A 72,089-nucleotide genomic window follows, 5' to 3' on the forward strand; every position below is an offset into this window, starting at 1 on the left:
CGTGGCAGTTTCTTATAAGCTGAAAACTGAAGATGGGATCTGCTACCATAGATCAACGTTATGTTGGTGTAAAATTTGTGTGTAGTGATGACAGAAGCTTTATCTGAAATTCACATGACTGGCAACATACTCTAGAGCTCTGCAACTATATAAACACACAATTAATATAACACTATATACACCAATCAGCCATAACATTATGACAACCAGACCCTTCAAGACATGGACTCCACTAGGTCTCTGAAGATGTGCTGTGGTATCCTTTAAGTGCTATAAGTCACGAGGTGGGGCCTCCATGGATACATCCTGGTGCCATGTGTTCTTCAGGTAAGTGATGCACACCCACCAGGCCATCCACATGATGTAACAGAAAATGTGATTCATCAGACCAGGCCACCTTCTTCCATTGCCCTGTGGTCCAGTGCTTATGCTCACGTGCCCATTGTAGGCCCTTTTGGTAGTGGACAGGGGTCAGCATGGGCACCCTGACTGGTCTGCGGCTATACAACCCCATACGCAACAAACCACGATGCACTGTGTGTTCTGACACCTATCAGAACCAGTATTAACATTTTCAGCAATTTGAGCTCTGGTAGCAAGCCTGTTCACCCCCTCATGACTGCCTATGACCCTGTCACAGGTTCACTGTTTTTCCTTCCTTGGACCACTTTTGATAGTTACTGACCGCTGCAGCCTACAAGAGCTGCAGTTTTGGAGATGCTCTGACCCAGTCTTCTAGTCCTCACAATTTGACCCTTGCCAAAGTCACTCGGATCCTTACACTTGCCCATTTTTCCTGCTTCTAACACATCAACTTTGAGGACAAAATGTTCACTTGCTGCCTAATATATCCCACCCACTGACAGGTGCCATGATAAGATTATCTGTGTAATTCACTTAACCAGTGATCATAATGTTATGACTGATTGGTGTAAATATCTATTTGTAGGCTGAACTCTTAACATCTTTGTGCCCCCCATAAATATTTTCTACACATGGGCTTTGTGGATTTAGCATGTCCACAGACAGATTTGTCTGAACTGTCTCAAATTGATGATTGTTAAACTATTGCATAGTTAGATATAGGGTCAACAAATACTCACTGGTTCTTGTGTTTGGAGCCACTAATGTGAGCTTGGTACTGCTCTATAGAGTTCAAAACAACACGGCAGATATCACAGGAGTATCCCTTCCCAGCTGAAAGACACAAACAGCAAATGTTTTACAACGCAAGACATGTAATCAGATTTCAGTGAAATTAAATAGTGGATGCCTCTAACATAGAATAGTCTATGGGAAGACAGAAGAAATGGGGAGGTGTAACACTTTAGCGGTATAGATTAGAAGCATACGTTATACTGTATCAATATCTGGATTTAAAGCTTGCAGAGCAACAGGAAACAAAATGACATGGATCACGCTCAGTTCTTTCATAGTTTCTCTACAACAGTAACGTGTTAATCACTCAAGTCTCAGTGTCAAATGTTTCTAAACGACTGTATATTCTCTGCAAGTACTTCTACACAACCTCTTCACAGTTAGAGATGTAGCATGAAAGCCTTCAAAACTCAATTTTGTGTATAAAATACAGAACATTATTGTGAAGTGAAAGCATCTAGGAGCAGCAACAACACATCCATTCGCACACACTTACAGAGTGGGGCTGCCGAGTGCCGAAGCTCATAGTGGATAAACATCACCTGCCCCCTGTAGCATCACTCATTAAAGAGCTTCAAACTGACTCTAAAAGCAACATCAGCACAAGCACGGTGTGCCAAAGATCACAATACACAATATAGCCAAGCGTCGGCTGAAGAGGTGAAAAGCACACCACCAGCGGAATATGGAGCAGTGGAAATGTGTTCTCTGGAGTGATGAATCCCACTTCACTATCTGGAATTAGGATGGGGGAATCAGAATGCATAGTGCCTACGTAAAGTTTGATTGCAGAAAAACAGTTTTCTGCATTTTATCTTACATCATCGAAACAAATTGTGATGGAGATAAGAACCAAACAAATCTTTATTTGTCTTATATTTAGTCATATCTCTATTCCAAGCAGGTTTTAATTCACTCAACGTGTTAAACTCACTTCTGTTGGGAAGCTGTCCTGCTTACCTACCACTTTCTCAGTAAAGAAAAAAAACTTCCTTGCATTTGATCTAAGCATCTGACTCTCTAGTTTTTCACTGGGACTATATTTTTCCTCTTGTACTTTATTGAATCTCCGTGTAGTTAAATGGTGGACTGGACTTTCCATCCATGAAGGGCCAGGACCACTTAGGAACATCATGGCTCTCCCTCAAACCAGAACCTTGGGGGTGATGACAGTTTTACTAACCATGAGACAAAGACTGTGCTAAACTTCTTAAAACGATTTCTGGTTTACATTTGCACAAGCACACATACCTTTGCAATAGGAAAAAATTTGCACCACATAAGATTTCTGCGCACATCAACTGCTAAATATTAGACGGAACATTGATTCTGTCTTTGGAGTTTTATGTCTCAAGTGCATCACTTATCAGGATTGGATTGCAGCTGTCACACACCAGTCTTATTTACTTTAATTCTAATTTAATCATAAAAAATATCTATTCTATTCTAGACCTTTGTAACGTCTGTAAAAAAGACAATTCCTTACCTTTGAGACCTTTTCTATTATTGTTAATAAAAATATTAAAGAGTGTGTAGCAAGCCCTGATGTACACATCTAGCAACAAGAACTTCCTTTAAAATATATACCAGTAACTAAAATAATCTCCTGTCACTCAATCATTCAATTATTTTAACAACCAAACCAAAACACCGCAGAGAGAATGTCAATTGTCTTACTAAAATCTATATACTCTAGGTTTTCTTTTTTTTTTTTTTTTTTTTTTTTAATACATTCTTTATTTTCTTAATATAGTTAGATAATCTAGGTTTACTGCTCCTGACCAGATTATTATTTTAGTTAACCAGTTAAAAACGAATCAATTAGGTCAGTGGCAGACTCAGCTACTTGTTTTTATCGGCCTGCATCATCTTTCATGGACATCAGTTTTTCATATGCTCTGGTTGTCCAAGAGGTCTGCATATTACACCTATACAAGCAACAATTTCCAAATGTTCTAGTTACCCACATTGCCTGTACGTTCTCCCCCTGATCGTGGCAGATAAATTTCATAAAGACACAATCGGATAAAAGCAGGCGACAGCTTTACAGGAGACAAAGGGGTCCAAAAACATCACAAAGACCCACAGAGGGGATACTAAGTGACTGTTTTATTGTAGAAAGCCACAGTGACACAGGGGTGACAGCAGAGGCAGGGAACCGATAATATATCCCTTACACGTATCAAGCTACACAGGGCTCTTAATACGATGAATCCTGTTGCCAGGACCTTTAAATAATTAAAGTTCCCTTTAGGACAGGTAATCTTAACAGTTGCTGATAGCCAAAACATTCTGTTTTGAAGATGATTTGTTAAAAAGGTTTGTACGATAAGACTTTTTTCTTTGCATGCATTTACTATTAAATTGCCACGGTTCATATCCTTTAAAGTTAGAGTGAAGACTATCCCATTGCTACAAAATGCAGGACTTCTCGGTCATGTATCTGAAGCTAATCCTACAACAGCGGCAAACCGCACTTTTCAATTTATCGGCTTAGTAGCAACCCAGATCAAGGGATTTTAAATGCAGTAATTCACACACATTGTACTTTAGGTGTGCATTTACAGCTCCTAGTATATGTCACAGCCAAATAACATCCCAATATGCGTTCAGCAACATCTCCCAAGTACAGTGATAGCACTCGAGTAATAGGCTCCTTGACTTGCATGATTGAATGCAGTATCTGTATTCAACCCAAGGGGGGAGCTCAGAGTTCTCAGAAGCAATGAGACGGGGGCACCTGCAGCAATTTTCGGTGTTGGCGAATGCCTTAATATCTGATGTTTGGAAGAAGAAAGATCATTGATCACTTTCCAAACCTGTGTAACCTCTTCTGTGTGCATTGCAGCATTAAGAGTACATGCACATCAGTATTTCAATTTTCAACCATTAGAAGCTATGCTTTAGCTTCCTGGCATTGGGTTCTGTGAAAAGTCTGAATGTATATAACACCCAACATGTTTGGATCACATAGTTAAAACCCTTCTCAAATGTAAATTATACTTTTAGCTTAATTTGCCATCAAAATGCCCAACAATGTCTTGAACACACAAGTATTACAGATCACACATAAGATTCAAACTTAGTTTTCATACCAAAGTACCCACCTGTCACAGAGCCTGGAATTGCAGGTTTGATGTCTGCAGTCTGTGGCAACGAGTTTCCAATGGTGTATATAGTCATGAGTTGGGTCTTTGTCTCCTGCTTCTTGTGTTTCTTGCCCATGTAATGTTGTTGAGACATAAGTGGGTTGTTGAAAGTGGCTTTGCATAGCTTACAGAATTTTTCAGGGTCATTTTCATCCACCTTATCGTCAACCTTTGTACCCTGGACTGGTGTTTTTACAGCCTTCTTAACTGGGGGGTCAGCTAATAGGAAAAATCAGAAATTAGAAAATGTAATTGTGACATTTGTCATGTCACAGCACAACTTTAAACAGCGAAATCTACATGGGCACTTAATAGCTGCTGGAAGTCTCTTATACACAGTGAACTTATACACAGAAACTGACTGGAAATAGTAGTCAGTAAACTTTTGTGACACAGCTAGGGGATAAAAAAATATTTTCCCCTCAATAATTATACATTACAAATGGCCACCCAGACGTGTTCCTCCTGGAGGAAGGGCTGAACTGGGTCCTTCACAATGTACAGTCTAAGAGATGAAATGTTTTGACACAGAGCAATTCAATGGTCGTTGAATGAGCATCACTGACACAAATACACAGCAAGAGAGCAGTGACACACAAAGGCAAATATAAAAATACATAACAGGTAGTTTAAAACTAAGTTTAATAGGATTACACTGATGTCAACAGCTTTTTTCCTAGAAAACAAATGCAGTCTGTGTGCAACATTAGCAATGCTTTATAAATAATTTCAAAAAATTACTTTAAGGTCAATTCCAACAACATCTATTCCACTGGCAGCACAAAAACTGTCCCGCGAACTGTCACCTGGAAAACAGGCAATACAAGGCTATCTTCTAGTGGGAGACAGTGCTTAATAGCACAGGGATAAGTGAGATAAAACTCTCACTGATGCAGCCTGAAGGGTAGTCTGGAGGGCAGCGTCTGGGCGCCACCACTTGGAACAGCGGATGTAAGCTAGTGTCAGGCCAGGTTAACCCGTGCACCACAGAACCTCCGGGCAAACAAAGGGAAGCATTAAAAGGAAGCGGAACAAATAATGATCAGTTGGCAGGAGAGCCAGAAGCAACCTGACAGCAGGTGTCCCTCGGACAAGCAAGCGTAGGTCTACATCAGCTGCTTCATAAGATGGGAAACAGAGTCCACTTACATTTGCTTGGAATCAAGCAAGTTGAAGAGCTCAGTGACATGGTGACAAGGGTAGCTCGCTGGCATCTGGAGGAGTGGTTGACAGGGGCTCTTTTTGCTTCTTCCTCTGATGTCTAGGTAGCCAATCACCCATAGTGCTCTGGAGTGTGGGGAAAATCAGGTGAGGACTCCCAGTCCTGGACCTGCACCTCAGGTAGGCCAAGTTCCCTCATGAACTCTGGGACTTTAGTTGGGTCCTTTAAGGCGACGCCTAACATTCAGGCTAAAAAGATAGTCCAAGTGGTCCAGGATGTTGGCCGCCCACAGCACATTTGTGATAAGCCTAACAGCCTTGCACAGCTGAATGCTCACACACCGGGTATGTCTGGATTTTGGGATCCCAAATCACATTTGGATCGGAGCTCCAGGTGGACAGCAAGGTCTAAGAGCCTTGTGAGTCCTATCAATTTTAAGAGGTGCTTAGATTTCACAGGGTAGTTAGGATATCTGCAGGTTGAATTTTCTCTGGGAGGCCCCAACACATAGATTACAACAGCGCCCTCTTAGTTGCATGATCATCTGTTCCTGCACCATGGTTCAGAGAGTCCACTGCTTAGCTAGTCTACCTGCTGCCCTCCTCCAGTGCAGCCACTCATCTGTCTAAGGTCTATCTTGATTTCACACAGAATGTAGGGCTATGCCCGCTTTTGTCTGGAAGTGTTGGAGTATGTCTTGTAAGGCGGAGGGTAGGTCGGTCCTAGGTATTGCTAGACTCCAAGATGGAGGAACTGGCAGGAATCGCTGCCATTTTGGAGGTCTCTTCAGTGTTAGGGTGAGCCTACAAGAGGCTGAAATAAACACTCCCAAAGTGATGAGCCTGAGGTCCTAGGTTTGGTTCCCTGGTGTTTAGAAGCCAGATTTACCCATGTTCATGTGAAGTTAGAAACAAGCCGGCAGACAGGGATTCAGGACGGAGCCTCACTAGTTTGTCCATCTTGGTCTAATGGTAGACCATGCCCCCCTTAAAGTCATTATGAATACAGAACATTTTAGTGTGTTGTGAATAAACAGCAGACAATAAGAAACAGCACCACACTCTTGAGGCCATAATTTCATTTTACCTTCAACTACGCCTCCCTGCATCTGGATCTTTAAATTCTTGGCATGAGTTTTCCCTAAATAGTGGGACTGCGCAACTACAGCCGAAGTAAATGTCATATTGCATATCGAGCAGACCTTATTCCTGCTGTCTTCACTGTCAGAGTCCTGCACCTGTAAGAGTTGGAGCAAGTTTTAAACTGCACTTATTACCATATTTTCAATACTCAATTACACAAAAAAAAAAAAACAGTGGCAAAAGGCCACTTAATCTGAGGAAGCAGCAGTAAGAAATGGAACAGAAGGAGAAATAGCGAAATAAGTATATCTGCCATGTGTCAATTACTGACAAGTCCGATGTAAGAAAATTATTTACCTTAAAGGCTGTTTTCATCCTTTTCGGTGGCGTAGGGTCATCCCATTGGTTACCTGCCTTGTAGCGACGCACTTTGTTTGCATGTTTCTTGCTCTAGAATGAAGACATTAGTGAAACAAAACAAAAAAAACAACTTTGTGAAGCGTGGTATCAGTCGCAGCTGTTTATCCTTCCAGGGCCTATTTAATACCCTCATCAAAACTAGAACAAGCAGAAATCATTGGTGGTGGGAGAAAAGGTACTCAAAATCACCAAGGATCTGCTTCATGGGGAGAACCCACTTCTTACAAATGGAACTCCTGCATTGTTTACTATGAGTTGGGCAACTGCTTCAAGTGTAGGACCTGTTTGCTACTTTAGATGCAATATTGAGTTTCCTGACATGACAAACATCGTGTTGATATTATGGAATCAACATAGTTAGCTATAGCTTAGTAAATCCTACAGGACAGCAAAATTAAAATTCAGCATGCTTGGAGCTTCAGACACTATAAACAAACCACCTCGCTATGTACAAGTCCTTTTTAACATATGGTTTTTTGTTTTTTATTACCGAGTTGTGATTCATGTGGACCATTTAACAGATAGAGACAATATTAGTAGTATAGTTTAGTATCTAAACTTTACGTCTGCTGTGTTTAGACTATTTTATAAATGCATACTTTGTAATCGATTGACGTCTGCTTATAATTTTGTCTTACAGATTTGCATATGTAGAGTCTTTGCACTTAAATGGTAGCTGGGGAGGTGTTGCTGATTCCAACTAATAGAGAAATAGTAGGATACGAAGCTTTTTTTTTTTCTAGAGTTAAACTTAGCGGCATCATTCACTGCTAGTCATCTGCCATCCTTCTGATACAATTTTTTCTAACTCTTGAGAAAGAAGGATGTAGCTTCACTTTGGTTGATAGTCCTTGTTGATCAAGGCAGACATCAAGGGGGTATCGATAATATAAATTTCAGATATGTACCTGGTAATGAGCAAGCTTTTGAGATTCTGAAATCAGAGCTGCACTACACACTTTACACTGGGTCTCAGAGAAGATGTCACTGTTCTCCCGGATGAGGCGATCAACTGAGAAGTATAAAAGAAATGTATTGTGATACAAAAAAATATACTTATCACTACGCCACAACTTCCATCCAGCCTAGGATCAGTGATACAATGTTAACGGTTTGATCTCAACGTAACGGAAGCTATGTCAATGATCAGACGTAGCCTGGCCATGTTCTACAGGACGGCTGCATCTGACACACACTGCCTATTTCACTGGCACATCGCTCAGCTGCTAGCATTGACAGGCATAGGCAAGGTTGTCAGCAAGCTGTACCAGGTCTCAGCTTTACATACATATAACTAAATCATCGGGATCCTGGTCCACTGTAGTTTTATTTTTATTGCATCTTTGATCCTCTTTCCAAAATTGGCATACAAAAATATCAAGGTAAACAAAAAGGTTATAATATTATGGTCAGTCATAAACTAAAAACAGCACGACCGTGAGAGTAATAAAAATTAAAAACAAATGCTATTAAGGACCCAATGGCATTCTAAAATGATGTCCTCCACTAGCCAGTTCCTCCGGTGTGGTAGAGGGGTCGTGTAACAAGGTGTATCCCGCCACCATGTAAACACCAAGCAGGGGGCACAGAAGGGGGGGGGGTGATTAAGAACAGACAACTAGGTATGAGACATAGGTTAGTTAACCATTTATGGGGCTTATTTCTATTGACCATAGCACAATAACTGAAGGATATGAAGGTCTGCTGGGAGTTGCCCTTTAAATGCAGCTGTTAGATTTAACATTGTTAGGTTATACATCACACATAAGGACGTGTTTGTACGCACACAGTTCCGTGATATTTAATGAATGAGTGCTGAGGTTTTCAGATGGCTGCAGAACTGAACATGAGGACCACCAAAGCTTTCTATATACCGACACCCGGCGTGGCGTCCAAAGTAACAGTCCGCCATCTGACTCATTTAGCATCCTATGCATGATGCACACGCAGGGCCTGCGCTCCAAGGCGCCCGCGGCGCGTCACTCCCCTCTCCCCCGTGGTTAGGCCGCTCCGTGCAGCCAAGCTCTTTACATCGCCTCTTTAAATCTCGCTTACCTGCTTCCTTCCCCACCGGCAGATCCAAATCATCGCCGTTTCCGACCCCGTCCGCCATTTTCTTCTCAAGCAACAGATGCACCGCAAACGCACAAGCCAAGCAGGGAACACCTTCTGTCGCGAGATAGAACGGGATATCCGGCGAACCACCCCCACCCCCACCTGTTCGCTGGCCTCGCGAGATGGGAGGTTCATTCAACTGTTGCCAAGTCTGTGTAAAGCGGTTGGGACAGTTTTGTCTTACGCTGGGGTTCTACCCACAGTTTAACTAAATGCATAGCTGGGCGTCTGTGACTAGAAGTGCCCGTCTACGGCCGCTACGCCTTCAGCTCCCGTTGTCTTGGTGTCTATTTAGCGACCGCATAGCCTTTCTCAATGTCTAACGGCTCTGCACTCAGAGCGCATGCTCAGTAGCGATGCTTATCTGAATTTCCACTCGAGACTGAAAATAATAACATGATCCGTGAACCTATTCTTTATTTGTAGGGCATGTATTAACCCCTTCAGTCCCAGGGGTTTTTGGTACCTCAAAGCCCGGAGCAATTTTGCCGTTTTTGTCGGTTCAGCGGTTATTCTCTTCCTGTACTCATATTGTTTTTTCAAGGAGAGATAGAGCTCTTTTGATACCATAGTTAGATAATTATATATTTCTGTAAAGCAGACAACCCAGACTATCGTATCAGTGGTATTTAGGCACTCTTCATGCAGCTATTTGGCCACCAATCAATGTCAAAGGTGGCCGCGGAAATTAGTTCCTGGCCTTTTTTTACCAACACTTCTGCGTTGCTTAGATTTGTTTTGCGCAGGTCATGTGTTATGGCAGAGAAACCCAGCCAAAATTGTTTAGCGGCATCTCCTGATTACAGAGATACCCCACATCCTTAGTTTTATTTTTTTCTAGAGGGCCATATCCATCCCTTATATATATAGTACCCTATAGGGTAGTATTTTTTATACTTATGGCTTAACGGGGGCAGGAGGGTTATATCTTTTAGATGTTCTGTTAGGGCAATGGGATGTAAGGTTTTTTTCTTTTATTATTATTATCCTTTTTATAATACTGTTTTATTTTTTGTATTTTGTTAAAGAATTGCACTGTTATCAGTGCAATATGGTTAGAGGTCCTCCTAGGGACCTCTTAAATGTGTTATTAATGCCAGTGATGTCACAATGACATCACTTAGCTCACTTTATTGTTGGACGCCCCTGACCTAGGTGCCAGGACCAATTTCTCAGTCGCCATGGCGACCTGGCGCCTGGGATTTCTCGAGCCCTGCAATAGCGTATAGTCTGTAAAGACTATAACAAAAAGAAAAGCGAATCTTACTACTGAGTTAAACTCTATGAAGTTATTTAACTCAAGTTCTTCCACACAAAACTATATATATGACGGGGTCAGGGTGCCCATGCTGACCCCTGTCCATTGCTGAAAGCACCTACAATAGGCACGTGAGCATAAAAACTGGACCATAGAGTAATGGAAGAAGGTGGACCTGGTCTGATGAATCAGTTTTTTTTTTTTGTTTTTTTTTTACACATCACGTGGATGGCCGGGTGGGTGTGCATCGCTTACCTGGAGGACACATGGCACCAGGATGCATGGAGAAAGGCAAGCAGGCGGGGCAGTGTGATTCTTTGGGCAATGTTCTGCTGGGAAACCTTGGGTCTTGCCATTTTTGTAGATGTTACTTTGACGCATGCCATTTACCTAAGAATTATTGCAGACCATGTACACCCTTTCATGGACACATTTTTCCCTGATGGCATTGGCCTCGACAGGTCAGGGCTGTTGTGGGGGCAAAAGGGGGACCGACACAATATTAGGCAGGTGGTCATAATGCTATGGCTGATCGGTGTGTGTATATAAATATATAAACACACACACATTCCACCTGTGTCATAATTCAGGAACCAGTTCTCAACATCAGGGTGCAGCGCAGCCAATAAATAATCCATAATAAGCATGCACTCACAGGACTTTTAATCATAAAAAATCAGATAATTTATTCAGTTTAACAGAACATCATCATCAACATTTCGGTTCAGATATCGGACCTTTATCAAGATATTCACAATGGCTAAGTGGGTTATTGAAATACATAAATTACTATGGAGACTGGAAATGCCATCCTTTCTGGCATAAATCTTCCCATATTTTTTGGTTTCACCATACACAATAGGAAGATTTATGTCAGTGAGAATAGCATTTCTGGTCTCCATAGTAATTTAAGCGGTTCCTTTTGTTCAATGCCAGCAGTGATCAATTGGTACAGTAATTGTTAAATTCCTCATGCGTTTATGTGTGTACTTAAACAGCTCATTTAGCCATTGTTAATATCTTGATAAAGGTCCGATATCCGGACTGAAACATCGATGATGATCTGTTGTACTGAATAAATTATCTGATTTACTACGGTTACAAATCCTGTGAGTGCATGCTTATTATGGATTAGATATAGATAATCCATGACGCCATGTAAAACTCCTTTGAAGGATAACATCATGTTATCTATATCCACCACTATATGCATCTACCCTGCTATTTTCTATTTAATTACGTACCTCTCTATTGCCATCCCCAAGATTGTGTTTTTGATATGTTAACCATTCTTATAGGAAACTTGCTGATTTGTCATGCTTTTGTACAGTTTATGGAATTGGAAACTGATTTGTTGTTAAGGTGTTTTATTATACTTAATAAAAGTATCAGCAAAATATAAAGTTTCCAGGCACTTGAATATGCATTCTTTGTATTTGTTCTAGCTTTGTTATTTTTTAGCCCAATCTACTCAACAAACAACCTGATTCTTTATCATTCTGCCTGCAGTTAACAATAAGAATGGCTCAGACTCAGTCATCCAGCCTTACATTCTAACTAATTGAAGTCTATGGAGGAAGAGACTTTGGTATTGCAGTACAAAATCAGCCTGTGGAGCCTGGGCATGGAAAGTCACCCAAAATATGACGGAGACCTATGGCAGCCTCCATGTCAGCAGATAAAGGAGGTTTATTAGAACAAAATTAGATGAAACCAAATGTTTGTCAACACTTACCTACATTACTGCATACAACAATGTTTTTCAACCCCTTCACGACAAAGCCCATACATGTATGGGTACCAAATTCCATGCATGCCCCCAAAACAACCTGACTAACCTATGCATGGGTGGTATCTCTGTACTCAGGAGATGTTGAACACATATTGGGGTGTAGTTGGGCTGCAAAAACATACCAGAAGCTGCAAATTCATGAAGTACAATATATGTGGAGAAAAACACATAAAAGTACTACCGCAAATGTTGACAAAGGCTGGTGGTAAAAATATTACACGGAAAGAGTTAAAATGCCAGCATCTGAAATACCCTGGGGTGTCTAGTTTTCATAAAATATAATAATATAATAAATTAAATTGACTTCTTCAAAGATTTTCCAAATGGCACATTGGGCAAGATGACAAGATAAAAAAACTTTCTCAACTCAAGACAAATATTACAATTTATTTAGCATTTTTTTCATTAGTTTTATGAGTGTGGAGGAAAACAGAATGAACTTTGTTCCACTTTTGGTTCTCCCAAATCTGTAGGACCACGGTGTTACAGATAAAACAGGTTTCGGCTGAAACCAGATGCAAGGTCATTTTGGAAGGATCAAAAATCTGTTGCCCACCTTTTCTTCCCTTGCATTTGATAAATATAGGCATACGGCTATTTTATGTAAAATGATTGTATTAGAATAGGGTGTTATTTCCGGTATTTGGGATAAGCATATAAATACATCCATAATGCACCGTAATAAACAGATGGTTATACATACACGCCTGTCTGTGTGTCTGATTTCTCTCAAGCCACACGATAAAGATATCTATATACCGTATTTGCTCGATTATAAGACAAGGTTTTTTTTTTAGAGCAAATGCTCTGAAAAATATCCCTCGTCTTATATTCAAGGTTGTCTTCTAATCAGACCTCAAATGGAGCTCTGGCTACAAGACTAAGATCCAGATCCCCCGCAGTGCTGCAGGGGACCTGGATTCTTCTCTCTGGCAGCCGGTGGGCGTCTGTGCGATGCGGGCAGACAACCTCTGCTGCTTTGAGGCTTCTGTGATGGAGCACCGGCATCATGACCTTCCAGTGCTTCACCATAGACGCCCCGGCAGAAGTGCCGGCAGCAGCAGAGGTTGTCTGTGCACATTTTGCAGCCGGTGAACATTTGCGGGTTGTGCGCAGATAACTTAAGCTGCTGCCTGCACTTCCACCAGGGCTTCTAAGGTGGAGCACCGGAAGGTCGTAGAAGCCCTGGGCAGAAGTACTGTCACGCAGCAGCGGAGGTCTACATTGCACAGAGCTCCACCTACTGCACCACTAGACACCAGGGAGTCTGAAGTGCTAAGGACAAGTTTAGGGATGCGTCGTTAAGTCCAAAGGGGGGGGTGGTAAGAGTGGCATGGGGGGTTCAATGGTTTTCTGGAGGCAGAGTGGAATATAGGCGGTTAAAAGGCATATCAGGGAGGCAGAGTGGGATATAGGGGTGTATAAGGTATATCTGGCCTGTACGTCACTGGTTGATGGCGCCGACCCCCCTGCTGGCGACCAATAGAGTCGCTTGTACAGACTTTTAAAATCCTGGTGCCGCAAATGGGCCAGGATAGACCACTGGTCTCCCCGCTCCAAGAGTTAAAGGTCCGTACGAACGACCAATAGATGCGCTTGTACAAACCGTTAACTCTTGGAGCGGGGAGACCATGGTCTTCCCAGGCCAATTTGTGCCGTCAGGCGTTAAAGGGCCATGCAAGTGAGTCTATTGGTCGCCTGCAGGGGCCTCCTCTGGCATCAACCAATTGGTTGATGGCAGAGGAGCTCCCTGCAGGTGACCAATAGAGTCGCTTGCACGGCCCCTTAACTCCTGATGGGGAACTTGGCCTGTCTCCCCGCTCCAAGACTTAAAGGTCTTTAACTCCTGATGCCGAACCTACGGATGCTCCCGTTATCTATGCAGCATCGCAGGAGTTAAAGGGCCATAAGAAAGAGTCGGTCGCATGGCCCTTGAACTCCTTACGCGGAACTTGGCCTGGGGGGAACATTGGTCTCCCCGCTCCAAGAGTTAAAGGTCTGTACGAGCGACTCTTTTGGTCGCCAGCAGGGAGATCCTAACCCAATGGTCCCCCCAGGCCAAGTTCCGCGTCAGGAGTTAAAGGGCCATGCAACCGACTCTACTGGTCGCCTGCAGGGGCCCTGCCAGTGACCAATAAAGTCGTCCTTATGGCGCTTTAACTCCTGACGACGAACCTACTGCTCCCTTGCGATGGTGCGTAGATAAGGTAGGCTAGATGGGGAAGGGACCAGGGAGATTAGTAAATGAAGACAAACACGAAGATTCTTCGTGTTGTGTGTCTTCATCTTCGTATCCGTTTTGCTGCCGCCATGTTCGTATGTTCGGTATTCGGGCCTACCAATGAAAACCCACCCTGTGTTCGTTTTCATGTTCGCTCGAATACGACCACAAAAGTCTAGTTAAAATGCACTTCAGGGAGGCAGAGTGGCATATATGGGTGTATAAGGCATATCTGGGGGCTTATTAGTGAGGCAGAGTGGCATATAGGGGGTATAAGGCATTTTTGGGGGCCAGATGTGCATAACTGGGGCATGGGAAATAAAAAAACATTTTTTTCAATGAATGAGCAAGAGATTTTTTTCAAATAAAAGCAGAAACTTTTTCTTTTAAATTTTTTTTCATTGGATCACATGATCATGTAGTGGGTACACTAAACATTGCGAAAAATATTAAAACCTATTGTCACGAAGTGTACTACAAATAATAGTAATAACTTATTTTTAAGTGAGCTAAATTTTTTGGCATATATGATTACATACTCGCAATGCATGGTTTGACAAATAACAGCACCCACTTAGCCTGAAGCCTGTATTTTTTAGATCTGCCCCCAACTTATTGTTGTTTTATATTGCTCCTTGGGGCTCCTAATATTAAGCTGGCTTTTAAATGTGTCTGGCTCCTAACATCTACACAAATATACCCAGCACTGACCTACTAGATTGCTTCACTCCTGTTTATTAAACTAAATGCAGGGTAATCACCTTTCCCCTTAGTCATATACTGAAGAGCTGCTTTGAAAACATTACTGGCCTGGCAGATCCTATTTTTTTTAGTGGTCCCCAGTTATAGGGGCAATATGGTTTACAAATTTTGTTAACTTGCTGGTCAATAGTATCAGGACATGTGCATTCTTGCTGGAGGCTGATTCCAGGACGGAATTGAAAGCATCAGCACACAAGTGCCTCCTTGCTGTTTCCATTTAGAGGGGTAGAAATCTTATGTGGTGTACATTCAGGAGCATTGATCTGGGCAAGACCACAGCAAATCTCTGACTTCAGCAAACGCAAAGCGCTATACGGCTTCATATCGCCACACTCTGCATGGAGAGCAGAAATAGAGATGTCAAAATGCGACTCGTTCTATTTCCATTCCCTACTTATTATGGAGTGTTATAACATACTCCGTGCTCTTGGTCCATGAGCTACATGAAGGCTTTTTGGTCTGAGGTATTTCACAGAAGAAAAGAGGACCAAAATGAACCCAAAAACCGTAAGTGCTATGCGAAGTCCCAATTTACTGCATTAACTATGGATTATACAGGGGTGGGCGTCTGTGCGATGGGGGCAGACAACCTCCGCTGCTGCTGGCACTTTCTCTGGGGCTTCAATGATGGAGCACCGGCATCACATGACCTTCCAGGTTCTTCACCATAGAAGCCCCGGCGGAAGTGCCGGCAGCAGAGGTTGTCTGTGCGCATCTCGCAACTGGCGAACGCTTGTCACAGTGGCAGACAACACAGCAGTGCAGGGGACCTGGATCCTCCTGAATTGCCCCCCACCACTTACCAGTGCTTCTGAGTCCCTGGTGTGTAGCCGCGATTTGTGTAGACAACTTCCACTGCAGTCGGAAGGAGGTGCGCTTAGCAGCGGGGGTTGTCTGCGTCCATCGCGCAGGCCTTCCCCGGCTGTCAGAGATCAGAGTTCAGTGCAGGGAATTCTCTATGACAGTCGGGGGGTGTATGCACGATGGACACAGACAACCCACGCTGCTAACCGCACCTCCTTCCGGCTGTAGTGGAAGTTGCCTACGCGAATCGCGTAGACGTCTACCTGCTGCCCGGACTACGCACCGGGAGTCAGAAGCAGTGTTAAGTTTTTTTTGGGGGGGGGGGTGTTAAATGGGGGGCATAAGGCATTTCTGTAGGCAGAGTGCTCTATGAAATGCCTTTTAACCCCCTTAATGCCACTCTGCCTCCAGAAATGCCTTTTAACCCTCTATGCACCATCTGCCTCCTGAAATGCCTTAAACCTCCCTATATGCCACTCTGCCCCATAATATGCCTTTTAACCCCCTAAATACCAGAGTGGCAAATAGGGGTATAAGGCATGTCTGGAGGCAGGGTGGTACATAGGGGGTCAATAGGCATATCATAGGGCACAGCGGCATGTAGAGGGTTAAAAGGCATATCATGGGGCACAGTGGCATATAGGGGGTATAAGGCATTTCTGGGGCAGAGTGGCAAGCCTGGGGCAGATGTGCATAACTGGGGAGGGGGCAGGTTGGAAAATAAAAGGAAATAAAAACAAAATATTTTTCTCAATCATAGCTTTTATTAAAAAAAAATAGTTTACATAATTTACATGAATTAACATTTACTAGTAAAACTTTTTTCCTATAGGGTCGTCTTATATTCAGGCTTTTTTTCCTAAATTAATATTCAGATTTTGGGGGGTCATCTTATAATTAGGGTCGTCTTATAATCAAACAAATACGGTAATCCATACGGGGTGATATGTTGTATGCTTGTGTTCGGGTAAGTTAATGGTTTATAATATTATATTGCTGCTGAAAAAGCCGGTATTGTAGCATCATTTCCCTTTAAGGGTATTTGTATCGAGAGGGGGTTTTTTCTTTCAATTTTTGTAAAAACAATCTCTCATTGGACCAATATGTTAACAATGTAGATATAACACGCACTTCTCCCTCTATGATATCTTACAACATGGGATGAATTTAAAAAAGGCCAAGTGACTCAAGTATTTACGAAAACACAAGAACTGGGGTGCAGAAAAATGTCAGCAAGTGCTCTGGACTGATGAGTCAAAATGTGAAATACGTGATTGTAGCAGAAGGCAGTTTGTTCGCTGATGAGATGGAGAGCGATACAGGAATGGGTGCAGGCAACAGTGAATGGTGGAGGTCCCTATCACGTTTGGGGCAGCATTTCTGCAAATGGTGTCTCCTCGATGCTGAGAAGTACAGGCAGATAACTATCCATCATGCAATACCATTAGAGAGGCATCAGATTGGCCGTAAATTTATTCTGCAGCATGACAACCCGAAACATAAGTCGTTAAGAACTACGTTTAGCGTAAAGATGAATGAGGAAGTGATGATATGGTCCTTATAGAGGCCTGATCTCTACATCTACAAAGAGAAAGATGCAAATTACAATTTATAAGCAATATGCTGGTATTAAGTCCTCTATATCTTTAAATTTCAATAGTAAATTTCATAGAATATTGTTATATATGCAATGAAAATATATTGGTCTGGTGGAAAAATGATGAATTCAAGAAATTGGCTCTATATCCTTTAATTTCCACAGTAAAAGCATACCATACCGTAAGATATTATAGTGTAGCGTACGACACATCTGCATTGTGTCCCCCCCCCCATCGGTTACAAAATAGACATTTTTCCAACCGATGGGGGGGGATATGTGGGGCTCTATATTTTTTACTTTCCACAGTAAAATCATATATTTTAAAATATTATGGAGTGGGTAGGTATGACATCTGCACTGTAAACATATTGGTCCCCATAGAAAACACACCAGTTTCTAACACCAGGCACTATATCTTTAATTTTCCACGGTAAAACCATACCATATTGCAGGATATCGCGCACGCGTGTGTGTGACACCTGCATTATACACAATTTGTTTTTAATCACATACCGAATATTGGACACGTACCCATTTCTAACCACTTCAATATTGCGTGCTCTAGCTTTATGTTTCCACACCAAGTTTCAGTTAATTGTTTAAATGTTACTCGCCTGCCATGTCTTATTAACTTTGTACTCACTCTCCCTACTGATACAGTCTCAGATGCCAGTGTACCCAGCAAGGGTAAAATCTAATAATGGTAGCAGCAACTTCCGAACCAATAGGAAGACGCTGATGACGTCAGCAGGCTATCTATCCCATTGGTGCAGCGAATTACCAGCAGCAGCAAAGTGCGTCCTGGACAAGCTGCTGCTTAAACAAGGGATGTGAGGGATTAGTGAGAGTAGCAGGTCCTGCATGTTTCTAGGAAGCCGAGGGAAGATTCAGTCCGCCCCGCCGTCTCTACCGACTGCCAAAGAGGAAGCGCTTGAGTGCAGAGAGAAGGTAATAATAAAAATCTGTTTCATTGTCTGTCTGTCTGTCTTTACCTGTCCGTAGTGCGCACGGTCCTGCAGACGTGGTGTGTGGTGAGTGTACAGTGGGAAGTGTTTTGCGTGGCTGCTGCGTGATACACATAACAAACCCACACGGTGCCCGGCGAGGTTAGGAATATATAATTCTGTTTAACTGCAAGAGCGGGTCTATAAAACACTATAACAAAAAAAAACGCTATTAAGTTATGCAACCTTGTTATATATAAACCCTCACAGGCCGAGTAGGTTCTCCGTGGCCCAATCCTGATGTAAGGACGCGTCCGGAGGAGCAGGGAATGGGTCTGTGTTCTGGCTGACATGTCAGAGAGAGACATAAGCATGGTTGGCGGTGGCGAGTACAACGCTTTGTGCGCACGCAGTATAACTAGAAGTGTCGCCATGAGTTGCCATCTCTTTGGTTTCCAAGATTTCTTTGCACAGTAATGCCAGTTTGTACCGTTACAGATGTATCATCCCATATCTAAATACAGTGCGTTTTACTGAAGATGCTGCATCGCTGGGTTATGCTGCCTTGAGAAGTACAAGGACTTTGTAAAGTGAGTTTATATCGCACTTTAATTCACATGGACTTCACTGAGGATCTCTAAACCTTAAACATCTGATACCTTGTGGACTACATTAAGGTTGGGCTTACACCTGGAATGTGTTTATATATACATTTTGTTTACTCTACAACTATTATTTATTGATGCATTTATCAATTAATTTATACATTCATGGATTATTACTGATTTAGCACAGGTCACTATTTTTTATAATTGAGGGATCAGATATTACAATCCCTCCACTTACACTTAGCGCAAGAAACTTATTTTTTCGAGAAATACAGCTGCCTGAATACACGATATACAGCAGAAGCTAAAAATGTTGGAAGAAAAAAAACAAAACAGTCTCAACACAGCTAATGCGTACTACTACAAACATTTATTTCAAACGGTATTTTACTACAACTATTGACTTCCCACATTTAACTTGTGGAGCAAGTTCAGTCACTTGACTCAGATGATCCAGAAGACAGAGTAATATGATGTTGATGAACCCTGTGCAGGATCAGGCCGAGGAGGAAATATCTCTTTGGAGCTTGGAGGCACTCAGCAGCGGAATGGTGCACGCATGTTCCCGAGTTCAGACGCTTGATTCACATGATGATTCGGAAAGATAGATATAAGATGTTGATTAATTGTCAGCAGGCTCAGGCTGAGGAGGATATAGCTCAGCGTAGCTTGGAGGCGGCTCTGAAGGAAAACCCTCGTTGGTAGAACAGCTCGGCAGTGGAATGGCTTCCCGAGCGCGTCTGCTGGATTCATCATTATATGAATTATTATACATGCTGTAGTAAGGAGGTGGATCCTCGCTCGTTGGCATGTTACATCCTCTTGGAAAGTATGGCGGTGGGGGTGGCGGGAACATGTAGACTTCGCCCTCCAACATAATGCTATATGGCTGATCTCTGGGTTCCTCCTCAGACTCGGGGACATCATCGACCAGATGGTTTATGGTCAAACGCGCCAACAGGCAGAAAAACAAGCCAACTACTGCAATTACAAGTCCAGATATTTGCAACGAGCGATTTTCGCAGACTCCAGGAGCTGTAGCTGTTTTGGGTACCGGCTTGCATTTTGATACCACAACTCCTGGGATAGCAATAAGTATTCCGCAACCGATGAACAGGATCCCAAGCGTTAAAAACTGGACAAACTGTCGGCTCTTCCCATGGAGGAAGCGGCTGTCTGGATTTGAATGGTCTCCTATTGATTCTCTCCTTCTCCTATCCTGTCTGGCAGTAAATTCTGCCATTATTATAGATGCCAGCCCTATCATGGCAAGTACTGGGCCCAGTACTTTGTATATCCCACAGATGGAAATGCCGGACTGGCATGACCGGAACCCATACACAGAAAGCACAGATGCACTGCATAAAAGCACCCAGCCAAGCACAAACAGCAAGAATATTATTATGCTGGTCAGGCGAGGCCTAGGTGGCCCACAGCAAATGCACTCCATGACAGAGGAAATCTGTACTGTCAGGTGTCCATCAAAGATGGTTCAGGTCCAGAGACTTCCAGCCATGTGTGCAGGATATTAGGCGCACAAACTAAAGCCTTATAGTCTCTGCCTATTTTTTTCTTCAAATTCAATTGAAAAACTGTAGCGCAGTTTCACACCCTGTAATGCACAGGCTAACATATGTTGAGTACTGCTACCTCTACATAAACTGAGACATCCAGAGGCTGTCAAGTGGTGATGGCCTTATGACATCATAGTATTATGAGATCACAGCCAGGACAGACTGTACCACAAGGCAAAGGTGGTGTTTTCCTTTGGAGCCACCTCTCAGCCTGATCAACATATTACTCTGTATTCTGGATCATCTGAGTCAAGTGACTGAACTCGCTCCACAAGTTAAATGTGGAAAGTCAGTAGTTGAAGGAAAATACCCCTTGAAATAAATGTTTGTAGTAGTACGCATTAGCTGCATCGGGACTGTTTTCCCTGTATTTTTTCCCCCAACATTTCTAGCTTTTGCTGTATATCGTGTATTCAGGCAGCTGTACTTCTCAGAAAAATAATAATATAGTGTCCTGCGCTATGTGTAGGTGGATGGATTGTAATTCCTGATCCCTTAATTATAAATGAAGTGACCTGTGTGAATAAGTAATAATCCATGAATGTATAAATGTATCAATAGATAAATGCATCAACAATAGTTGAAGAGTAAAAAACAAAAAAGAAGTATATATAAAACACATTCTAGGTGTAAGCCCCACCTTAACGTAGTCCACAAGGTATCAGATGTTTAAGGTTTAGAGATCCTCAGTGAAGTCCATGTGAATTAAAGTGCGATATAAACTCACTTAACAAAGTCCTTGTACTTCTCAAGGCAGCATAACCCAGCGATGCAGCATCTTCAGTAAAACGCACTGTATTTAGATATGGGATGATACATCTATAACGGTACAAACTGGCATTACTGTGCAAAGAAATCTTGGAAACCAAAAAGATGGCAACTCATGGCGACACTTCTAGTTATACTGCGTGCGCACAAAGCGTTGTACTCGCCACCGCCAACCATGCTTATGTCTCTCTCTGACATGTCAGCCAGAACACAGACCCATTCCCTGCTCCTCCGGACGCGTCCTTACATCAGGATCGGGCCACGGAGAACCTACTCGGCCTGTGAGGGTTTATATATAACAAGGTTGCATAACTTAATAGAGTTTACCTCAGTAGCAAAATTCGGTTATTTGTGTTATAGAGTTTATAGACCCGCTATTGCAATTAGGATAGTGATGTATTGCTGATTTCGCCGGGCACCGTGTGGATTTGTTATGTGTATCACGCAGCAGCCACGCAAACCACTTCCCACTGTACACACACACCACACACACACGTAAAGACAGATAATAAAACAGCGTTTTATTATTACCTTCGGACGGGCTGAATCTTCCCTCAGCTTCACACACACACACACACACACACACACACACACACACACACAATTCGGACGGGCTGAATCTTCCCTCAGCTTCACAAAAAAACCCAAAACATACAGTACCTGCTACTCTCACTAAACCCTCACATCCCTTGTTAAGAAGCAGCAGCGTATCAGCACGGCGCTTTCCAGCTTCCTGTTGTTGTCTATCATATGACCAAAGGGTCATATGGTCTGCCAACGGGTCCTTCTACTGCATAAGAACTAGCCGCTACTGTTCTGAAAATCCCTACATTGCCTACTGAATTATAGGTATCATTTTTACTACAGACCTGAAATTGTTGGCATTGCCATATTAAATGGCAACTTTTATAATCAAATTAATGAGTGAAAACAAAATAAAATGTTTTCAATTTTTTTTTCCCCACACCCCTTATATCTGTGCTCACTTGGTACGTTCCTTCTATCCGCGCGTACCCGTACTGCTTGGTTTCGGGATGACTCTCGGAGGACGCGCGGAGAAGTTCTCGCGCGAAGACAGGAAGAAGCTGAAGCGCGCGAGCGTGTTATTATTCATCTTATTACTACCCGTTTCTTAATTATCATAAGTAACAGCAACTACGGAGCTTATCGCAAGTCAGACATAATGAAGTGGAATTAGTTAGCACCAGGCAGTTTTCCTGAACCACCCGTGAGCTAGCAGAAGTCCAGAAAACCAGTAGGCTGGTGAGTGTCAGAGAATTACCCCACCTTGAGGCAAATATGAACACTTACCCGGCACTGTAGGTCAAAGTGCCTGTCTGTTCAGCTACTTCTGGCAACCGGTCCCTTATTTGCCACAGTGTGCATATTTAATTGCCCCCACAACATAAACACGGAACTTCTCAGCCTGCGAAGTGGGAGGCGTCACTGACACACATGGCTGTGGGGCTACTGAGCGGGGTCCCTGAACATCACCTCTACCCAAAGATACATTGACCACCAGCCCCTGGCAACTGACCCTGTAGCCCCCCCCCTTGGGTATGGGAGTCAGTTGGCAACTGCTGTGTCTGCTAGTAAAACTTCTCTGATCTGATTACCAGGGTCATCCTCTGCTTCCTGGTCACACTTTGCCTGGGACCAGTGTTTACTGTGCATTGGTTTTTTTTTTAAATGTAAATTTCTCTTAGTACTTTGACACAATTAAAATAAAATCCAATCACTCTAACTGTAACTGTTACACTGGGTCAGAGGGGACGGGAAACTTTGTTTCATATTCATGCACTGATGTCATTTGAGATGAAGTTCCTCGAATGCTGTCGTAGAACATTGATGATGTATCATGGAGCAAACCACATTCTGTGTTGGAAAACTAAAACAAAATTTAGTAAATGTTATTTAAAGTGTCCTGTTCTGTTAAACTTGACATTACGACAATTATGTGTTTGTTATTCCAGGCTTAACAACGGGAAAATAAACAAGTTACTTTTTTTTTTTAATAGTTGGCTCAAGATGCCTCCTCGCAAAAGAAGGAAAAGCCATTCAGAGGGAGATGACTGGCAGTGCTCTTCAAAGGAGGATGGTAGTCACAGCAGGCCTGATGGTAGCCCTGGGAGAAACAGAACAATGGAAAGTCCATTAATTGTAATTTCTGATAGTGATGGAGAGGTGTGTAATCTGGGTCAGATGTATATAGAGTCAAAAATGTTTTCGTCTCCGTCTACAGTATTTTATGGGGGGGAAAGGAAATATATATATATATATATATATATATATCTGTGTTTAATCTGTAATTAAAGAATATTTACTTCCCCCAACCAGTGCCCTGCATAGTGTTTCATTGAGAAACACTTAGGATAAGAAAAGTGGAGGGACATGCCTGTTCTCCATTCATCTAGTGTGACAAGCAGAGTGTGCAACCCATTATTAGGCCATGCATGTACCTGGGTTTATACACATATTCATCATGGTACAGCTTGCTTATAATTTCTTATGTTCTGTATAGCATTTCAGAGAGTAATTATAATACACCTTATCTCCAGAAAAGTGGGTGTGCAAGTAAGGCATTGCAACCACAAGCTCCTAACAGCATCTATCTTACTCGTTTTATCTAGAGATTCCACATGATGGGCACCTGTGCGTACATACCTTGGCATGTATGTGAAATAGGTTTAGGGTGCTGACATAAAGGTGGGTAGGCAGTTCACCGTGGTGGTAAATAGAAGCAGGAAGCAAGGTGGTATAGCAAGTAGTAACTGGACCAGTACTGGAGACAGAATGCTATCCTAAATCTAAGGCAAAACCATGTTTTATGTTTGAGTCTTTACAGCAGGAAAAATAGACAGATTTGATGAGCTGAATGTTTCTTATTTGCCGTGAAACATTTTTTTATTTTTATTTTTTTATTAAAATATCGGGAAAGACTCGATGATCTTAAAACGTTTGGCATAATGATGAGAGAGATATTATAAAAGCATTTGAAAATCCGAGAGGGTAGGATATTTTCGAAGGAGGACAAATGCTAGGTGAAGAGGCTATGGGCTGAAATTATAAGGCCAGAGGTTTTTCTATAGTATAATAAAATATTGCTTCATGAACTAACCTTCAAGCAGAGGTGGATACTATAAAGAAATGTCAGCATGCATGGACAGGATAGATGGGCTGGAGGGTTCCTTTATACAGCAAGATTCAATATTTCTAGGGCCGGGATGCCTTAAGATCTCTGGTAGCATTTCTCAGAGCCGTGTGGTTTGGGTTCAAGCACCTACTACGCATAGGTACCCCCAGCCACACTTGCATGAGCCGTTGTTTATGATATATATGTGGTGTGCCACTGGAATTGTGCAAACAACATTTTTTAGGATTACTTGCATATGTAAAGGACACAGGTGGTTTGTTAAAATATTTATGAATGTCTGTCTTGCTGAAATGATGAAGTATCCCAGCATGCAAATGGCACCCTTGATGGTTGTGCATTTAAAAGCATTTACAGCTTTGTAACTTTAAAAAAAACCCACAAAATTGCTGTCTCATAATAGGTAAGTGAAGATCTCTTAATCTTTTATTACAAATATCTTAGAACTTCCATATGGTGTGTTTAAAAAAAATTTAAAGAAAACCACAACATAGTCAACATATAGTTTATATGTCCTGTCAATGAAAATCAAGTTTATACTTAGCGACAGGTTTGCTTTAATGGCAAGGGATGCGGTGGAAAAAAATGTAAATCCCCTTCTTTATTTAGAGGTGATCTCTTCTAAAAAGTGGTATGCAATAAAATATACATTTACACAAAGAAGTGCACAATTGCTTCTTACTTACAGATTTATGAAAAATGTTAATTCTGTTGAAGAGGTGTCATTCTTCGTATGAAAGTTTTTAGTTCACAGGAATGTACGTGCCTTCTAAATTAACAACACCTTTGTCTCATAGGTAAAACATAGAAGCTGTTAGAGCATGATCTCAAAGGCATTTTGCCATGTAGCTACAGAAAGAAAAGAAAATTAGTGTCACTCCACGGCATGTGTATTTGTTAACAAGGCAGTTTAATGCCTAATTAATTTCAAAAAAATCTGACAGCATGTGTAGAGATGTGAGATAATTAGATTATTGTTGGCTTGCAAATCCAATATTGCGCACTTTATGCAGGAAACACTGATTAAGCTGGAAGTCCTGGATTTTACTTTTTTTTTTTTTTTAAATTTCTTCCGAATTAATAGAATAGTTATCTTTAAATCTCTTTCAGGAAAGCATGTTTCCTCTTAAATTTGCTCCATTCATACTACAAAGCTACATGTAAAAGGATGGCCAAATTAATTGAACTGTTTAACTATACGTGTTAATCGCTTTCAAAATCACATTATTCTAAATGTGCAAAAGAGTATTTTGTCACCAGCTTTGAAGCTTTAACCAAAGAGACCTAATTAGAAGCATCCTTATGTTTTAAGAATGCTGATAAAGGTGGTTTCATATAAAAAAAGGTAGACTGTGGTAACTCTGTTTTATCTTCCATGGCGGTCTGCTGGGGGATGTCGGCGTTTATTCCTGGGTTTAGGCCATACTCCGTGCAGAAGTTCCTCTACACAATGCCAGCTACTTAGTATAGTCATTCAGTGTACATTGTTCCCGCGAGCATCTTACACCCCAGCACTATGCGTTGGACTGTCTCAGAAGCCTCTCTCCATAGCCTGCACCTTGAGTCCTGTCCGGTGCGGTTGATGGCTGCCTCTATGGATCTGGTGCTTACTGCCTGCTCTAGTGCTGCCATCATTAGTGCCTCAGCAATGTCTTTGAGTCCAGGCCCTCCAGCTACTGGTAGGATTTCCCAATTTCAGCCAACTCAGCTATTTGTCGATGATACCTCGCATGCAGGGTCTCGGCTGGCCATGGTAACTCCTCTACTTGATCTTCCTTCCATGTCTGTTGCTGGTTCAGGCAGTTATAATAAATATATATATATATATATATATATATATATATATATATATATATATATATATAAATACACACACACACCATTTTAGTGTGTCATTGTATGGTTTCTTAGTGGAAGGTTTATTACTCCTGAGGGTCACAGGAAAGAGCTGAAGGAATATGATATATTCGTGGGGATTAGCACAGCAAAAGATACTCTGAGCATATCCACTATGTTTCCATTCCAATTTCAGAAACTTTCACCCAAATTTCTTTGCTATTTCAAGTTGAACGTTATCAGAGGCTTTGGTAAACCCTTGTGTTGTTACTGGTTCTTTACACAGGGACAATAGGCATGACATACAGTCACACAATTTTCCTTTTAATTTACAGTTTGTCGGGTAGTAGCCGCTGCCCTATCCTTAGGTAAGACTTTTTCCCTTTCCCTGACATGAATATTGGCGCATGTTTGTCACTTCCTTGCTCACAGTTATTGGATAAACTTTTTTTGAACACACTTTTTAAATACGTGTTAATGATGGAGAACTGTGGCTACATACACAGGTTCCGACTTTATATTTGCGGAGGCTAAAGGATTGATCTGAAATATGGATATTGTCAGATTTCACACGTACCGTTTAGACTCCACTGGCTCTACCCCACGGTCTCCATCCTCGAGGGCTAAGACAACTCTTCTGTCTGCCCAGTGATGTGTATCGCTTTAAACCGCGATTGCATCTCCGTCGACACAGATGATTAAAAATTGTAGAGTTAGAATTTTTTTTTTGCAGTTTATTGTTGAAATCCTGCAGGACTAAAATTGATATATGAGTGCAGAGAAGCTGCTAAGCATATTAAATGTGCTAAAGGATCGCTTGGGAGCTGCTCGGCAGAAAATGCATATATTCTGCAAGCAGTGTTTGCATTTTAATGGTCTGCAGGAGCAATTATTAAATTCCTTATTCATTAAATGATAAACACAGGAAGGCAGCTGTGCCATTTAAGAAATGAGAAGTACGTGAAGTGGAGAGAAGCTTGCATGAATTATAATCCCAGTTAACTAGTTGGGGAGACTTCTTCCTCAAGATGGAGCTATTGTGTTATTGTATAGATTGTGTTTAGAACATGTGATTTTCTGTAATAGCCCCAGTTAGTGATCAAACTCTCACAAACTGCATCTTTATATTGAGGTTGGGTGTGTTGCTGATGGTAGAGGGGGATTAACTGGTCTGTGGCACATGCACAGTCCTGCCAGATTTGCCTGCAATTTAGGACTTTGAGCCGACTGGCGTTCTACAAGGCGTTGGGCATGAGGGTGTCTCAAGTCTGTGTCGGTTTGCCAAGCAAATTCCGGGGTAATTCCTGTAGGCCATGTGCAGCCTCTCTTGTCCCTTGGAAAGTTTTGATCTATGATTGTTGTTGTTAGCACTAATGTGTTCATTATAGGATAAAGGAATATTGTCACACACCATATAGATGTTCATTTAATAGATATAATTTTGCATTATGATAATCCATAAATAGCCTAGAAATAAAACAAGCTGTACATTTAACCACCCATAGTGACATCCCTTTACATCCCTTTCTAATTCCTGCAGCAGAACACAGTGACGACTACCCCTTTAGGTATTCAGCATGGTAGAAAAAGCAATATGCATGAAAGCATATGTTATATGGATCCTGCTAGCTATCAATATGCTGTTCTCTTATTGGGGATACAGTTTTCCTTCTCTGAGAGCTCCATGCGACTCTGGAGAGTTCTGCAAATCTTCATTCGTGACAGCAGTAGCTAAAGATGCCGGATGGTTGGAGAAGGTGTTCGGAGAGCTTAAAACTGAGAAAACAGCTGCTTGAATAAAACAAACCATTATTAATAGTGCTAAGTATGTTAATGGAAAGCCGTTTAAATTATGCTGAACATAATATGGCTATGGCATGATGATTACCCAGTGCATGACAATCAGTTTTAGGGCACTTGGACTTCAAGGCTTCTGCTGAGTACTAGTATTAGAAGATACTGAGTACTAGGTACTAGTTAGAAGACTAGTTGGCTTTCCATTTTGTATTAGTGCTATATTAAACCCTATTAAACAGCCTTACAGCGAACTGGGTATAACCACATACTACAATTCGTTGTCATCTCAAAAGCTAAAATTCATAGTCTTCTTTTCCAGGAATTTATGGAGCTTTCTAACTTTGATATTAAAGGCTTATGTCAATGTGAATTTGGTAATTTTGATGTGAAAGTGGATTTTTTTTTGTCTTTTTGGGGTTTTTTACACAAACTTAAATTTTATTCCGCTGTATGTCTTTTTGGAAATGTTGATGTCTTCTGTTATTGCAGTTTGATTTTACTTTCCCTTTACTGTTAATTCAGAATACAGATCAGGGAAATTGTTTACCAAAGAAGAGGGGAAGACTGCAGTTGGATCGAAGGAGAACTGTCTACAAGAGGAGAATTGCACGTGAGTTTGGAATAGAAGATACATGATTGTTTTATATAAGAAATATTATTGGTGGGAACAACCAATGCATACAAAATGTGCAGTAGGTCCTCATTACTAACCACGAGAAAAACTGGTGTGTAACTGCCTTGAAGAAGACAACAGCATTATGTGTCTCTGTTCTCTTGGATGCATGCATCATTTAGCAAGACTATGGGATAGCATTTGCAATTGGAGACGCAAAGTAACAGAATGTTGCAGAATTTTGTAATATGGTTTATTTGGCCTACAATATTTTGTATTGACAAGTTTTTGGGAGTCTTCACTTTATCAAGTCAAAAGCCAAAGGGCATACTAAGTTTGCTGTGATTATGTGAGAAGAAGTTGTTTGATGTCAGTACGAGTTATTTTATCACAATACAAAATATAAGTAGTGATAAGTATGATGCTCTCTATCTTGAGTCATTTAAAACAACACTGCCATAAATCATGTTCACATTGCATTAAAATTGAGTTATATCATGGAAAAGCTTACAACGTGTTTATTTAGAATAACTTTCTATATACTAATATATACCTATTCTATATGCCTCCATTTTTAAAGGTCTGCTATATGTCATTTTTTCCCACTCCAATCTAGAGATGACCGAGGAAGAGCAGCTGGCTCTGGCGGTGAAAATAAGTGAGCGAGAAGCTAACCATATCAACTACAGTCATGAAGAGGAGAACGAACTCTTGAGAAAGGCTATCGAAGAGAGTCTTCACGTAAATAAAACATTTATAAGTACTGTAATCGGTTACGATGGTTTCTTTCACAACGTTTACTGAATTAGTTTCTTTTCCTTTAGAGTTGCGGTGCTTCTGACGTTCCTGAAAAAAACACAGAAGTCAACAAGAGTTTTCGCTCTTACATAAAATTTGTAGGTCCAGAGGAAGCTGGCAAAGAACTGCCCTTATCGCAACGCTCTGACCTCTCAGGTGTAGATAATCCCAAAAGTCCCATGGTATCGTTGACACGATTAAGCCAAGATATTGTAGAAAGTTCCAGTGTAATTTTGTCACCAAACTGTAGGGATCCCATTTTAGAGACGGAAACTGTTCCATGTCTAAGCAACCTCAGTGACTTTGTGACCAACTCTCCTACAAACAAATTGGTTTTAAGTCCTGTTTTTCCTAAGCAGCCCCCCCATCCACTGAAATTGGTTCCCCGCAAACTCTTTCATGAAGCCAGTCCGCATTCTCATAGACCGCAGGAAGATCTAGATGATCAGTGCTCACACTGCTCAGAAACTCTTCAACTGGATTTATCCTCTCAGGTTCCCAGTTCTATGCAGTCTGAACCCTTGAATGAGAATAGCTCATCTCAGAAAGCACAAATTGATGAAAAGACTAATCTTTGCGGTGGGAGTACATTGAAAGTAGAAGCTAAAGATCTGACATCTAAAGCTTCCCCTAACATTTCTGGTGTGAATTCCACTCAGGGACACCAGAGTGAGGCCGCTGTACATTATTACTGGGGAATTCCTTTCTGCCCCAAAGGGGTAGATCCTAATGCTTACACTCGGGTTATACTCTGCCAACTGGAGGTGTACCAAAAGAGCTTAAAGAAAGCTCAGAGGAGACTCTTGAATAAGATGGACTTTAATGAGCCATTGGTGTTGGGAGCCCCATCTTCACATGAAAATGAACAGGAAAGAGGGGACAGCCAAGACAGCATTACTCAGGAGGAGAGCGAAGAAGTCAAATATGACAAGTGTGGTCACAGAGTTAAAGAATGGGAGGATGCAGGAAACTCCGACAAGTCACTCACACAACATGGGTCAAGCGGGAGAAAACCTCTTGCGAGTCCAGTGCACAGTCATCCTGATGAAGAGAACTCTGGGACACTGGGTGAGCCTGCTTCCAGTTACTCACAAGTAAGTGAAAATAGTCCTGAAAAACACTTTACACAAAAGGGATCAGCTTGAGAACCCATCACAAGAAAATCTGATCAATGATATTATCTTTTTATTCTCATGATTCATATTTTTTATTTTTTTTTGCACCAGTGAATGCTAGCCCTATTACTATTCATTATATGCCTGCAAGAATAATGTAATAACATAACAAATGTCATTGAATGGAAGAGTTTCTTTTTCATTTAACCCCTTAACGTCCATTGCCGGGTCAGGCACGTCATGCAAAACGGTCACTTAACGACCTATGACGTGCCTGACACGTCATCAGACTTAAACAAGCTTAGAAAGTGATCAATGATCACTTTCTAAGCTTAAACGGTGTTGCTGTAATGCCTCGATGTCGAGGCATTCAGCAACACCGAGATCGGCATGATGGGCCATGTCTGGCCCCTCCCCGGGGCGTCAACAGCCGCCATACATTGTATGGCGGCGGACGCCCGTTTTAAAAGCGTTTAGGAGGCGATCAACGATCACCTCCTAAACTTCAATGGTGTCGCTGGAATGCCTCGATCAGGAGGCATCCAGCGACACCAAACACTTACCTCTTGATGGACTGTGACCGCTCCGGAGAGCGGTCACAGCCGCAGCTGCACGCAGTCTTCACCATCCGCAAGATGGCGGCGGCCCGGGAAAAAAAAAAATAAAGTTGAAAAAGTTCGCTAGACGGTCTCCTGACCTTCTAGAGAACTCTGGCTCCACTTGCTGGTTGAATACAGGTACTGCATTCAACCATACAAGTCAATGGAGGCCAGCTTTCTAATCACTATGTGATTAGTAAAATATTTAAAAAAAAAAGAAAAAGCTTAAAAAAAACATGGTAACATTTAAAAATTATTATGCTTTAGAGGAACTATCCAGTTCCAGCAAAATGTAAAAAAAAAGTCCAAAAAGAGTAAAATAAATAAAATAAAAAAATAAAGTTTATTATTATGAGCAAGTGCTAAAATTAGCGCTGTATCTTCCCAAAAATCCTGACGTGGAAAAAATTAAATAAAAGCATTTCAAATACCCAAGGGGTGTCTAATTTAAAAAAATGAATGGTTTGATGGGGTAAATTGGAGTGGCCGGGCTCAAAGATAGGGCATAGGCACAGACTGACCGAAATGGGGGGAAAAAAAAGCGCACTTCCAAAATGTGGCATTTTAACCTCAAACACCAGACAAACCCATACATGTGGGGTATGACTGAACTCGGGAGATGTTCCTGAACACATATTAGGGTGTTGTTTGATAGTGACGTATACCTGGAGCTATAAATTTATACCCAAAGTACAATTTGTGTGAAAAAAAAAAATAAAAAAAATACTACCACAAAGTGTGGCAAAGGCTGGTGGTAGAATCTGATGCATGGAAAGGGTTAAATACTACCATTTTAAGTACCTTGGGGTGTCTAGTTTTCAAAAATATATGGTTTTATGAGGTAAATTGTAGTGGCCAGGCTCAAAGATAGGGCATAGGCACAGACTGACCAAAATAGGGGGAAAAAAGCGCGCTTCCCAAATGTGGCCTTTTAACCCCAAACAGCAGTCAAACCCATGCATGGGTGGTATCACTGTACTCGAGAGATGTTATTGAACACATATTAGGGTGTTGTTTGATAGTGACGTATACCTGGAGCTATAAATGTATACCCAAAGTACAATTTGTGTAAAAAAAAATACCAAAAAAATACTAACACAAAGTGTGGCAAAGGCTGGTGGTAGAATCTCATGCATGGAAAGGGTTAAAATACTAGCATTTGAAATACCTTGGGGTGTCTAGTTTTCAAAAATATATGATTTGATGGGGTAAATTGCATTGGCCGGCTTCAAAGATACCCGAAATGGTAAATGGGGGGAAGAATTACCAGATTTGGAAAAAATGGTTTTGAAATAGCAAAACGCTACCTGTACTTAATGCTCCATAACGTGCAGAAAAAAGCAAAAAAACATAAAAACATTGGGTATTTCTAAACTCAGGACAAATAGTAGAATATATTTAGTAGGGTTTTTCATTAGCTTTTTTGGATGAGTAAAAGATTTTTGGGGTAAAAGTCAGAAAATGTGGGTTTTTTTACATTTTTCATCATATTTTATTATTTTTTTTATGGGAAATTAGATAATATGATTAAAACAATGGTATCTGAAGAAAGCCCTTCTTGTCCTGAAAAAAACAACATATAATTTGTGTGGTTTCACTAAATGAGTGAAGAGAAAATTACATCTAAACACGAACACCGCAAAAGTATTAAAACAGCCTCGGTCCCAATGGTACAAAAGGTAAAACAGAGCCTGGTCCTTAAGGGGTTAACAAAGATAATTAGTTGTACTGTAGAGTTGGACAGCAGATTGGTGACTGAAATTAACAGTAGTTATTGAATTATATTATATTAAGAACATTTTTAGCCTATTCAGGATGCAAATTTGCAAAAACTAGTTATTTTTCCTTTTGACTATTTTTTTTCACATCTTTCTTTTAATCTCGACATGTTTTCTGACAAACATCTAGATGTTAATTCTGAGATGAAACAAAAAACATAAGTAACAGTTCTTGTAAGTTTGCATCCAATTTTCTCTGCCGGTAACAGTGTTTGTGCATGTTTGAATATAATTGCATATAGTTCAATTTTTTGAACTTTTCTCAGTAACGAGTGCTTGGATTTATTTCTGAAGCGTGCAATATTATGAATGCACAGCAGATGGTAGTGTTGCATTATTACATATTACAATTCATTATAGTTTTGTTTTAAATTTGGCCAAAAGCCAACACTTTCACCTCGAGCTGGTTGTCATTCCGTTTACGGTGTATGTACATTGTGAGCGCAGGCGCTGAATGTGCGGATATGTGTGGAGACTCTGTGTTTAGATGTTTAGGAAGGGAATTCTGATAAACCCCTTCTTGCATTTGCAAGGGAAAAAATAATTTAAAAGGCGTACTTCTCTATCATATGCATTAATTGACCCCCTTTTGTAAATGAGATACACTTTATGACCAAAAGCATGCGGACACCCCTCTTAATTATTTTTTAGGTGTTTTTGCCAAACCTGTTGCTAACGGGTGTATACATTCAAGCACATAGACAGCCATCTCCATAGACAAATATTGGTAATAGAATGGGTCATACTGAAGATCTCGGTGACTTTAAACACTTTTGCCGCCTTTGCCACATATGGGTCAGTGAAATGTCTGCCCCAGTCCACTGTAAGTGCTATTATTTTGATGTGCAAGCATCAACCATGAAACAGCAGACCATGCAGAGAGGCACATATACAGTAAATCGGCTCTGTGGCATCCCTCGCTACAGATTTAAAGTCTGCGTCTGGAAGCAACATCAGGATAAGCACTGAGCTTGGGGAGCTTCATGAAATGGGTTTCCATGGCTTATCAGCTGCACACAAGCCACCATGCATCATACCAAGGATAGTGTGGCGTGGTGTAAAGTGCACCGCCACTGAACTCTGGAGTAGAGGAAACGTGTTCTCTGGAGTGATGAATCACGCTGCAGGACGTCTGATGGCTGAATCTGGGTTTAGCTGATGTCAAGAGAACACTACCTACCGGGATGCATAGTGCCTACTGTAATGTTTGGTGGAGGAGGGTTTATGGTCTGGGGCTGGTTTTCAGGTTGTTCCTGCGAAGGGTAATGTTAATGCTACAGCATACAAATATATTTTAGACAATGAGTTGCAGTGCTTCTTGAAAAAAACACAGAAGTCAACAAGAGTTTTCGCTCTTAGTTTGTGGCATCAGTTTGGGGAAAGCCCTGTTCTAGTGTGACTGTGCTCCTGTGCAAGACGCAAGGTCCATAAAGACATTTGTTTGGTGTGGAAAAACTTAACTTTCCCGTACAGAACCCTGACCTTAACCCCACTGAACACCTTTGGGATGAATTGGAACACTGATTTGCGAGCCAGACCTTCTCGTCCAACATCAGTGCCTGACCTCACAAATGCTCTTTTGGCTGAATGGGCAAACGTTAATATCTCCTGTGCTCTTGCTGCAGTATTAATACCCATGGTTTTGGAATGGGATGTTCGACACGCTCAGACAGGTGTGATGGTCAGATCCCACATAGTTTTAGTCATATAGTGTACGTAAGTTCCATAATTTGATATTTCTAATTAGATGTTCTCCTTTGCCACTTCTTTGCAATGAATTAATTTTTGTCATGCACTTAGCTGATAATAGCCTTTGTGTCCCTTTTACTGTCATTTGTTACATCTGTAACCTTTTTCAAATTCCAAGAAGAGTCTTGTGCAGGGTAGTATAGAACGTTTTACTAAATCTACCAGCACAACCCTGCTTTATGTTACCCAGTCAAAAATGAACTGGATTTGTAATGGCTTTCTTTAAAGTAAGTCCATGCTGTGTGGGGTCGTGAATCACGGCACTTAACTGTGCATCAATTCATGTCTTCGACAGCGTCTCCATTAATTTCCTCACTGGGTATGTTAGACTGACAGGCCTTTAAAATTACCTGTTTCCAACCTAAGACTGCTTTTATGCTTTGCCAGTACATCAACAAATTTCCAACCTCCTGTCAAGGGTAATTTATTTTCTTCAAACTTTTTATTTTAAAATATATCATTAAAGGCCACTGGTTGAAATCTGTTATCTCTTTAATACTCTTGAATGGAACCTGTCTGGTGCCCAGGACTTCTCTTAGTGTTGAAAATCCTTTGAGATGATCTTTTAACAGCTTCCTCCTTAAAGCTTGTTTACATCTGCCGGTCCAGCAAAATACTCTGTGAAATACTCTGCAGGTCCTGCAGCTTGATGAAGCCTTCCCAGCAGGCTAATGTGCCAGTGAAGCAGAAAGGGGTTCCAATTCTAAACCCATCTACTGGAGGATAATATAATGCTTTGGAAGCATGTGTATTTCTATTGCCTGTGCACACCAGAGACTAGAACTGACCGGGTGAGTGAACATGTAAACATGAGCACTCGGCTAGCAATAGGTGAAGCCTCCCTGGAGAAATACCCATTTCATTTTCAGATGGAATCTCTGTTCAGCTGAAGAAGCTTCTTGTTTTACACTCCAGGGTAACCAAATTCCATTGAGATTGATTTACTTGGGAATTTAATATAGGTATATATTGAGATTTTGAAATTATACAATTTATGAATGGTTTTTGTTATTCATAGTTTATGAACTTAGTCCGAAAGCTGAACTGTATACTGTACATTTCAGGCTTTTTCCCTGCAATGCCACAAGTGAGCTTAAATTTGAGACGTAACGTAAGCATTTTCGGTTCGGGGCTCAACAAGTTTGGCCCTTTCTGTATGATTAAGTAATTTGTTGTGTTAAGGAAAACTAATTGTGTAAATACCAAGCCAGATACAATTTATAAGGTACATTTCTTAAGTTTCATGCCATGTTTGGTAGAACACAAGTGTCTCTTCAGTTACTGATAGCGAAACTCCATGGGCTTACCTATTACATCTTGTGATTGTGAACCTGTCGCACAGTGATGGCATTTTATGCAAACTTAATTGCTTTTGTCAGCCGTATTCCAGAAAACAAAACCGTTTGTAAGTTGCCACCTGAGGCCAGGTAGCTTATATGTTTGGTGCCTTGAAATATTTTGATTGTTGTTTGAACATTGCATTGGTTCTTTGGTGTGTCTAAGAAGCTGCCTGCAAAGGAAACTCATTCTAAACATTACGTCATGAGACTTGTCTTCATGTATTCTTGCTAGGGGACGATTTCCTCCAAGGTTTTAAGCAGACCATTTACATCCTTAGTTGCTATAGAACGGTATAGTATAGCAACAGATGTTTCAGTCGAGTACAACTAATGCTACTCTTTCTTATACAAAATAGGCCTGTCTCCTGCCAATACATTGGGTTTTTTTGCTTACATGGATAGTTTTGAAACAGCAAAAGCAGTATACATATCACATGCTAAAACATTGGCAACCGTGTACTCTAATGCTTCTGAAGTTAATATAAACTTTCTAGGAGATTATTTTATAAGCTCATACAATTATTATTTATTTTTATTTACTTTTAATGCCCGGTTACGTTTCTTTGGTAAACACCGTAGATTTTGTTTGTATATTTATGACGTATTTATAGCCAGGAAACTACTCTTTTTGACAAGCCGGCTGACTTGGGTAGGATTGTCCTGGTTCTGGATCTCTCTCAGGCAAAGCTGTGATCAGGCCTTGCAGTGTGGTGACCCACATACAAGCAGCTTTCTGTATAAATCCCCTTTTAGTTTTCTCTGTATCCCTTACTGTGTTCCAGAAAGTTATGTCACAACGGGTCACAGAGTAAAATGAAGAAGAGGGGACTGCAAGGAATAGGCAAAGAGCATGCTGGGAGAGAGGAGTATGCCTGCAGTAGCATGGGGTCAAAAGAATGCAATTCGTACTGAAGGGGAGGAAGGCGTTCAAAGTGGAGGGATGAGGATATGTGTCATCCTTTGTATGTTGCAATACAAGTCTACATACTGTTATGGTCAACATCATTGGAACCCTTGAATATTTTGCAGATCTTGTACAGTTTGCAATGTTATTAAGAAGTTTGTTGCACATGGAACTGAGAAGAACCTTCTGGGACATGGTAACAATAGAAAAATTGATCAGAGAAGTCTTTGAAGGTTGTTGCGAAAAAACACCACGTAAGCCATACACATAGCTTAAGGCTGACCTGGACCAATCAGGAGTGATGGTTTCAGTCCATACCACGTCCGAACACTAAACTAAGAATGGCTTTATGGGTGAAGGCTAAGGAGGTCCTCAGTGCTGACTGATCTTTGCCCATACCTACCTAGTATGAAACCAAACTAGAGCACTTAGAGAATGCCGGCCAGCAATATGTTTATGATAAAATAAATAAATGATTTATGATAAGATAAGAAAACTCCCTATAGTTAAATATAGTGGATGATCCATAACGTTATGTCAATTGACTGAAAAAGAGCTGAAATATTGTATTGGAAAAATAAATCCTCAGACTTGACGACTGGAAGAATCTGCCAGCAAGGAGGCGCAGGAGAGATCTGACTGCCATTCTGGGGTCAAGAAGGATTTTTCCCCTAGTTGGTTGCAAAATTGGAAAGAGCTACAAACCGCATTTGTTTTGCCTTCTTTTGGATCAACAGCAACAGCAGTTAACAGTTATGGGAAAGGCTGGACTTGATGCACGCATGTCTTTTTTAAGCCTATGTAACTATCTAACCAAATTTTAATCCTGTCCAGGTCATACAAAGTCATTATTTCTAAATATATTTTATATAATGTACCAAAATGCCAATTATGTTGACTGTAACTGCATTCCTTCTCCCTGGCTGTTGGGATTATTCCTTAAAGGTAGACTTGACAGAAGAGGTGTGAGTTTTACTCCCTGAATTCAATATCCATTATAAAGAGCCATTCCACTTTCTCAGCAGAAATGGCTTCCTGCATAATCAGTTCAATCAGCAAGGAGAGTTTCAAGAAATCTCCCTAATTTAGGAATGCTTTATACAGAACAATTCAAGGTATTCCACGACTAGAAGCTCACTGAGCCCTCCATAATGTAAAGTGAAGTCAGAGAGATTATTGTAAGCTGATTTGAACAGGGCCTTCCTTACCTTTTTTTTTCTTGTCCACTTTATCCATTGTACCACAGTGTGGAATCTGATGGCGCTATATAAATAAAACAATAATAAAAATAAAATCACAGCTGTTCTGCACTTTCCGGCTTTACTGAATAAATCCAATCGTGGTCCGTTACATGCCTTGCTTCTTTTCTTCTAGTTTCCTAGATATAGCTCTGGCTTTCTCATCCATTACTTTCTACTGCCCTGTCTGAGCTGAGTGCTTCTGTTGAGGGGCTTGGAATTGTGTGTTTTTATCCAGTGTGTGTTTTTCTTTTTCTTTTTCTTTTTAAATCTAATTCTGGCCTCATCCTTCACTCTGACCTCATGCTCCTTGATCGTCTTTTTTCTCTTCTCCCAGCCACTACGCGCTCGTCTCTAGCCTGAGTCACTGAGCGTGTTTGGCATTGTTTATTTCTGTGTCCAGACCCGCTTCTCCTGCAGCGAGAGCACAGGAGATATTGATGTTCTGTCTTATTGTCTAAGGCAAAGAAAATATGCTCTTATTCTCTCGGTAATAGCCTCGGTGAAATACAGCTCTCACACAGCCCCACGTATTTGTGTTACTCTGAAAAGGAGGAGGCTGGTGCTTTGCGAAGGATTAATAGAGCTTAAAAAAAGGAGCAGGGAAATTCACGCAACTGTTTATTGCAGCTTGTTCCATGCCAGCTTTTAGCGGCAGCCTCGTAAACAGGCTGGCATATTACCTGCATCGCTGCTTTAAGTAGTCTCTTAAATAAGCAAACTGCATTGATAATAAGAAGTTACCGATAAAACAAAGAAGCTCAACCTGATGTTCCAAGCAGCTCAATATTTTGACCAGGATGTACATTTTTAAGATTCAGTGCCACGAAAGGGTTAAGAGGACTATTTCTCTGAGTAGTAGTATGATTCGCTTTAAGGGGTCATGAGCATCAATGTGATAAATGGCTGAACAGCACATATTTAAACGCGAGCTGCGGCTTACATTTAAATAAAGAAAGCACTCGAGAGTCGATGCAATCTATGCTGGGCTTGCTTCCGTACTGGAATACAAGATTTCCTGCTGAGTGTCTTGCTTAGTTTGGGATACCTTACTTGCTTATGCCCGATATAGATATACAAACCTGTAGTGGCGCTAGAAGAATGTTTCCCTGGAACTTATGCTGAAACACTTTGAAGAAAAAAAAAGATTCTTCTGTGTACTATCGTTCATTGTTACAATATGCAAAAAAACCCCAACAAATTAGGTTCTTGTAGTTTAGATTCTTCAGCCGATGTAGCTTGAGGCCATGAGCAGTTTAGGTTTTGTGTTTTCTGGTTTCTTTTAAAATGTTGCATAGGAAGAAGCAATTATATCAAAGTTTAGCCATGCTTTGAATAAAAAAAGTCTTTATTGTATTCTTGTCAGAGAAAGTGGTATTACTTCTTTTAGCCCTGAATTCTCTCCTTACCCATCTGGCTGCTTGTCCAAAAGCATATTGGAGAGGTAGCTGAAGCTACATTTTACAAGTAAATATCTGGAATCTAGCATAGTGGGTTTCAATTAACCTGTTGTGGGAAATATCCCACCCGCTGGATTATTTCCATGATAACAGTCTGCTGCTCGGGAAATGCCACAAGAATTGACATTTTGGGTAAAAAGAAAAAAAGCCCCGTACAGCCCTATCCTTCTTTCTGAACTAGGGAAAAGAGTATAATTTTCGCTCCCTTCTGAAGATTTAAATCACTACATATTACAAAATTACTTTGAGAGTGTCATTTATGCTAAACGCTCCTGTCCTTAGCAAGTGACATAGGTGAACAATGTGGAATCCAAGTTGTATCAGAAATGTATGTGACCCCTAAAAACTATTTGGATTGACATTAAACATTGAAATCTGCATTAAAAGCAAAAGAGCAGAGAAGTTACACCTAAACTATGAGATAAAAGAAAAATGGCCCATCTGATTTTTTGCTTTTTTTAGGCATTTCTGCTATATATGTATGTATGTATATATATATATGTGTATATATATATATATATATATATATATATATATATGCACATATACATGAATAACACTATCATTACATGATGATGCTCATGACCTAATATGCCACATATTGTTTGTAGATACCATTGATGAATGAGAAAAACATGGCCTAAATCTGTGTGTCTGTTCTCGGTTGTAGAATGCCGACATGGAAACTCTTGGAATATCCTTGGAGGATAAGGATAGACTGTGCTAAAGATTAAGCCACATTTTATTTGCCACAAATCCTTTTAGTTCTTTGTTGTCTGTGAAGTAGCTGCCTGTGGTTAGTGAAACATGCTATGTAGAATTTTGGGATCTACAGGGAATAATAGGGCTATGGAATACCTCTCTAGAAATAAACGGCATAAAGGAAACATTCCCTCTGACAGGTTAAACCAAATTGTATACATTGCTGTGAAAAAGTATTTGCCCCATCCTGATTTCTATTTTTACATAGTTGTCACACTTTAATGTTTCAGATCAGCAAACTAATTTTAACATTAGAGAGAGAAAACCTGAGTAATGCCGTTTTTAAATTACATTGTGTATAGAAAGGAAAAATCTCTCCAGCCTTGGCCCTGTGTGGAAAAAGTACCGTATTTGCTCGATTATAAGACGAGGTTTTTTTCAGAGCAAATGCTCTGAAAAATACCCCTCGTCTTCTAATCGGGGTCGTCTTCTAATCAGACCTCAAATAGAGGTCTGATTATGAGACTAAGATCCAGATCCCCCGCACCGCTGCAGGGGACCTGGATCCTCCTGTCTCCCCCCCCCACACTTACTTACCGGTGCTTCCTGCTGTATTGCCGGGGCGATCCGCGTAGACAACGTCCGCTGCAGCCGGAAGGAGGTGTGGCTAGCAGCGGGGGTTGTCTGCGTCCGTCGCGGATACCTTCCCCGACTGTCAGAAATCAGAGTTCCCCGCACAGGTGCCGGAACTCTGATCTCTGACAGCCGGGAAAGGTATCCGCGACGGACGCAGACAACCCCCCGCTGCCAACTCCACCTCCTTCCGGCTGCAGCGGAAGGAGACGTCAACCCGCTGCCCCGGCAATACAGCAGGAATTTGGAAGCACCGGTAAGTGTGTGTGCGTGTGTGTGTGTGTTAAATGGGGGACATAGGGCATTTCTGGAATGCCTTATACCCCTATATGCCACTCTGGCACTTAGGGGGTTAAAAGGCATATTATGGGGCAGAGTGGCATATAGGGAGTTATAAGGCATTTCAGGAAGCAGAGTGGCGTTAAGGGGGCATTTAATAGAGCACTCTGCCTCCTGAAATGCCTTATAGAGTGCTCTATACAATGCCTTTTAACTCCCTTAATGCCACTGCCTCCTGGAATGCCTTATACCTCCCTATATGCCACTCTGCCCCATAATATGCATTTTAACCCCCTAAATGCCAGAATGGGATATAGGGGTATAAGGCATTTCTGGAGGCAGAGTGGCACATAGGGGGTCAAAAGGCATACCATGGGGCACAGTGGCATATAGAGGGTTAAAAGGCATATCATGGGCCACAGTGCCATATTGGTGTGGCAAGCCTGGGGGCAGATGTGCGTAACTGGGGGACAGGTTGGAAAATACAAGGAAATAAAAACAAAAAAAATATTTTTCTCAATCATAGCTTTTATTTAAAAAAATAGTTTACATGAATTAACATTTACTGGTAAAACTTTTTTCCTTTAGGGTCGTCTTATATTCAGGCTTTTTCTTTTTTTCCTAAGTTAATATTCAGATTTTGGGGGGTCGTCTTATAATCGAGCAAATACGGTAATTGCCCCCTTAGTTAACCAATTAACCAAATTTAATTTATAATTGGGTTAAATTTCACTAGACACACCCAGGCATGATGAATGCCAGCCCGATTAAATTTAAACATCAATCGAATAGAACATGTCTTGCAAAGTGAAGTAGACTACAAAAGGCCAATTACTTTTTCACGTGGTTGATATAGGTTATAACACTTTATCTTCAATAAGTAAAATGATCGTGTAGAAACTGAATGTTGTGTTTACTCACCTTGTCTGTCTACTATTATACAGAATTAGTTGAATTCATCTGAAACATTTAAATGTGACAAATAAGTAAAAATAGAAAAAATCTGGAAGGGGGCAAAAACAGCACTGTATAAAGCAACATAAAATGTATTGAATTCTTCCCCTTAAAAATATGTACAGCCAAGGGTAACTTGTGAAGAAGCACATTCTAATGTGTCTAGAGAGCGCACTTTGGCTATTAATAATCCAATACTTATTTTGTGTTTTTCTTCCTCTAGACACTATTTCCCGAGGGGACGCCTGGTGAAGGCGTAGGAGATCCTACAGATGCAGTCAACGAGAGGTGAGACTAAACATAACTTCTTTTTCCCAACCGCACTCTAGTGAGCAATGTTTGCCATCCTCCATTGATAAAGTATGGAGGAGCTGAATAGCAGCTTGTCTGTTGACATATGTCTCTGGGAAAGGTCTGCCTGTTATAAAACTCTTTTGCTTTTTTCCCACGCCGCATCTTTCAAGCACGTGGCAACCAGCCACGTTCCATCTTTGCAGCGTCGTCTTCATTGCAGTGTGTTAATTTTTCATGTTTCAGGTGCAGATTTCATTTACATAAACATGCCTAAACACCAAGCAATATTCCTGTCACTAGGGAGACATCTAGCTTGTTCACAAAGGGCTTAAAGCACTTAGTGTGATCATTACTTTAAAAATGAGCAGTTACAGTATCGAAAGGAATCTTATTTGGTAGTAAAACCACCAATTCCTGACATAATACCAGATCTTCCTGAAACATTATCTAGTTAGACAGAGTAAGTGGCTCTGCCATGCCAATAAATATTATTCAGGACTATAGACGGGGCTGTTAACATTGATACTAATTAATATTAATTAGGGACTGAATGACCGTACACTTGGAATGCTTTTATAGCAACATATAGGGAGAATGCAACTGTAACAATAATGCTAAAACTAACATGAGCAGACAAAAGAAATACAGAAGAGGAAGTGGACCCTGGTCGTGTGAGTTTGAAAGTGAGTGAGTACTTGGGTGGGGATAGTTTGTAGAGGTCCTGTGAATCTTGGAGGTGGGGGAACAGATGGTTCCTAATGGCAGTGGGGTTGTGAGGAGAGAGGATGAGATAAATAATATCATTAGTTTCCTTCAGCGGGCTTCTTCACATATAATGCTTGTACTACATACTATAGCGTGCTATAAACATATAATAGTGAGCTTGCGTTCTAAAGGGTTCTAAACAGTTGATTATTATTAACTGGTATGAGGAACCCTCTAAACCTGCAGTTTATTGAACTGAATATATACTTTAATTGTTGCAACCATGATATTGGTTTATAACGATGCATACATATTCTTGTGTATGTACTGACAGTAGCTTTTAATGCGGAAATACTTATTTTCATTTGATTACTGTAATGCAACAGTAATGTGTGGTGTTGGGTAGAGCTGCCATAGTAATGTCTTTCCTAATGTTCCCTTAGCTATGCATCCCAAACTGATGAGGAGAATGAAAAAAGCCCTGCTGTGCATAATGGAGATGTCCCAGAGGAAGAAGAGATCACAGTCTGTCCAGGTGCAGTAAGCACTTATTGGAGAATTTGGATTGTTTAGCTTACCACATGTGTAGCTTACGACATTTGAAATAGTTCCACAAATGGAGTATAATGTTAGTAACATTAGCTTATAATTTAGAATGCTTTTAAATGAAGTATTACCAGGAGAGCTTGCAGTAAATGCCAGAGTTTATTTTTCAAGTTTTATTTTAGAGTAGCTGCATTGTGCATATATTCTTTTAATACACAAGGTTGGTATGATCAATCCCCACTCAAATCTGGTATGCACGCTAATTGGTAAGTTTACTGTAAACTAATGCACAATTGTCCTTTGATACATGAATGGTGTACTATGGTTATACAAAGTCTAAAAAGTTCACATTGTTCCTGATATGCTACTGATAGGTGCTCCATAAGGTTATCTTAGATTTTTTCCATTGTATAGCTGTACATTTAGTTTGTATATGAAAGTATCAGTCTTCTTTGTTCACCATTTTCCAAACCATATGGATTTGCGTAATTGCCTTGCTTTACTGATATTGTAGAGACTCAGCCTAGTCCAGCAGAAGAACAGGTTCCTGAAGTGGAGAAAATGGACCTTCAGGTATTGAAGATGGAGAACGAGGGCCTCAAAGTACCAGATGAGGAGAAAGTAGTAGACCTGGAGGTACCAGAGGAGGAGAAAGTAATGGACCTGGAGGTACCAGAGGAGGAGACAGAGGATCTAAATGTACCTGAGATGGAAACTGTTGGCCAAGAGGAACCTGAAATTGAGGATGACAATATAGGAGGGGCTCACTCATCATCTGAGGTTAGATACTGCTTAGAAGAAATTGAACAAAATAGCTATTATGCGACTGCTGTGATATTGATTGACTAGGATAGAAAGCAGAGGTTCTCCAGGTATTAGGAGTGGTGCTGCAGTGCCTCGCAAGGCAACCCTATTAGTAGACATGGCCATTAGTAAAATCTGTGTGTAATGAAAAACACCGCTGTAGTCTGACTGAATGCGCCTCTGTTGTCCATCTAGCAGTTTGATCTGATGCTGCCCTACGTGATTTTGTAGTCCTCAGCTTGACTAAATAACCACTAGTGTTTATTTGTTATGGTTGGAGTTTGTAGCGAAGTTGCTGTTTCAACTGCGGTTTCTCAAAGCATTATAAAGGCCAGCCTTAATGAGTTTCACCCTCGAGTTATCTCCGCATAGCATGTTGTTAAGGTACAGCGGTACCTTTAGTCAGGGGCATACCTAGAGTATTTGGCACCTGGGGCAGATCCTGTATGTGGCACCCCCCAACACTTTAAAACTGCATAGCTTCTATGGTTATATACTGGCGCAGACATTGAAGGTGGTACGGCATTACTGTTATCATTGTATACTGAGGCAGACATTGACGGTGGTACAGCATAACACCTACCACTATATACTGAGACAGACATTGATGGTAGTACAGCATTACACCTATCACTATATACTGAGGCAGACATTGATGGGGCTACAGCATAACACCTATCACTATATACTGAGGCTGACATTGACGGGGTACAGCATAACACCTAACACTATATACTGAGGCAGACATTGACGGTGGTACAGCGTAATCCCTATCACTATACATTGAGCCAGACACTGATAATAGTGCAGCATAACTCCTATCACTATATACTAACCCAAACATTGATGTGGTGTAGGCCTACCACTTCATTGTCTGGTTTAGGGATGAAAATCCATCATTTACCTGTCCGAAACCCCCACCATAAATATATATATATATATATATATGATTGTTAACAGCAATCATACTCCTATCATGCCCAGGCATACCCAGATTCCAGCATGTACTAGCTGACTTGGCATGATAGGAGTGTGATTGCTGTTAGCAATGATATATATACATATATATATATATATATATATATATATATATTTTGTTGTTATTATTGTTCACATGTGAACTCAGCACTGGAGGCATAGAATCAGACATACAAATCCCGTATTTGCAGGTATACAATAATAATGTATGGAAACATAGCAAGAGATAAAACTACAGGCATAGATCACAGGTTGCACAACGCAAAGCCAGCTCTGGCGTCCACACTGCCCACATAGAACCTGACCAGCACCCAGATTACACACATAGGATTTACCATCTTTGTCCCCAAACAGCCCAGCATGAGTCAACTTCGTCCCCAAACAGCCTGGCCTGTGCCATCTTTGTCCCATAAACACCCTGCCTGTGTCATCTTGGTCCCCAAGGCTCAAACATCCTACTTGTGCCATCTTTGCCTTTCCACAAATCAATTTTACATCTATCATACACACAAACACTTTAACAGTCACTCACTAATTCACACTTTCATTCACATAATTAATTCACACAATCATTTATTCTCTCTCATTCACACAAATTTACACATTCATTAATGCATTCTCACCACCTCATTATCTCCCTCATTCAGACAATTCAGCCACACATTCATTCATTCTCTCCCTCATTCTCACTATCTACCTTTCCCCCTTTCTACACCCCTCCTCACTATATAGCCCCCTCCCTCCCTCCCTCCCTCCCTCCCTCCTCACTATATACATGTTCGGAGCCTAGTACTAAGCCTTGGCTAAGTCTAGGTGTTAGCACTTGATATCCAAGGCTTAGTACTACTCTCTAAAGCTTTTTTTTTTGTTCCCCCCACAGCGTAAATATTTGCGCTCCTTATCTTGGGTTTAGCGCCCTTATTGGCACAGTTATTTCATAACACGTTATTGTGTCTGGAAACTTGCCACGCACCAGACAACATGCTAATTAGATACCTAAGCATTAAAAGGGATATTATACCCCTCATCACTATCTCCCCTCCCTCCCTCCCTCCCCACAATCTACCCCCCTCCCTCCCCACTATCTACCTCCCCCCTCCCTCCCTCCCCACTATCTACCTCCCTCCCCACTATCTACCTCCCTCCCCACTATCTACCTCCCCACTATCTACCTCCCTCCCCACTATCTACCTCCCTCCCCACTATCTACCTCCCTCCCAACTACTTCGGCGCTCAGCATGACTTGCCCGCACTGCGACAGAGTTAGAGGCCTCGTGAAGGAGACTGAGGGGCGCAGAGCGGTTGCTAGGCGCCCCTCTCTCTCCTCCGTGTAAAAAAAAAAAAAAAAAGTGACGAGGCTGCCGGGGATCCGGGACATGTGGTCACCCTAGCCCGTGGCACCCCCTGACAAGTGGCACCCGGGGCGGACCGCCCCCCCCTGCCCCCCGCTTGGTACGCTACTGCCTTTAGTCATCTTACTAACTAAACTACGCACCATGCAGGGGCTTACGCAGCTGTTTTTGCAGGGGGATTTGGTCAGTTTCCCCTTCATAATACATGATTAGGTTAGTGAGTTGAAATTGCAACTCTTCTGCGAGTTCACTTTCAATTGTCTCCATAAATGAATACGTTCCATAGTTTTATGTTGAATTATGAAGTTCACGCTTGGTTGGTCTGTCTATACTTCAGCACTGGATTAAATAATATACTCCATAGTTCTGCGTTGCTTGGAATTGTAATGATTACGGACCAAAACAATGGAATATGTTGTGACATTCTGAATACCACAGCTATACGGTGTGCAGATTATATGTCTGGAAAGCTGTCTGTACGGTACTGCAGTAATACAAGGCTTTCATGTCTTGTAGTCCAAAAGACTACAAATGTGTACACGTTTCCCTAGCACCCTACACTACAGTATTGTACATTTTTAAACACTAATGGATTCATTAGCATGCATCCAATTTAAGATACACGAGTATTACAGGTGCCGTTCCACCATCTCTGCTGAATTTTGGCATTAGAGACACCATAAATGAAGTTTTTTCTATATTCCAAATTAAAACACTTAACTATCATGTGACACAAAAGCAGGCACTCATAGGATGTTGCCTTTTGAAAAAAAAAAATGACACGGGTGCTGCTAACCCAAACGGACATTGTGGGAGAGCGTGTCAGTTTGTATGAATACTTCAGAGACATTTAGTTTGAGCTTTCACCTCGTGAAGGCTGCAATTCTCCTCACTCGCCCCCTACAAAGGCACACTGAACCACTCAATAAAACGGCGGGAATTAGGGAAGGAGCGTTTATCCAGATTCCGAAAACAGGAAGCTGTTACCTTTCCGTTGATATTGCCATAATGCGGGTTTTTCATACACACTGCTTATTTTACTGCAAAAACACCATAAATATGTTTTGTTTTGTTTATAGAACTGTAAAACGTAGGAACTGGGAAAATAACATCAGCTTTAATCAAAGGGAGAATAAAGTAGGGATCCGTCAATGCTGAAAAGGATTTTGAGTTCGGGTTTATTTACAAAAGAGGGCATTTTATTAGAATAGCATGAAATCTAATGTATTAAAGTCTGTGTGACAAGAGAATGTCATAGGTTAATGAAAGATCTGAGACTCGTGCTTATAGCACTGCTCGCTGACAACTCAAAATGTTGACAGGCGATCTTTCAGAAGATTGTAGAGATGCCGTTTTGTGGCACTTCATGAAAATGTTAGTCAGAAACAGACATTTAATGATAGGCCTTTGTGACATCCGTAGCAGGGAAATTAATGCCACCAAAATAGATATTAGCTGCACATCTAAAGCCGACTGCTTTACAAGATATGTGACAGAGTGAAATCACTGCAAAAGAGAATGTTTAGGGTTTTTTTTTATTTTATAAATGAATTTGGGCTTTGGAGGTTACTGCTGCTGGATGTGTACATTTCCTCGTGCTTACTCACACACTGAAGCATCAGTCCGCTGTAAGTACAGTGGAAACGAGAACTTCAGCCATTGCAGGTAGAGCTAAGTAAGCGACAAATATGTGGCAGTGTCTTTTAATAAACATTCTTGTGGGCTAACAGCAAGTCTTTCATTAAATCCCTCTGATGTCATTGTAGACTTCAGTAATTCTTAGTATGCTTAAAAACCTGGACATCAAGCTGTACAGTGAAGATAAAAACCGATTCAATAAATTAGTTATTTTCACGGATATAGGGCTGCAAAGACAATTTCATTGTGGTTTCCTTTATTATTTTATACATTTATAGGGTTTGGAAGTACATTTATCAAGATAAGAGCATGATATTATGTTATACACTCCTTGTTGTTTCCTTGCTCCATTTCCCCGTTCTTCCTGCTCGTTCGCCTGGTCAGGTCCTAGCTCCTGAACAGCATGGCGGTTGCCGTACAGGAATACCCCCTGACCCCTGTCGCTATGGCTGCCTGCTGCCCTATCCAATCGCCCTTTTGGTTTCAACTCCCGATGGGGCGCAGGTTGGGGTGGTTTTGGAGAGGGAACCCTGGTTTTCCCTTATCATTTCAGACTGCGCCTGGGTTAACTTTCCGTTGCTGTCGCTTGGAGATCCACCCTCAGATCAGGGCGCTACATGAGCTAACCATCTGTACCCCTGTATTGCTGCCGCTCCCCCCGGAAACACCCCCAAAATCAGCGACTTTGTGTTGCGTGGGTATTGCTGGCTATGGTGGGCAGACTATGGCACCAGGCTGTCCGGGCAGGGCATTATTTGCTATGGGATCGTGCTCTTATCAAGGTTACTGTGCGTGTGTATATAAATCTGTGTGTTTTAAATAAAACTCAGTCCCTTTTTTTACCTCAACACTAGTTCTGCCTGGTGCTTGGGGTAAAATGCAAAGGGCTGTATTTGTTTAACCCCTCATATGCTGGATTCCTGTCCTGGGCTTAAGGGGAAGCTTCTGACGGTGTTTCCGTCACAGTGATTATTAATTATGATCATCCTTCTAGCCTCACTAATATGTGAAAGTAACTACTATGTGGATGCCCTTCTGATGAAAAGGCTTCTGTTGGCATTGCTGAGACTTCAGATCTCTTTATATGCTTATTTTTTAATGTGTTTTAGCCTGGTGTATCCGTTGTGCCTCTGCCAGAACAAACTGCAATTTCCCTTGATGTGGAATGTCCTCTGTGTGGCCAGCAGTTTCCTCCATTGAAGATTGAGATGCATGCTGCATACTGCGATGGCTCCATTAAAACCGAGAGGCTGGAAACTACTGGTTAGTATACTTTGGAATGTCCTGATATTTTAGTTCTTCGTTCTTGCTTTGAGGTAGACACCTCATAATTAATGTTTATTTTTAGTCTTGAGAAGTAGCAGGCAGAAATCGGCAAAGAAGAGCCTGGTTAGTCCAGGTGATTTGCTTCCAGCTCCAGACACTGGCAAGTAAGTAGGTATGCTGAATATTCAATGTTTACTCCATCTATTTTAACGTATATCATATCTCAACACAGTACCGCACAGGGAGGAGGGATGTGAGCAACTACAAATAATACCGCTACATGAAGGGTTTGGGTGTGTGATTTAAAAAAAATAATAATAATTTAATACATGCTAAGATTCTTATACTTTGATTACCTTACATTTCCAAACCTTGGGCCTACTGGGAACCTAAGAATATAAGAATTTTAAGAATACTTCTGTGTGTTACTTGCAATATTTACTTGTATAAAAAATGTATCTCAGCTGTTTTCGTTATTATTATCCTACTGTGTAGCAAGTAGGGATAATTTGCATGTTTATAGTATTCTGGGGAAAAACTCATTTTGTGCTGTTAAACACCTATCTTAACTGGGTGACATTAAACAGGGTAAGCAAATAATGCTAGCATATGTTCTCTGAAATAAAAGAAAGAACTGGTAAAACAACAATTCTGATATTTTCTACAGTTAAAAAGTATATCATCATATGCAGCTAGCTATTAGCCTGAATCGCAGAGCGCATCCTTTTGAATGGATGCTTATCGGGTACATATGGCACTGTGAAGGTCTGATACCTGAAAAGTTTCAATAGCTTAGTGAAGGCCAGTTAATGGAGCCTATCATCTATTGCGATTTATTTTTTATTTTTTTTTTTAGTTTTTTTTTTCTTATTAGACTAATTTCCCTCATATCATATCAAACCACAAAAGCTAAACTCTTGCCTCAATGCCATATTTTATTATCTGATTACATTTCATTAATGATGTAAAAGCAGGCATGTTCACTTTTTCAGAAGAAAAGACTTATGTGGGTGCATTCTATTTTTAGGTCAACAGCACTGACAAGAACGCATAATACAATATTTTCACTTCAATTTTCAGCATCAATCACACTGTTGCTGCATAGTTAAGTAGAGAGACTACAAGGCTGGAACTTTTTATTTCTTCACTCTCTTCCGGTATAGAGCTGTTTTGTTGTTTTATGTACCTTTGTGCTTCCTAACTAAGCAGAATACCAGACTCATTGGTGGCTCCTGCCTTCTGTCTGGCATAAGACAAGCCTCTACTATCGATCATCAAGACAGAAGCATTTTGTAGGGTCTGGTAGGTGGTGTCATTTTAATAAAGTCACCTCTTTAGAGATGTGACGAAAGAATAGATGGGCTTTTAAGATTTTCTGTTGTGGGATAAAGAACCTGAAGGGCATTTAACATTTAAAATGAAAATACTTGTAAATTTCATCAATTACAATGTATTATTGGATTAGTGCAGTATTGCATCATAATGTAGATCTAGACTGAATCCTAGACTGTATTAGTACATGATGTTGACTTCTCCACTAGTGTCCACCCCACCCAATATCTATCTGCTGCATGCCAACAGGGATGAGAAGTGCTACGTGTGCAAAACTCTGGTGCCCCTGAGAGAATATGAGACCCATGTGGACAGCTGCTTAGAAAATGTAAAAGAGTCAGAGGGCAGAAGAAGGGTGAGGAGCAATAATGTAAGCTTTTGTCTTTCATCCTCACAATGATTGTATCATATTTGTGTAATACTTGATGTGAAAACATAGGATACAAAATGATAGAAAAGACCCTCTGAGAAATCTTATTAAAGCAGAAAAGATTTGACTTTTCAGCAGATCATTTGCAGAAGATTATGAAAACATGACCAATTTAGATTTATGTGGTTTTCTAGTCCCTCACACAGTGTTGCTTTTGTATTGTTGTACCTCACGCCGGAAAGAAAGAAAAAAAGAGTTACACATACATAAAATAATGGTGGCTGTTTGATAAAGAGATCTGAAAAAGGCCATCAATCGGTGTAGATCAGCCAGCAGTTGATATGAATTGATCAAAAATGGGAATATAATATCTAGTCATGAATTGTAATACAATATGTATTTAACAAAAAATCTGTGTGCCCTTTTTTTCATATTACTTTGCTTTTCTACAAATCTGTCAATGTGCCCCATGGCTTATTCTCTTCGCCATATACATCAAACATAACATGGTCAAAATAATACCGTTGTTGTGTCTGGCTCATGTGAAAAGCTCTCAACGGCCACCATTGTTTGATACTTACCCTGAGTGTAAGATGATATATTTTTTTATCCATCAAATTTGGAGTCTTGTAAAAAGAAAATTCTACTTCTGTACCATCCTAATAAATCACTAAAAAGAACCTTTCACAGTATTTTAAATATTTTCAGTTGGCAACAAGATTTACAACGAAAACTCCTGCATCAGATTCTACATATTAAATCAGACAATTTAACAGTGTTTATGGATTAAAATAAACAATGCGTGTACCACTGGGAATAGAGATTATTAATTTATAATACACAAGATTCCACCGTTACCTTCTCATTAAACAATTTTTCCATGTTTGCTGCAAATGTCCTGACAGCTGTCGACAAATGGCGGGGGTAATTCGATACAGTAAAAAAAATTGGCGATGCAGGCTTTTACAAATTGTTCACCAAAATAACACAAGTTCATTTTAGAAACAAATGCTGCAAAACAATTACACTGACAGGAGTGACATTCAAACACATGCCTCTAAAGAGACTGGAGGCTTAATCCGGCACTTTAGACCACTTGGCCTCACTGCCATCTCGCGCGCAAGGGCTTCACTGCTCCTCTGTCTGTGGTTTCCAACAAGACATTGGGAAGCTCTGGAGACTCTAAATGTTGATTTCAAAAAGGGAGGCTTACTTTTGAAAATGACATTAATGGAAACTCTTATTAGACATTGAATCCAGGCTGTTCATAGTTTTGCCATTGGTTTCAGCAAAACTCAGGTCACCTTGGGGATATTGGGAGTTCCTGTTTGTCTATTTAATTTGGACCATAATTGGGAATCTCAAAGCCATCCTTCGCATCTGGTGGTTTTGCAGTTTAATTCTATGTTCTGAAGCAGGTTGAGGTTTGAGTAATTAAAAACCGCTAGATGAGAAGGATGATCTAAATCTTTTCTCTAGAATAAACATCTCGTGACCGTGAGGTGACTGGGGCTTCATAGGTGGATGAAACCCATGTTCTGCTGTGAGATATCATCTGGTGTTTAGAGGCACCTTACTGTTTGTTAATGTAAAGCAATCTGTGTTTGAAGTAGCTGACCTGTTGTTCTGCAAATTCCCGCAGATGTTTTTGCATAATTACCGGTATTCTCTTTAAAGCTGCAGAGACAGTGTCTTCTCGCTCATGTTCTGCACCTAAAATAAATGTAAAATTGAGAGCATAAAGGAAAGGGTTTCCGGGAGTTGCTGTTCAAATAACCAAGCTGGATCCTGCACACACACACAATAATTTAGAACATGTAATGGATGGCTTACGCTTGACTGCTGTACTCTTACTGTATTGTCAGGAATCTACAGGACGCGGTGGACGACTCCTGAATATGCTACAGCAGTCTGAATCAACATCAGAAGGTAGGAAGTACTACATAGAGTTGCTTGTATTACTTAAAGTCTTACAGACCCATTAATTAGTAAACATAGTGTACATTTGACAATTCTATGCATAATGATGTGGATACGCTAGTAGACAGAAGCCCATCATGTGTGTAGAACGGTGATCTTTAACTCATCAAATATTTGTACAGTTAGTCCTCCCTGTTAGATAAGGTTATGGTAAAGAGAAGTCGGTAAAGATTGGTACCATCTGTCTCTGAGGTAAAACAGTCCATTAAACCACATATCTCCATAAAAAGTATACAAGCAGAAAAACAAAAAGTGCAAGCTGTGGACGTTTTTCCATTTTTAATAGATGTATAATAAAGTTAATTCTATGTAGATGACCATCCTTCTAAAATGGGAAATGTGGGTTTTTTTTATTCTAAGAGATCACACTGGAATCAGTTTTTTTTTTAATTAACAAAAGTAAATGAAAGAGAGGCAATATTTTCAAAATCAACTAACTAGAAAGGAAAGTACGGGAGACTGCTCCAGTCCATTCTTTTGCAATTCATTTATCTTCTTGTGGGTTAACACCGAGGGCCAGCCATTACCTATTAGTAGGTTTTTATTATAGTCACGATCATGTGCTTTAAATGTTAGAAACACTGCACTGTGCACTTTCCACGAATAAAATAAATGAATGTCATTTTATTTGTGGTTTCCCTTTAAGCCAACAGTGTTAGCAATTCCAAGACATTATTATGCATACACACACTTTAGATTTAAATGACCTGAAATGCGGTTCCACTCTTTATGCTGCACATGTTGCATGATCTAGCATTCGTCGGCTGTCCAGATGCTCAGCCACTAGCCGTGACAATGAGAAATAGCCAGAAGCCGTCTAGCGAAACAGGTTAAAGATCTTGGCCATGCAGGTGAATTGGGAGAATGAGACGTTTCTGAGGCTAAATGTTTCAGGATCTTTCTGTCTAACAAAAACTACTGGTTTAACATTGTTTGCCAGGAGCATACAGATTTTTAGACTTAGTATTTTTTTGGGGGGGGTGGTGAAATAAGAGTAATAATCCTTAGTTAGGGCCCATTGAGCTCCAGACTCGGCCCCGAACACAATACATTGTGGTATAATGCTGTGTTTTATTAGCATGTTCATTAAGGATTTGAGAGACATTTTGGCTTAGTGCTCAATGTATAACTCTTGTTGTTTTCCTTTCCTGTTTATGATAGTAATTGCATTATTATTTTGTTACATCATTTGTTACAAAAACTCTTTAATCACAAAAATTCTTCATCTCCTTTCCTTGCTTTGCAGAAGCTCACTGTAGTGCTCAAGAGCCTGATTATAAGAGGTGAGTATTTTGAGTATGTCTCCTGCTTAGTTTCCTCTAGAAGATACACGCAGTATGAAAGGAGACTTACCTTCTGTGCCGTCAAAAACCCCACAGCCCACACAGTTAAGGTGTGACTCCTAAAACAGACGTGCCAACCTGCATGCCGATCGCTTCCCAGGGATATAGCTCTAAACAGTAGCGAGATGCAGAATTGCATTGTCTTGCAAGTTAGAAAATAGATTTCATTGTCCTATAGGAAATGCTTAACTTGATATCACCAAATGTGAAAGATTAAAAACATTGCGAGTATTTATTTTTATACAGCAGAGACTGCTGTTCCAGGTCCATGCCTTATAATTCACACACACATTGCTTATGTTAACCTGATCATTAGTGCAGATGCACCAGTGTTTTTTCTTCCCAGCCACCTTCCTCCCCAGCACCCGAGGCTTCTCACCCCCACCTGATTATTAATTTGCAATGTAAAGTTATAATTATAATTAATAGTAATAATTTTTTGTATGTCTGTTTCCTGTTTTTTGGGGGGTTTTTTTGTACATAGGAATACCCCACCCAGAGAGGAGCAGAGTGGAAGTCTTAATGCAGAGCATTTAGGCTTAAGTGATTCCCCTATCCGGGCATTTGTGTCCATATCAGAAGCCACTGATTGCCTCATAGACTTTAAGAAGCAGTTTAGCCGTCAGCCACGCAATAAAGACCCCAGACAAAAAGGTAGACGAAGACGACGGTGATACTTTATGAATTAAACAAGAAAGATCAACGAACGCGCAAAAAAAGAATCCTGTGATCCCGAAACCTGTGGAAAAGCTACCATTTTTCAATCTCTTAAGGACCACGGCTTACAAATTTCCTCCAGATCTATTTATATTTTAGAGTTATAGCAAACAGATGAATTGTAAATGAAATAATTTTGTATTCACGTAGAATTTGATTTTTATTGTGACCAGTCTATGAATTTAATAGGATACCCTGTGTGTTCTGATGCCAGGTGTCTTTCAAGCTAGGGTTCCATGGATTTCATTTACATTCCCATACAAGGGGACTATTCCCTCATTAGCATCCACAGCAGTGTGCAGATATTCTTTATTTATATGCTGTTTAATTAATGTACGCAAAATGGGGAACTCTGCTTTTAACTAGCATCAATATTTGTTTAGGTAAACATGTGTGTGATTTATTTTCATTTTTTTTATCACACGGTTGTGCACAACCCAATCTTGGGGACAAATAATTAATTTTCTTTAAACTATACAAAATGAAATGCAATAAAACAAAGCCTGGATTTTTCCAACCCTGTTTGTTTTCATGTCATTTGCTACAGTCTCATTTTCGGATTTCACCTCAGTAAATGTTAAAGCCACGATTTCAGGGGACCTGCTGTTTGCATATCTTAGCTGTATGTACAATGCTTATTTAAACAACAATATGCATTATTTAAAAACATGTTATACATATGTGTACCTATGGTGTTCATTGATATAAAATATCTTTTTTTATATCTATTACAATTACTACTGGCTGGCATGCGAATTATACTATGTTTTTGATTGTATCATATAGGGAATTAATTTAGTTTACTATATTTGTATTCTGTCATAATACAGCTCGCTTACTTGAATCAAAGCTATCTATAAGGGCAATATTATAATGGGGTGGGGGCTGAGCTGTTTTGTATAACAAAAGGGGGGCACTGTCAACTCAGGCCAGCACTTTCAAGCTCTATTAGAGTGTAAATAAAGGAAGATGGCATTGGTGCAGACAGAGAGCAAATGATCATCAAGCCTGTATTGCTAATATATGATTAATAAATCTCACATTGTATTGAGAGAGTGCGTTATCTGTTACAGCTAACACAGCATATGAATCGGGCCGCGGTACAATGGGGCTCAGAAATAATACTTACCCCACAGCTTCCTTTTAGGCAGATGGCGAAAAAGCATTGTGCTGTGAGGGGTTTCTAGAAGGAGTTATTCTTCATGCAGAAATTCACACATCTCTATGGGTTTTAAAGAAAAAGTCACCGCTATGTTCCTGATATTTTGTAGGTGCCTGGGATGTCTTTTTTCATATAATCTCTACTATGAAAGAAGAAGTTACATTTAGAAGAGCAGTTAATTTGTCTTAATGGTTTGAAAACCTGGCAGTCTGAAACATTTGCTTCAGAGTTAAGCCTTCCCTTTGTGCAACAGCTGGAGTACTCAGGGAGAACTGTCATGCTAGGAGAGACTCTATCAGTGTAAGGCTTCAATGGCTTTTATCAAACATGCCTTCCCACAGCTATCTAGTATTTCTCTGCCATTGCCACACGAGTAACTAATATAAATTTTGTAACTCCCTATGTTTTTTTTCCCCTTAAAGTACCGCTCCACTCATATATTTAAGGGAAATCCATATTGTTGGCCATAAACTCCAATGTACTTCAATGCCTGCAGGTAGATGCATATGTCCTTTCGCTGTTTGCATTAGGAAATTAAGTCCTAGAAATCTTTATTGAGGGCCAGACCAACTTGGACCAGCCCCCCTCCCCCCACACACAGAGTTGGGAGTGCGGTGGGCTCACAAGCATGAGTTTTATAAAGAGATTGAGTCGGGATGAGACAGACCGTGCCGGACTGTTTGAGCAAGGAAAGTTTTATTGTAGCTAGGGTGATATGGAGAAATCTGTGGCCTACAAATCTTGAAGGTGGGGAGAATGGATGGTTTCTTTCAGAATGCAGGTTGTGGGTATTAGGAGGATAGATTGTATGTAGGTGGGTTCTTGCTGTTTAAGGTTATCATTCCTACAACTCTACTACATTATGATGGCCCTATCTAAAACAATAAATAATAATAAAGTTGAAACAAGTATGGTAGAGTCTGCTGGCGTTGTCACTTCCTCAGTTTTACTGGTGTTTTTGGTGTTTTCTGGGTGTCGAATTCCATTAGCCAGAGAATAGTGCAAAAATCTACATGCAGAAAAAAAACATCAGAGTCCATGGAAGATGGGGCTCCAATATATATTGGGGACTGGACTATCCCTTTAATTATAAATCCTTGTGGTATTATTTTATGCTGCTTTATGGCCTTTACGAAACACCTTCCACGAGAGACCTTTCAGAATGTTTATTTTTCATATTAATATTTGGTATTGACCATATTCTGAGGGGGATTGGTGTTTTCTTACTTTTATAGAATCTTGTGCAGTTGCTGCTTAGCTTTCTTAAGAAATGTCCAATATGCGATAGATTCACACTATTTATTTGTGTTTACCAATATATACAGTGTATCAGTTTTTCAATGTATGTGTGTATTGATCTCTTATTAAATACATCAGTATGATATCCCCTGAGCAACCATGAATAATAATTTAAAATAGTTGTTATAAGAGGAATGCTTACTCCATAGCTGGTAACCACAATCCTTACTTTTCAATCTCATGATTCCTAGTTTTCCATGAAAGAAGTCTTGTGATAAAATCTTTGTGGCTCACACAATAGACCAGAGATTGTGATAATCTTCTATATGAACAAGAGTAGATTTGTAACTTGCTGAACTAGGAGAAGGGCCGGATATAAATTTGGTAGAGGCTAACAAATCAAGAAGCTTCTTTCCGTCCAATATATATATATGTAGTTACTATGATAGGTACTCCGAACTGTTGGATTAAATCTCCGTAGTGAAGATTATATCTCTAGAATCAATATGCTCAGTGAATGCCACTAAACGTTTGTCTTCATTCTTTGTTTACAGGGACAGCTGTGAAATGACAGCTACTGAAATGTGCAATGATGTTTGAAATATTCATACCAAATCAGTTCAAAGCAATGTCTGATAAGTGTTAGTTTATGTCTATATGCAACAAGGCTCATTTCATCCACTCCCTAAGGTCCTCTTTAAAGTAAGTGATCCTCCATGTAGCTAAAGTGTTTCAAAAAGGTTAAAAAAAAAAAAAATCACTTGTTTGATGCTTCTAAGCTGTGCATGAAAGCAGTGGTCCATACTACAGTACTTTATGTAAATAACAGTACTGAGGTATAATTTATTTTATTAATTAATATGAAAAATAAGAAACAATGTGATTAGTGTGTGAGCCACCTGTCTGATGGACAGTCCAAAGATCCATCACTACATACATCTTCAAGTATTAAAGAGAAAAAAAAAAGGTCTTGCTTTGTAGTATGGAGGAACATGATTTATATTTCTAATGAGTGAATTATCTCTTTGAGGATAATAAAACAATTAGTGCTGTATCCCAATACATATGTATTGTAACAAATGTACAATACAGCCCAGCCTTGTTTTTGGTGGTAAAGATACACAGACGTTTGTTAGGTCACAATCACGCTTGGTTGTACTCAATCAGTAACTCGTATGTGCTAAATACCCGAAATATATAACATTGACCAAAAAATATGGACACTTTAGACCTTTTTCTTCAGGCCTGCAACGTTGGCGGAGCCAGTGCGGGAGCTGACCGGAGATAAGTATATTAGTGTTTGGAGATGTGCCACAAATATCTAGTGATGGGAAAATGCATATAGTGAGAAATCCCCCTCTTGCATTTGATGGGGGGATGACATGAAAATTTAAAGCAGGCATGCCCAAAGTCCGGCCCGAGGGCCAATTGCGGCCCGCATTCCGGCCTGATAAGGCCCCACAGATAAGTTGCCCAAATATAGATTTAACACCTGTTTAGATTTGTCATCCAAGTCACAAAATGAAAAGTATGCCGTTTTCAATAAACTTTGCATAAAGTAGTTAATTTGCATTTAATTTTAATGGTTCAAAGAATGTCAGGCAAAATGGTCGGCCCTCGCGCATGTTCACTTCATCAAATCTGGCACTCTTCGAAAAAAAGTTTGGACATGCCTGATTTAAAGGGACCAGATAGCTTGTCATCCTTAAAGCACATATAACGGCTGGAGTGTCTGTTTAATGAAAATATATGTTCCAGAGCCTGATCAATAAGTGTCTTAAAATAATACAATACAATATTATATATATATAATATACTTATATTATAATTTTATATATATTACCTGTTCCCAACAGGACATGTCTTTTACCCTAGTGTTTTTTTGTATTATGACTCACTTCCTATTTTCCATTAAGAAAATATTAATAACAGTGGAACTTTAAGCAAAAAAAAGATGCAGTTTATAAATAGAAAGGCATGCCATCTGCTTAGGATAATCTACAGCGATTTCTCTCTGAAGATATTTTTGTATAGCAGAAAGATCTTAATGTAAATGTAGGAACGGTGCAAAAAAAAATAAAATCCCACACAGTTCCCAGTGTACATAACAAATCCAAAGAGTTGGCAGAGTTGAATGTCACACAATGTAATAATCTTGTTTTTTCCCCTACTGATAAGCTGCAAATACAATATGTATTTGTGAATACTTAAAATTCCTGCCTGAGATCCTGACAGTAGCTTTTCAGTCTGGGAATTGTAATTAATCTCATGTTAATGTTGGGAAATTATTGTGACAAGTTAAAGGGACACTGCAGCCATTATATGTACTTTAATGCATACGATACCTGAGACGTCCCTATTAATTGGCATGTGGCCCTAGCTGCAAATGCGTGGGGGGATTCAGCAGAAACCCCGGCCACGCTTCTGCGCCTTTCCAGAAGATGTGCTCAGTTGGACACAACTCAGGCCGTGTGATACACTTACTGCCAGTCGGCTCAGTCTAAAGAAAGTGGGCACACTCCCATTTATTTCAATGGGGGGGGGGGGCTTTCTGGCCACTGACTGGCTGTTTTAATCAGGACCACAGAGATGGTGCTGGACTGCAGCTTCTCCTGGAGATAGGTTATTAACATTTTCCTGCAGGTTTAATGAAAGCACATCAAAGTACTTATGGAGTCATTTACAAAAAGACATGCCGGGACGCTGGAATGTCCCTTTCCGTTGTACTGCCTCATGCACACCCTAATGCCATTTGCTAATGGCCAGCATTATAATAATCAATGGGCACTTTTTAGAGAGTAAAAGCATCTGAAAGCATGGTTTAAAAGGGTTAACAGGATATGGCCCTGCTGTTACACCACAATGCTGGGATATGTATTTATTAAAAGGCATGAATCAGTTTTAACTTTCATACATTTTTATGGGAGAGACTTCATTACAAAGGAAGCTTTTAAATATGAACACAAGGTCTTACCCTTTGAAGTCTAGCATGTCCAGTTTTACATGCAAGACTTAAGCTGGTAGAACAGAAAAATGGTTGTAGATTGGCTAGGAGCCAGTCGGCAGCCCTACAACATTATAGCAACGGTCTGTGAATCTCCACATATGAGGTATGTGGCCGGCATGATAGGTAGGCATTGCCAACCACATATGTGCTTTCTTCTAAAGGGAGTAAAGCAAAAGAAGGCTATGACCGAGACAAAGTTTAAGAGATACAGTTCCTGTGATTAGAGTCTATCCTCACAAAATAGGGACATCTGATTACCCTGTTATAGATGCATTTTTCTATTTGGGCAACTTTCAATGCTCTTCCCACAGAGCTCTATATGGTTCCCGGTAACACACACCTCTTAGGTACACTTCAGCCAACTGCAAATCTACCCCAAAGAAACAGAACTGGAGGGATTTCATCTTTAGTCTATTACCCATTGCAAATATTGCCAGAATGTGTCTTCAAATTAGACACCAGCACTGAAATCAATGAAATGTTTATAAATTAACTTTCCTGTTAGATTTGCAATAACATTGGATTACACATACAATACTGCCTACTTTAAGTAACAAAAGCACATTATTCATCGTAGATCTCACTGAATGATATGTTTTGCTTATCTTGTAGTGCATTTGCGTTCTGTAGCAAGCATTTAGCAGAAACAATGGATACCTGGTCATTTACTGTGATGAATTAAAGAGGCAAAATGAAAATCTGACACAGAGCAGACAGTGATATTAAACTACGCTTAGTGTTGTTCTATTCCCACTCAGTTCTTTAAAAAATATATATTTCTAGCCCTTATCGGTTTTTAATATCCCCATGCATCACATATTGAACATTTTATACAAAGAACATATATACAATGTTAACTGCGGCTGTCATGAACCTCGCTGTATTTTAACTTTCAGGCATTCAATTTTATATCTGGTTCATGTATTATACGAATCCAATATTTCGTTTCTGGTTGTCCTTGTTGGGTCACTGGTAAAATATACTGCTGAAACGGAGTTGTGTGATGTCTCATCCTTAGCAAACTTCATATGGATGTTATTTGTATCATATTTATGTGAACAAATATATGCCATTGAATTAATTAGAAAATGCATTCTTTAAATCAAATTTATAAAAGGGATTCTGAAAATTTGAAAATTTAAAAAAATCTTACGGAAGAGATGATTGCTCGTGGGTAGGGGTGGGATGGAGTTGAATAGCCTTTTCTCCTCTCTTTCTTTTCTCTATCCCATACTTTCCCTCTTCTCTGTCCCATATCTTTTTCTTCTCTCTCATCTCATTTCTCCCTGAGAAACCAAGCGTTTTAGCTGAATTTGTAAAACCAAGGATCTGCTCCTGACCACAACCCTAGATGCCACCTCTCAAAGAGCATCCAGCAAACTGCACAGTAACACAGATTAAGGGGCATTTACCGGGTATCTGTATAAGAGTCAAGTTGCTCTGTAATACCAATATAACCCTAGCCAAACCTGCTGTTTTTCATTATGTATCTGTTATTTGTTAGTGAATGATAGGGACACCAATAAACTCTTGCAGATGTCTTCTTATTGTGTTGTGGTAGATATTCAGTTACACAGTAACCCACCATTACTATCAGCTATCAGTATTATTATCAGCTAAATGTGTACATTTAATACTGTTACAATTGTATTGGTTGGTAGATGGATGTCATATGTTGTGCTAGAAAAAACATGATTGCAGTTGAGGACTTTAGCTTCTGGACCTATGAGAAGTGTTTTACATATTCAACTGAACAGCATAACACGCAAGCCAAACTGATCACTTAGTGGCCAAAATGTGGCCACTGAATCTGAAGACCAGGGCTGGACTGGGGATAACAAGGTGACCCTGGCAAATTAAAGCTGGCGGCCACCTAATGACGTAAGTGTGGCTGATGACTGGATATGAGTGGCCATGCATTATGTTTTTATGCCCATGTACTATGCGGCCGTGCATATCGAGTCAGCTGCTGCCCACTTCAGCACCCGATCTGCAACTTTACTGACAGATCTGTTGAGTATAGGACACTGTTCAGGGGCGTACCTAGAGTATTTGGCACCGGGGCGGATCCTGTATCTGGCACCCCCCCCACACACACAAAAATTAATGTTGACAGGAATATTTCACACATTTTTAACTGTATGTCAACTGGGGGAAAAAGAAATCTGGAAAAATAAATAATTTACTTAAATAAATAACATTTACTGAACAGATATGATACAGCGTAATTTCGACCACTATACATTGAGCCAGATGTTGACGGTAGTGTAGTATAACCCCTATTACTGTATACTAAGCCAGACATTGAAGTGGTAGGCCTCTGCCGCTAAAAAAGCCTGCCTGTGCCACCAGCTTCCACTAACACCGCAAAAAAGAGTAAGGATCAGAACAAGGAGCAGCTGCCCTTCATTGGTTGATGTCAGATGAGCTCAGTGCAGGCGCCCAATAGAGTCGCTTATACATATATATATATATATACCTTTACATTTGTATTTAAAGCAAAACTTTGTTTTACAAAGCTGATATTACCAATATTCCAAAACATTTACTTCCCAGGTTATATGTTTGCTACTTGGCTTTGTGAGGAGCTTTATAACCAAAACCATCATCCCATCATTATCCAAATGTGTGAAAATGGCTAATATGGCAACACTTGTTTCCACACTAGAAATATGGCTTTTTGGCTGCAAGTCTTCCATGAAGAGCACTTCTGACCAGACTTCTCTAGACAGTAGACGGGTGTACCAAATTTCCACTGTTTTCTGCCAATGCTGAGTTGATGGCCATGCCATGAAGGGAAGTAAGCATGATGTGTCTTTCATCAGCTGCACTTAGTTTCCTTTGCCATACACTGTGTCTATGGTCCCCAACTTTGCCGTTTCCTTGCGCTTCTTCAAAAGAATCAGAACATCTGAAACCCCTGTCTGCTTTGTAATTTCTGCCTAGGAGAAACCTCAGGCTAGGTTTCCACTTGGGTTTTTTTTGCTAAAAACGCCCATAATAACGCCAATTCAGCCACACAGCGTTTTTTTTGTGAAAAAACGCTGCGGCCAGATGTTAGCTGTTCTTCAATAGGAAATCGCACAATGCCATATCCACTTGGCGTTTTTCTGTTTGGCGTTTTTTCATTCCTCTTTTGGCGTTTTTCTGCTTTTTTGGGCTCTGTGGCAGTTTTTCAAAATCGCAGCATGTTGACACTCTGGCGTTTTTTGCAAGGAAATCTTTCTCCAAAAGAAGTCTATGGGAGAGAAAAAACGCCATGAAAAAGCCATGTGGATTTTGCCTGGATTTTTATGGCGTTTTTTTCCACAGTTACAATGCAGAGGATGGACCCAGTATCTGTGTGTCCTACGAGAAATAGGCTGGAAACAAACAGTTTCACACAAAACAAAGTTCATATTGAATTTTACAACATTTGGAACAAACATGCCATTACAAACAAACAAACCCACCCAACTGGATCCTGCGTGCCAAAAGCAACAGCAAACAATTTGCACCATCATTTGGGGCCAATCTTCCTAGAGGAGCAGACATTCGGAATAAAGCATTCCTTACAAACCACAGAAAAGAGACAGAAGGGTCCGCCGGGGCGAGTTTAAGTAGAACTCTACCAAGGAAATGACATCAGGAGGGGGCAGATATTTGCCATTTATCCTAATCCCTTTTAGCTGGGTGAAACTTCAAACGTGTAAAGGCTGGAAAAACTGCCTAAGGTCAAAAAAGCAATTTCCACAGAAAGGCTAAGACGCCAGAAAAAACTCCAGAAAAACGCCAAAACGCAGGTAAATGCAGTGGCAGTTTTCTTGGCGTTTTTCCTGGCGTTTTTCATCAAGAAAATAACGCAGGACAAAAACCCAAGTGGAAACCTAGCCTCACTGATGCCATTTAACTGTGTCTTGTTGATGTGCTCAGGAGAGCCTACACCCTGTAGCTGGCTAATAGAAAGAGAAACCTGGCAACAAGGTCCATGTACTAATCGGATCATCCGGTTCAGTTACATATATATTTCATCCTATGACAGTTTGTGCTGATACTCTCTGTTGTTATGTTGCCCCAGATCTTTGATGATAATAGTTTCATTTTTGTGGACTCACATTGACAGACCTTTTTTATCACAATAACTAGGGAAGTACTAAAGGTTCTTGACCCTAGTATATTCCTAGTTTTGTTTATAATAGCATCATTCATACCTGTTCCCTGCTGTAAAACTTAAAAAAAAAATGTCCTAGATGTTACAAGTGATGGGATATTATCCAGTTAGGCTGGAGCCTTTTTATCAAGCTGATAAATTTGCTGCATAGAATAAAATGATTTAGCGTTTTTTTCCCCTCACTAATATTTTTCCTCGTCGTTGATAAAAGTTGGCCTCTGTGGCGCATTTCCTGGGGAATGTGATGAGAGGAACTCTAGAATTCAATCCATTTCACTCCTGACACAGCTTGTACATTTTTGGACTGCTGTGTTTTTATGCTTGACAATAAAAAAAACATGTTTTTATAGAAGGAATTTTGCTCAGTGAACTAAGTATTTATCTAAGACAAACGGCATACTTTTTATCTGTATCTATGGTGTGTTGGTATCATTTATTTCTGTACTACTCCAAATGAATAAGGTGCTTTACATTATTACAGGGCAGAAAAAAAATCTATCCAACAAGTTAGATCAGGCCTGGACTGGCCACCAGGCAAATAGCCAGTAGACCACTGCAGATAGAGCCAAACTTACCTCACGTTTTTGTAAATATTTTATTATATTGTTTCATATGACAACACTGAAGAAATGACACTCTGCTACAATGTAAAGTAGTGAGTGTACGGCCTGTATAAAAGTGTAAATTTGCTGTTCCCTTAAAAACAACTAAACACACAGCCATTAATGTCTAAACATTGGCAACAAAAGCGAGTACACCCCTAAGTGGAAATGTCCAAACTGGGCCAATATTTTCCAGCACTGCCTTAACCCTCTTGGACATGGAGTTCACCAGAGCTTCACAGGTTGCCACTGGAGTCCTCTTCCACTCCTCCATGATGACATCACGGAGCTGGTGGATGTTAGAGACCTTGCACTCCCCCACCTTCCGTTTGAGGATGCCCCACAGATGCACAATAGGGTTTAGGTCTGGAGACCTGCTTGGCCAGTCCATCACCTTTACCCGCAGCTTCTTTAGCAAGGCAGTGGTCGTCTTGGAGGTGTGTTTGGGGGTTGTTTTCATGTTGGAATACTGCCCTGTGGCCCAGTCTCCGAAGGGAGAGGATCATGCTCTGTTCAGTATGTTACAGTACATGTTGGCATTCATGGTTCCCTCAATGAACTGTAGCTCCCCAGTGCCAGCAGCACTCATGCAGGCCCAGACCATGACACTCCCACCACCATGCTTGACTGTAGGCAAGACACTCTTGTCTTTGTACTTCTCACCTGGTTGCCACCATATACGCTTGACACCATCTGAACCAAATAAGTTTATCTTGGTCTCATCAGACCACAGGACATGGTTCCAGTAATCCATGTCCTTAGTCTGCTTGTCTTCAGCAAACTGTTTGCAGGGTTTCTTGTGCATCATCTTTAGAAGAGGCCTCCTTCTGGGAAGACAGCCATGCAGACCAATTTGATGCAGTGTGCGGCGTATGGTCTGAGCACTGACAGCCTGTTCTGAGCAGAACCTGTCCTGTGAAACCATTGTATGGTCTTGCCCACCGTGCTGCAGCTCAGTTTCAGGGTCTTGGCAAACTTCTTATAGTCTTGGACATTTCCACTTAGGGGTGTACTCACTTTTGTTGCCAAGGTTTAGACCCGAATGGCTGTGTGTTGAGTTATTTTGAGGGGACAGCAAATGTACACTGTTATACAGGCCGTACACTCACTACTTTACATTGTAGCAGAGTGTCATTTCTTCAGTGTTGTCACATGAAAATATATAATAAAATATTTACAATATGTAAGGGGTGTACTCACTTTTATGAGATACTGTACCTAGTGTACCCAAGTCACAAGTAAACGCTAAAGGGGTTTTCCCCTTGAGGTACAAGAGATGTAGAACTTGTGTTTGGAATGTTCTTACTTAAGCATAGACAAGCAAATCTGCTTTATCTTTTTCCACATATATCATATGTGAAGAGCTATCCTGAAAGTTTACACTGACTGTTGGTACTCATAATCAACATCGGAACAACCATGCTATGGTTGGAGATATGTCCAGCTTTAAAATAAACAAGCATTTCCAATTTAATGTCAGGTATTGGGAGTCAGAAGTTGCGGGGCAGCTCACTGTATTTTTTTTTTTTTTTAACTTGGACTGTGATAATCTCTGTCAGGACTCGGTTGATCAGGTCAGGTAGGAGCCCATGTGCAGGCGATACTTGGGGTTCAGTCTGTAACCCACAGTGCATGATTATGCAAACAAAGACACTACAAGCAGAAATCCAGGTAATGCAATGTATTTTATGTATATAACAGGACCAGCAAATAAGGGTAATACAGTCTAATCAAGAAACCGGATGTATGGCAAAATAAATACCGGTAATAAGTCTTTTGGCAGGGAGCCCACTTGGAAGGGCACGAAAGGCACACAGCCCACTTGGAAGGACACAAAGCAGGGAATTCACTTGGAAGGACACAAAGCAGGGAATCCACTTGGAAGGACACAAAGCAGGGAATCCACTTGGAAGGACACAAAGCAGGGAATCCACTTGGAAGGACACAAAGCAGGGAATCCACTTGGAAGGACACAAAGCAGGGAATCCACTTGATCAGGACACAAAGCAGGGAACCAGGTGCAGAGCCACAGCAGAAAGGTCCACAGACTTCAATACAAAGGCCCTGACTGAAGGGCAGGGCAGGTTCATAAAGGCAGTGCTCCAGAGGGCGGAGAGTGACCACTAGTGGTAGCAGATTTAAATGCCACAGGCATAAAAAAAAAGCCATGGTTCAGGCAGCGAAAAAGTGGTTCCTGACACACCACCTTGGACATTTATGAAATTTTATGCCACCAATAAGGAGTGCCTTTAAAACAAGGCACAGCTACATTCAATTTCAGTTTCCCCAAATGAGCTTTGATACACATTTCAATATGTATTGTAAAACAACATCACTATAAGAATTAGATTTCCTGCATTTTATATTAAAATAAATAGAACTACTTCTTCAGCTCTTTATTACAACAACAAAACAGAGCTTCAATACCTCACTTCTATGGACTTTGGAATGCTTTCCTGGAAATGAAATATAACATATTTGTATGTATCGCAGCTGAACTCATATTCTTAACACTGCCTGGCCCTTCAAAGGCTTTTCTGTATGAATTAGCTTTTGATGTTGATTGACTGTTTTCCATCAGTGACTCACACAGGCTAGAAAAGGTACCTGCATGGAACATAATGTTAAATGATGCACTTTTCAAAACGATCTTTTAAATTCAGATCTTATGGGGCAAGTCATACCAATTTGCATACCAATGACGGAAGTAAGTGAAACCATAGTTGAGTGAGTGCCATACAGGGTTTAACATGGGATCCTGCTCATTATTTATAAACCAGCATTATTGTAATAAAACTGGTTAATTCTGTAAGCCCAGCCAGTGATAAGCGTTGGGTATCGGCACATTTACATAAACCACACTAGTGCATTTTCCCCTTGTGGCTAGGACCAGCAAGTGGGAAGAAGTAAACCCCATCTTCATAGTGGTTCACGTAGAGACATTATTCAGCGGCATGCAACGGGTACTGAAAATCCCAATTTTCTAAGAAAAAAAATATTTTTTTACATTCTGAATGGCTGACTATCATTATCAGCACGGTGGCCTCAACAGTTAACTCTGGGGACAGAACACATTAACATGGAAGGGTAACTGTCACCATTTACCGTGACAAAATTCATTGACTCAAACTACCCATAAAACTGTGTTTTTGTTTGTTAGTCAATGTAATTGTTTTGGAGGTATTTGATTTAAAAGAAAGGAACTATTTTACATCATAGGACCTGAGATCTGTAGAAGCCAGCATCTGGTTTGGCATATCTAATCAATTTCCTGTTCTGACGTTTTCTCTCTCCTCCTCTCCACCTTCACAAAGGCTGACTAAATCAATCAATCAATCAGTAGCTTAAGAACAAGGGAAATAATAATCGTGCAGATCCTCACAGCAGTTAAGAGAGCTGTGTTAGCAGTATATATGGTATGCAGTATTTATCTGGTGCTTCCCCTGTAACTAAAACATGTGCACATACAGTAACATCGGACTCGGTCTAACACCCATTTAAGCTAACACCATACACTGAATCACTATACAGTAACATGCACACACGTCCATATAGTTACACATACTAGCAGCATATACTAACACACACTCTGCCACCATACAGTAACACACACTCAAACACCATAGTGTAACACATACGCTCATGCTAACACCATACACAGGCAGGCTATTGTCATACAGTAACACACATGATAACATCATACACACACACACACACACAGATACATCATACACTAACAAAAACTCACACTAACACACCAAACACATTCACACACACACTCCCTCTCCCATCATCATTTCTGCCTCCCCTCTTTCTTACCTTTTTCTCTACAGCTCGCTGCTGGGTCACTACTGCAGAACTGCGTAACACGAGTTAGGTGACCACGCAAGGTGTCTTGGTTACAGTGCACTTTGTTTATTGGCTGCCTCGGATAAAAGGGCTGATAATCAAGGGTTAACAATGGCTAATTCTTTGCAGACGGCAAAGAGAAGTGGCTTGGACCAGTCACTGGAGCTCAAGGCAACAAGGCAAAGAGAGGGCTGAGGGGAGAGAGAGAGAGAAGGGGTCCCAGAAAGGGCTCAGGAGAGAAGCAGGGGGCACAAGGAGGGGGCACAGGAAAAGCTAGATGGAGAAGGAAGGGGCACAGACAGTACTGGGGGAGAGAGCAGGAGCAGAGAAAAGGCTAGGTGGAAATGTACAGGGGGCACATACAGTACTGGGGGAGAGAGCCAAAAATAATTTTGTCTCTCATGCTCATGTCTAGGAGTTATTTCCTGAGCTTCTCTGATTTGGAAATTTAGGGGACATTATCAGAACACATTTTTGTATATGACATGTGAATTCCACATATAGCCACTGGGTTGTCTAGAATCACAATAAGTAGGCAGCTTTTACGCCGTGACTGGATCTTTTACATGTCCATAATGTGGGTCCTCTATGCCTTTTCCTTTTGTTGATTATATATTGGTCAGAAGCATATTATGTGCATTCTGCAATCTCTTTAGACTCAAATTATTAATAGGCCATTTGCTGACTTACCATCTGGGCTGAATATTGCCAGCCCTCCCCTGAGCTCGTATTATGACTTTAGAGGACAGATTCAATTATCAGGTATCTACAGCCAAGCAACATTTGAGGGCAGAATCTGAGCTTTCCCACTGATCTTAAAAGCTGTAAACCAGGAATATACACACCTCAGCTCCCTAGTATCATAAAGCTAAACATGAGTTTGTCTTTGTGCATTTAATCACCGCTATCATATATATTATCATAAAAATGTCCTGTATCCTTTCAGGTTTTAAAGAATGTTTCCAAGACACACAGATTGAATCTTATTAATAATTCATAATGAAGCATTTTATTTCCATACATAACTTTGAATGGGGACTATCTGATGTGTACTGACAAATCATCAAACATAATACAAGTCACAAAAGGAAATAAACAGTTTTGGTGCAGTATTACATTGTTCTCAAACATGATTTAAAAGGGTCACAGTGGAGAAGATTGGGAAGCAGCATGTTGGTGTTTGCAGGATGAGTAGTCATACTCGCATCACTCATTAAAATAACCAAGGCAATCACTGTCTAAAACGCTTTTGGCAAATAGATTCACATTACAAGCCAATGCTATTACTCCTCTCATTATACACAAATACTTTAAGCAGTCAAGACGGAAAATATTACATCCTAAGAATGCTTTGCAACTATAATGAAAGTGTACAACGCTTCAAACGTTTAAGACTTATCTACTAAAAGTATGTAATTAAAAAAAAAATACCAAATTGCTTTTGGAAGATCTTTACACGTTCATAATAGATAGAAAAGGAAATATGATGCTTTAGACTTCAAATCCCACAAAACTGTTTCTCCTTAAGCATTGCTTGGAATCGGAATTGCCAATGTAATAATTGTAAACTGAAAATACCTGTTGTCAATTAACTGCTTATGTGCATATATTCCCGTGCACAAAAAATAAAAGGGAAAGTAATGATCCAAGAGTTGGCAATACATTTGTTAAATAAACTGGGTTGTTAGATTTTCATGCTTAACTTGCTTGTTATTATGGGTATGAACACAAGGGACTACAAGGAAAGAGAAACTGTGTGCAGTTGTGTGATAGATAGGAAAGAAGTGCAAATGTCAAAGGACTGGCCCTTAAATCAGGGAGTTGGAGCTAGCGATGAATGGGACTAGTCCCTAATAGACTTGAAAGGGAATTTGGAAGTGGGCAGCATCTGTGTGGGAGAAGTCATGGCCAAACTACTACTTTTTGCCCGGAAGGCCCAGTAATGCACTCTGCTGGGACGTCTGGGCCAAACCTGAAGAGCTTCTAGCTATGGTAATGTCACTAACTATGCCCTTGTCCTCTTGTAACCAAACTCCCCCAATGAAAAAGTCCTGTTTTTGCTACCTAAAAGGAGGTACAAGCAGCACAGCAATTTAGGTCCTAGCCTTTCAAGGTGCGCTAGGACCCCACTCTGCTGTCCTCTCTAATATCCTTTGTATACCAATGACAGGGGAGCTGTACTTCTTCAACATGGGATCTCTTTGGGAAAATGACTTTTTTATGGAAGCCACCATGAGGTGTAAACTACCCATGTGCAAATGGGCAAAATAAGATTAATTTTCGGTTTGTATTTGGGTCATTTGTTTTGAGGCAACAAATTCTGTTCCCTGCCCATTCGTTTCAGATGAAATTAAGAAACAACGCTCACGCTCTTCTCACTTGTTTCCAGACG

General features: G+C 40.5%; 2 protein-coding genes across 2 annotated transcripts; one reads left to right on the top strand and one right to left on the bottom strand.

Annotated features, from left to right (window-relative positions):
• Positions 1-19,697: 19,697 nt before the first annotated feature.
• LOC149299432 (transmembrane protein 171-like) lies at positions 19,698-20,525 on the bottom strand. Its single transcript, XM_089485994.1, has one exon. The coding sequence runs from the start codon at positions 20,523-20,525 to the stop codon at positions 19,698-19,700; it is 828 nt and encodes a 275-aa protein (XP_089342120.1).
• Positions 20,526-26,084: 5,559 nt separating this feature from the next.
• On the top strand, positions 26,085-55,645 carry LOC149299433 (BRCA1-A complex subunit RAP80-like). Its single transcript, XM_089485995.1, has 12 exons — positions 26,085-26,321; positions 28,691-28,811; positions 29,431-29,555; positions 29,639-30,706; positions 42,587-42,651; positions 43,806-43,897; positions 44,423-44,688; positions 49,790-49,943; positions 51,488-51,633; positions 53,514-53,577; positions 54,875-54,911; positions 55,456-55,645. Exons 1-12 carry the CDS (start codon positions 26,085-26,087, stop codon positions 55,643-55,645), a joined length of 2,565 nt encoding a protein of 854 aa, XP_089342121.1.
• Positions 55,646-72,089: the final 16,444 nt, after the last annotated feature.

This window comes from Sceloporus occidentalis, unplaced genomic scaffold (genome assembly GCF_023333645.1).
Source record: "Sceloporus occidentalis isolate IW3139 unplaced genomic scaffold, rSceOcc1.0.p SCAF_28, whole genome shotgun sequence".
In the NCBI taxonomy this organism is placed as follows: domain Eukaryota; kingdom Metazoa; phylum Chordata; class Lepidosauria; order Squamata; family Phrynosomatidae; genus Sceloporus; species Sceloporus occidentalis.

Bases quoted from the DNA above. Each gene is read 5' to 3' on its own strand.
- LOC149299432 (XM_089485994.1), bottom strand. From the start codon at position 20,525: ATGGAGTGCATTTGCTGTGGGCCACCTAGGCCTCGCCTGACCAGCATA.
- LOC149299433 (XM_089485995.1), top strand. From the start codon at position 26,085: ATGCGTTGGACTGTCTCAGAAGCCTCTCTCCATAGCCTGCACCTTGAG. The intron at 53,578-54,874 runs GTAGGAAGTACT...CTTGCTTTGCAG, and splicing joins GTCTGAATCAACATCAGAAG to AAGCTCACTGTAGTGCTCAA. The intron at 54,912-55,455 runs GTGAGTATTTTG...TTTTGTACATAG, and splicing joins CAAGAGCCTGATTATAAGAG to GAATACCCCACCCAGAGAGG.